At 52.0% G+C, this 70,073-nt stretch overlaps 5 protein-coding genes across 5 annotated transcripts in view; 4 read left to right on the top strand and 1 right to left on the bottom strand.

Moving 5' to 3' along the window:
• LOC100907568 (uncharacterized) overlaps positions 1-9,510 on the bottom strand; it is a 14,688-nt gene extending 5,178 nt beyond the window's left edge. The window contains exons 1-2 of the mRNA XM_003742841.3: positions 9,435-9,510; positions 3,856-3,985 (exon numbers count right to left, since the gene is read on the bottom strand). Coding sequence (XP_003742889.2) covers positions 3,856-3,985; positions 9,435-9,510 — 206 coding nt within the window. The remainder of the gene's footprint in view (positions 1-3,855; positions 3,986-9,434) is intronic.
• A 4,175-nt stretch (positions 9,511-13,685) lies between these two features.
• LOC100907423 (tubulin alpha-3 chain) lies at positions 13,686-15,859 on the top strand. The gene is made up of 6 exons (XM_003742840.3): positions 13,686-13,784; positions 13,940-14,097; positions 14,373-14,483; positions 14,637-14,758; positions 14,889-15,514; positions 15,623-15,859. Exons 1-6 carry the CDS (start codon positions 13,692-13,694, stop codon positions 15,857-15,859), a joined length of 1,347 nt encoding a protein of 448 aa, XP_003742888.1. The 5' UTR covers positions 13,686-13,691.
• A 925-nt stretch (positions 15,860-16,784) lies between these two features.
• jhamt (juvenile hormone acid methyltransferase) lies at positions 16,785-20,493 on the top strand. Its single transcript, XM_018639342.2, has 5 exons — positions 16,785-16,977; positions 17,064-17,244; positions 17,848-18,073; positions 18,385-18,523; positions 20,339-20,493. Exons 1-5 carry the CDS (start codon positions 16,785-16,787, stop codon positions 20,491-20,493), a joined length of 894 nt encoding a protein of 297 aa, XP_018494858.2.
• Positions 20,494-24,671: 4,178 nt separating this feature from the next.
• Positions 24,672-49,292, top strand: LOC100909123 (voltage-dependent calcium channel subunit alpha-2/delta-3). The gene is given in 29 exon segments (XM_029111333.1): positions 24,672-24,743; positions 27,515-27,589; positions 27,735-27,895; positions 36,577-36,658; positions 37,807-38,074; positions 38,167-38,286; positions 39,715-39,846; positions 39,969-40,174; positions 40,304-40,465; positions 41,245-41,437; positions 41,603-41,652; positions 41,752-41,835; positions 41,930-42,043; positions 42,135-42,179; positions 42,593-42,847; positions 42,974-43,129; positions 43,235-43,414; positions 43,763-43,913; positions 44,001-44,231; positions 44,323-44,431; positions 45,152-45,196; positions 45,703-45,804; positions 45,953-46,081; positions 46,926-47,095; positions 47,199-47,302; positions 47,429-47,711; positions 47,826-48,237; positions 48,647-48,701; positions 49,149-49,292. Coding segments are annotated over 29 exon segments (4,290 nt in total).
• Positions 49,293-53,372: 4,080 nt separating this feature from the next.
• LOC100908837 (probable ATP-dependent RNA helicase DDX46) lies at positions 53,373-56,584 on the top strand. Its single transcript, XM_018639347.1, has 8 exons — positions 53,373-53,477; positions 53,594-53,725; positions 53,810-53,981; positions 54,129-54,323; positions 54,452-54,627; positions 54,772-55,883; positions 55,996-56,131; positions 56,333-56,584. Exons 1-8 carry the CDS (start codon positions 53,379-53,381, stop codon positions 56,582-56,584), a joined length of 2,274 nt encoding a protein of 757 aa, XP_018494863.1. The 5' UTR covers positions 53,373-53,378.
• Positions 56,585-70,073: the final 13,489 nt, after the last annotated feature.

The following is a 70,073-nucleotide window of genomic DNA, read 5'->3' as shown; positions in this document are numbered from 1 at the left end:
CATGTCTGGCGAGCTTAAGCAGCAGGGACGAATGGCCTGCGGCTCAGGCGGCAAGCGCATCAGCATCATCGACGACGTAGTCCGACGAGCCTTGACGCTAGTCAAGCTGTCGATAGAACGTCGAATGCTCGTCATCGGACAAAGTCATTGGACAGAGTACTTTCATCATACGAATACAGCTTGCCCTGCCCCTTTTTAGCAACATCGAGCAACAAGATCGGCATCGCAGTGTTGTCGCGTGTCATGAGCCGCCGGTGATTTTTTGTATTTACCTGCTCGATTCACCGTTAGTGCGGGGCCTTTCAGATGGAGAAATTGCCTTCACTCGAGCCGAACGTGTCCCACGGGCGGATTTAGAGCGTCCGACTCCTCCGATCGCTATGGAAGTTCTCGCGCAACGAACAGAAAAATACCTAACAAAACGCCCGCTGCAGCTACTAGTCTGCCGCTCGATTGGAATTCCGATCGTGTGAAGAGCCGAGCGGAGACATCGCTGCTGAAACGTATCCGAGTCACAAGCCCGATAGACATCAGCAGAGCGAATGACTTTGAACCTCCCGGATACGTGTACGGTTCTGGATGACGGTCAGCGATAGCTCGATTGATAGATCCATCTATCTCTCTATCCACCTTATCATCCGTTCATTCATTCATCCATCCATCCGACCGAAAATCGGTGCCTCGAGCGCTCGTCACCATTGTTCTAACTGTCAACGGATGATCGATGGGATGAAGGAGCACTCATCGATTTTCGGTGTTTTACGTTGAAGAACCTTCATTCTGCTTTTGAAAAAAGTTGTCTCGTGTTTTTCGTTCAATATCTCCGCACATGTCCGATTGATTTCGGGAAGCAGGTCTTCGACACTGCTCGATTACTAAGCGCAAAAATTAGATCGGTTTGCAAGGCTCTGATTGAAGCCAGCGAGAGGAGTCATACCGCGAGAACTCCGCACTCAGCCCCATGGTGCCTCGAGATGGTCGTTTCCCCTACCTTAAGATAGCGAGGAACGGGTAAACGGTTTGTTTTACATTTCGGAGATGTTGGCCACAACATCACCAGCATCAAGAACGCCAACAACGGGGTAAATCAGTTCGGCGTGACATACATTTATTCGGTCTTAACGCTTTACGGTTGGGATTTTCTTATTTTTACTCGGCGGCCATTGTCCGTGCGCGGCTCGTAGTCGTTCACGCCGTTGTTGTTCCCGCCACAGAGGTAGCGATCGAAATTGCAGCGACGCATCTGACTGGAGATTTTCCCCGTGTAAAACACCCTTTAGAATCAAACAGTCATCCCAGGATATCGCAGCGTGGAGGATACCGGCATAGCAGCTTCCCACGATTCGCTGCTTCGGACTCTCGCTGTGTCGATATCATCGGACACAGGTTAGGAATGTAAATTGAACGGCCAGATATCCGTTAGGGCGATCGATTCACCGGTCTCGTGTTTCGCCCGCGGTGCTCGATATCTTGGTCTGATCCCTCGAACAGAACACGACTGCCACGGATTAGATCCGAGCACTGCAAACAAATTTATCCCGCAACGAACCAATTCGAACCTTGCCCTGATGAACTGCTGAAGGACATTCTGCGAACTCAGTCGAGCTTTCGACTGAAATTTGAATTCTTTGTCCGCGATCGACCGACCGAGCTGATAGCGGAGCGACCGAGCTTGTTCGTCAAGCAGAACCGAACGAACCGAAATACCAAGCTGAGCGTTGAACGAACAATCTCAGTGACCGTCATAAATAGAGTGGTTGCTGCTTGAAGAATAGCTGCCGAGTCGACCCTGAGACTTGATACGCAAATGACGCCATCAGCTTCGCTCCCAAGGGAGGAAACGAAACTAGTAAGAGGAATCAAACGACGCCAACGTACGAGGTCCCGCGCGGATTCAGTCAGGAATAACATCTAAAGGAAAATTTTCTCGCCGTGATCGCGACGAGATTCACTACTTATCATAACGGTGATGGCAACCTGATCGGCGACCATCGTAAAACGGAATGCGATCATATAACTCACCGCGTATTCCCAAGGCATTCGGCGCAAGAGCCCCCTTGCGGCACGCCGAAGAATCAGATGCCCATCATCGTTCCCAGGCAAATTTTCGTGAAACCATATATCCGCATTGAAAAAGGAATCAGTATACCGATCACTACCCGAGAATCAATGGATCGAGACTCACAGCCCTCAGAAGAGGAATGGCAGCGGTCAAAATCAAATTTCTCACCGCACATAGGGTGTGGAGTCGGCTCCCTGGTCTCGAATCGGGGGGTTAGAATTATCGGAAGTCGAATGCTGGCGATGTACATCTGAGAAGACTATTTTTTTTCAAGTTGGGGGCAGAATTGCTCGTAAGCAGGGAGAATACCATCGGCAGCGGTACAGATCCGGGAGTTCGTCTGTACACGCAAGACTCAATAATTCTATTCGATCTTCGTGAGCCAACAAAAGAAATTCCGTCTATATTCCGGATGGGTGTATGGATGGTCCTTCCGCCGGGAAGCAGGAACGATCACATGGTGCATTTGAGGAGCAATACAAAATCCACATCGAAAGCTTCGACCCTTCATTTCCGAAATCTGATCAGCACTCCATGACCAGGCAGAAGCATCGACTGCTGGACCTAAGCGATCGTGAAGATCGCAGGATTCCAGCTTGCGGAGTTCCACTTGAGGGAGCTGGGAATCGTGGGGAACCGGTCTCGAAGGACTTCCCAGACGTGATCCGATGATTTGAATTCAAGAAGCGGATTCCTTTAGAAGAGCTCCGCTATCGTTTTATGCGGCCGCTCAAAAAACAAACACGGGTCGTCGCAACGCGTGAAAAAACATCGCGCATCGAAACGACTGTCGCTGGTGCCGTGCAGTCTCTTGCTCGTTCGGTCGTTGGGGAAATCCATATCGTCATTGTGAACGGTCAATCGAACGCCAGATGACCGCACAGGGGACTCCAGCTTAGTGGACCTTGCTCGATACTCGCGATCCCGACCGGAGCGGCACACATCCCATTTAGTCAACGGTGCGGGAAGAGTTTAATGATTTTTTAAGCAGGAGGTCCAGAGAGGCATGCATTCGGTGGTCAGCGGAACGCTTGATGGCCGACCAACCAAACGAACGAGCGACGGTCCGTCTGAATTAGTGCGAGGACGAGTTTCAAGCGACAAGCTTCGTCGACCGAGCTTTGCCACAAATCTCCGCAGCCGCTGTGATCAAGAGCCGAGGCGCGACGGCCGAGCAACAATGAAAGCAATATCAGAAAAAGATGCTGAACCGAGGAAGAAGATTGCAAGACATGAGAGGAGCATTGTGATCAATTTGCCAAAAAACAGGTGTTTTACATTTAATGCGGTGGAGCTTCGTAAAGTCTGCCTATGAGGATTCTCTCTGCGTTTGCGTGCGGTCGCTACGCTGGATAACGGAATCGAGCCCTATCGATCGCGGTATTTTTTTCCGTAATGATCCGCCCCGGACTTCCATCAGAATCTCCCCGAATTGTTCACGAGGCGGAATCAGTCCGCCCCCCCTGTCGGAATTCCGGATATATGTCTGGCGTTTTGAAAATTCGAACTCTCGAACGTATATCGATATGAGCCACCTGACGAGCGCGCTTTTGCGGAGAACGCGAAGGTTGCACATACGTGAATACGAGGTCGACCAGCTGATTTTGGATATCCTGTTTCGTGGAATGAATTCCCCTCTCGTTACGGGACCGTGAAGAATAAGAATTCCTTCTTCTTTGTAGATATTGCATCTCCGGCCTATTTGGTCCCGAAAATTCATCAGACGTTCGTGTACATCTGCTTATTCGCTTCTTGTCTTGTATACGCGGCATCTTCATGTTCGGGGAACTTACTCGCACAGCGTATCGTCTTGCGGAAATTCCTGTTCGGTCACGAGCCCCTCCAGCTTCTTGATACATGTTGTCACGGCTTCCGAATTGCAGTCGATATTCGTTAACGATGCACTGGCAAAGCGAATTACTCCTGGAAATTGGAAAAGTTGTGTTAATGGACCGGCGTTCGAAACAAACCGTCGCTTCAAAACCAGGATCGCCCTCGTTTCACAAGAAAAACACAGCTGCAATTATTGGAAGCGAAGGTCGTCGAATGCGTTTCTCAAAATTTCATAGAATACGGAATATGCCGCGAGCATTCTAGGAGTGGAACTCCGTGAGCCCCGAATTCCGGTGGGCAAAACGATTGGTTCACGACTGCGACGGAGCACGGCTGAGCCAGCTCCCCACCGCGATATGATCGAGCATGCTCGCTACTCTGAATTCAAACGCACGAAAGTTGTGGGGAGCAAGGGCGCGTAGACTCTCTCGCTTGAAGAGTTGACCCGGGTTCGGGCAGCAGCTTCCAACTGACTGATATCCCTGATTCGGGTTCCAGTACTGCCATCACAGATTTTCCCGCTCAGGTCTTTCTTCCCACGAAGTACAAATTTGCGCGAAAATCTGTAGCAGTCTCGCGGAACCGGAGCTCATCTATCCTCGTAGTTCACACAGTACCGAAGAACAACGCCGCCGTCGACTTCTTTTCGCATTTCGGAAATGATTCGGATTAAATTAAACCGACCGACCAGCCAAGCAAACAACCCAGAAAGGCAAGACGAGATGATTCCCTTGCAAGAACAAAATCTGCGTATATCTTTTCGGGAAGAGCTATCCGAACCGTTGCCGGCCGGCAGCTCGCTAAAAAAAAACTGCCGGGGCCATTCGCTCGTCTGGAATCGCTGTTCGAATCGAGTACACATCATTCTGTCGCGTACAGTACTCTCTGCGCCGCCCCTGAGGTAACTGGGTTTTGATTCATCCAGATCGGGGCGGGGTCCGTGGGGGCTTTTTTCGGCAGCCACGGTCAAGATATGCGGAAATTTCGAGCTGGTACATGTTTGGCTGACTGAGATGACTTGAATCCTATCCGGCAAGCTTATCGGACAGCTGCGCCGTAGGCTCGAAGGTGTTCTCGTTCGATCGCAGTGTTGACGGTTGCTCCCAAGACGTTCGAGACTATCAAAAAAAACGCTGGCCGGGGCGGAAGAGAGCGGGGGTCCCGCGGCGAGCCGAAGCTGCATCCGAAGTGCTCCGATAACCCTTTTTTGAAGGCCTCCGGCCCTTCATCCCCCGGAACTCTCGGATGAAGAAGTTCACTAATCCAATATTTTCTATGCATCAGTAATGCAATGTTTGTGACTTCGCTCAGGCAAACTCATTCTCGACAACATTCCGCCTTATTCTTCCTTTCGCCGGGCCGCCGGCAGCCGTCTTCGAGATCCATCCATTCGGAGCCCTGTAATTTGGACAAATCGATGACGAATGAGGATTTCTGTCTGATGGAGGATCTTTGATCAAATAGAGAAGGGAGAGGGAATCGAAGCCTTCTCGCGCCTCTAAACGCATTGAACGCAGCCTAGTCAGGCTCAGAGGGACCATCTCGACAGTGTCCAGTGTTGATCGGTGATTGAGGCCAGTCTTTTCGCTGTCGCGATTGACGCGAACCGAAACTCCTCGACCCATCATTCCTTAAATGAAGGCGAGATTCTGATGGTTAGGCGATCGGATCTCGCTGATCGCACGCGAACAATGGATATCGTAAATGCGCACCGGCCTGCGGATTGGAACGAGATTAGAGAGCTCGAACTTGGAAAGGTCCAAAGGAACGACCCACAACACAAGACAAATTACTCCGACGAATAATGGGGCCGCGGTAAGTCGTAATCACTAGCTAGACGAGCAGGCAACGGCAAAAGTGTTCGCGCCACCGCGGAGAGCCTCCGTGACAAGCTTCCATAATTCTGAATGTCCCTGACTCGGATCAGAAGTCGTAACTCCCGAGAAAAGAAGATTGAACATACATTTCCCATTCTTGCCCCACAATCGTTCGGCCGTCGGCAGATACTTTCAATCGAGAGTTTCTCAGAAATCTTGCCATCAGCGGGCTGTCCACGGAGACATCGTAAGACAGTCCGCGGCTTACTTGAAGGGCCGATGAATATCGTCCGGACGACCCCGTTTATCGAAAACAAGCTAATTAAAATTTATCAAAGCTGCAGCCTCATTGATGTACGTCGGGGTCATTTTCCCGTTCTGATTCTGTGGAAGAGGCTTCCGGGCAGATCGGGAGGAGAAGGAAGCGTCGGGTCAAGCAAGAATCATGCTGGCAAGAAAAACTGAAAATCTCGCGGCAAACTTCAAATTCGTCGATCTGGAATGATTGTGGACGTCGCAGGGTTCGATACGGCTGCAAATTTTTTAAAGAGGCTTGAGTCATAATCGAGATGATTGGTCCAACTTCATACTGTGGGGAAACCGAATATCCAGACCGTGATTCAGATTATTTATTTATATCCATCCCCGATTAAAATCGGAAGGGTGATTAGATATTCCCTGAATAGAAGCCCCCCAACTCTGACCGTCACTTTATTCAGCAATGTTTAAGTCAGCCACGAAAAGAAGAACGGCAGTGGATCCTGATCTGAATTTCCTTCTAGGACAAAACAGACCGACACTCTCCATCGTATTTTCTGCATTGTTATGCTTAGAATTCACTCGACTTGTTTCCACCGCAAATCGCTTGAAGTTCGTCTTATCTGACGTCCAGCATATTTCACTCAAGCCAAGGACTCTTCTCTTGTTACTCCGGATGGCGCGGCGCCATTGAGATTTTGGGGGATGATCGCACGTCTCTGGGCTACGTCACCGACATTCCGTTGTGCAGGTGGGATCTTGTCCAGCTGCGACCGCGACTGAATGAGTTTCATAACGGCGGAGGTATCGCGCCTTCGGAGCCCGGTCTGGAAATCAGGTTTTCCCTGTCCAACGCAAGAGAGATAAAAACAGGGACTTCAGAAGTTCCTCTTTTCTGCTAGTTCTGGTCATTGATTTTGCAAATGCGTTTTTTTTTAGTCTCGCTCCTTGTTGTTTCTCTTTCTTCGTTCGGAGCTATCGCTCTAGCCCCGGGACTCAAACGGTGCGCATCGGAGCAGATTTCTTGACAAGCGTTTTGAACTTTTGAAACATCCGCGAGATGTATCGTTGCGGAATTTCCGGTTCTGGCCAACGTAGGTTTTCGGGAAACTTCTTATCCAGAATTGATGCTCCTCAGTCGTGGTATGCGCTAGAGGTAGTCTGAGGCTCCCGTGGAACCTCGTGGGTTTTCTTTCAGAATTTAGTTGTCCATCCTGATAGCCTGTATCAGTGAGCTTCGATCCCGAGGAATTTTCCTGGTCGAGCGAAAGAGAGCACCACCGAGAGCTATCAGCCTCAAGTTGAGCTCCGCTGTCTTTTTTGAAGGGCTTTCTGTATTATCTTCCAGCCATACTTCGGAAGCTCGCTCTCAACCTTGTGCGATACCAATTTTCGAGAAAAATACGACCGAACGAGGAGGAAGCGATATGGCTTTTCACGAGTCGCGTCGGTGGAACAAGGCTCGTTAGGCTTTGGATTGTACGATTGAGGAACTTCACTAGTAATTATGCTGTCACCTTGGTCGGTGTCGAACAGGCACGCAGCCAAGCAGAAAACACTTTTGAGCACTTCTCGACTAGTCGTCGCGTTATTGTTATTCTGTGGCACGCTGCCGGTTTCCGCCAATTTGCTTTCGAGATCCGCGACCCTGAATGAGCTCTATGACAGAAAAGCGTAAGTTTTGGAAAAGCTTCAACAGTATCCGCTCGTCGGCAACGTACTGGTCGAATGCACATTTCAGTTCCAACCGTAGTCTCCGCGTGGCTGACTGACGTATCATCAGGTATATCGAGGTAATCCACGGGATACCTCTCCGCGATTCCCCTCGATTTCCCACGTCGCTGCGCCCCCGTCGCCACGCAGCGAGGAGAATCAACTCGCCGACAGACTCCCATCCATGGCTTTCCGCAGAAGATCGAGCATTGCAGGCGCGATTCAATTAATTCCGTATCCTCCAACCCCTTCAGCATGTCCAAACGGAGTCACCATCGACAGAATCGGGTTCGTTGAGATCCCTCGAAGCAGATTGGACATCACCGCAGCGCTGATGAGAAGTTGTGAGGACGAAGGAGCGAGCGGGACAATTTATAACGAAATCGTGTGAATAAAGTTACAGCAGAAGCATTCCCTCGGCCAGGTCGGAGCGTGGGTGCCGTGGCGCCCAGCGTTCAGGTATGCATGCACCGGCTCGTAATGAGCGCATTCGTGACCGTGTTAACATCTGCAACACTGACAGGTAGATACGAGCCACTTTGGACGCGGCTGCGCAGGACAACGAGCCCGGGTCGGTGGCGCCCGTCGCTAATTGACCAACGACTTGCAGTACGAGGAAGATAATGACTCGGTGAACTCCGTTCCGAAAACGTCTAAGCCTGTCACGATGTGAGCAAAACAAAGATACGGCGACAAAGTCACCGCAAGCGACGATTCCGAGGATCGCCCTCACTACCGTGTGAGCGAAAATGTCGAGTAAGCTCACTTCGAAAACAAAAAGCGTCACTCGATTCGTAAGACGCTGCGGGCCGGGAGCTAGGAGCGGAAAACGAACTAAAATTCGGGAAATGGAAAGAAGTCGATTCATGCCTGCGATGATAAATTAAAGTTTGGACCATCGAACGTGATGCTTCAGATCCGACTACAACAGGTCGCCGATCGGAAAGCGGGAAGAGCCCGATTACAACTCGCCTTTCTTTCTTTTTTTCTCTTGTTTTATTGCGGCGTGTAAACGTACCTCCAGGACCGCAGCGACGGTGGTATTACTCAATCGCGCACGGCCACACATTTCAGATAAATGCACGGGAACAAGTCCACATCTGATAAGTCGCCGCGCGACCGACCGAAAGAGCGACGGACGGACCGTCTGACTGACATTTCGTTCCACGATGGGGTGGTAGATCAACGGGACGTTTTCGAGATATGGGAGTCGCTTGGAACCGGAGTCGATTTTGGATATATCGCCCCTTGAGTTTCGCTTCATCGGAGCTCCCACTCCTACGCGCAGCCGATGAAACGACTCGGATCGGCGAAATTGCGCCGCTAACTTTCTGTGATCCCGCTTGAATGGACAGCGCCTATACGAGAAGGAGGGTGGGACTTTCGACTTGGAACGGAGGAGCGGGAAAATAAAAGATCTGGGATCGCTTGAACAAATGAATCAAGAAGTCAGAGATCAGCGATCGAGTTGATCAATGGAATTCCGAATGGGTAGGTGCATGCATGTTCCATTCGGGAAAATTCATCGAATCGAAAACCGAGATTCGAATGGGTAAGAGGGAACGATAACCGTTCGGATATGAATTCGTTGAGGGAACGATAGAGACCGCAATTTTTCGGTGTATTAGGCTGTGAATTCTATGTCTGTCTCTGTTCGTTGCAGGATTGGGAGGAGTCAGTCTCGGACTCTGGAGTCGTTCACTCTTTCGGAGAAAAAAGATGTCGTCGGCTGACGAATCTCGTTCACTAACCTTCAGACTTGACCACACAGATAGACAAGAGGAAAACCAGGAGCACTGTCAGTCGGTCAGGGACCGGAATCAGCATTTTTTTCTCTGTTGGTGAACCCGATCTCGAGTGAATTCCTATGAAGTATCCGAAAGTTCCTCAGAACACTTGTTTCACCAGGGTTACACATTCATCAGAAACACATCGAGCCATTGGAACGACTTCACAGTGTAACAGCTCAATCAACTTCTGACCACGTGAAGCTGAAGCAAAACGCTCTCACCCCCGGTGTTTGTTGCCGACGGAGAGGAGGCGATGGGAAACACCGGTTCCACTTTCACGATCGCCGACGTCTGCGGTCGGCCCGATGGTCTATTGGTCGCCGTCTCCTCGTTGGTAACGATTTTCCGATGCGAGAAGGCATTTGATCCATATTTGTATTCGGTGACTTGACAAAGAGCGGTACCGATAGATAACGCTTAGATTGGCAAACCCTGATGCCCGCCCCGTGTGGGTGATTAGCCGAGCCCTTCTTGAGAAACTTGTTCGGCGTATGCGATAAGTCGTCGAATGACTTACACGCGTACGTACCCTACGCAAGATTGTGGGGCTTCCGATTCGGAAGCTGCGCGATCCGAGGATTCCGGATCGGTGTGAATATGAATTAGCTGCAAACGGAATCGTCTGCAGCCTTATTTACGACATCGTAGCATGGACCTTGTCGAGATGAACGGAGAAAAGTCAACTCCGTTCCAGAGTCCGTGCAAGAGCTCTCCACGATACGCTTATAGCTCCTAGTCTTCGGGAGTCACGGAGACAGGAGCCAGATTCCGAATTAATGACCGACGTTCGATACTGTTTACTGCAGACATTGAGAGCATGCTGCCTCAAGCAGGCTCCGGTTTGGAGTGTCGGAGCCACAGCTGCCGTTGACTAGGAAGAATAACTCAACGGAGGATATCAACGGGGAGACCCATGAGAAAACCGACGTTCACGGTCAGCGAGCCCAGAGGGATACATGATAGGAGCGGGGTTTGCGTCTAAGTTCTTCTTTTCCGTCATCGTGGTATCGTGAAGGCTTTTGCCCGGGGCATTCAGATCGAATTCCTACGGGCCGTGCTTACGCCCACTGACGACTGCCACGTGAGAGCTCCTGTATCCGTCGGGAATCAGACCGCGGCCCGAATGCTGAGACCTACATCTGTAACTAGCGTGCTCCTTCCCACTTTTTTCTACGGGCCGAGCTCTCCGCTCGACAAGCTGAGTTTTTCGAACGCTCAGGGAGAGCGCTACGCCGGAAGCCCAGCCAAAGGGGGAGCGGGCCAGCAGGGCAGCAGGGCGGCGAGGTAGGCAGGCGTACGGGAGGGTGAGCGGGTGGACGGGCGGGCTAGCCGGCAGGCGGTCGTAGCTGTCGCCAGCATCGTCGGTATAGTATAGAGTTTGCCGGAGGAATCGGAACAACCACCCCTCTCTCTTTCTCCCTCGATTGTTCGATAGTCGATAAAGCATTAAAGGCACGGAACGCAGCATTTCTGAGATCTCGGCAGCGCACAGTCCGACGGAGTCGCAGTGAATTAGTGCCGCTACGCTGGTTGTCCGGACCGTCGACCTGTAGGAGTAGGAATCTTGTGGTCGTTATCAGCAGCAGAAGCAGCGGTGATTTCGCTCGGAAGACCTACGAGATCTGTGAAAGATTTTCCGTTGAAAACAAGCTCCAACAAAATCCGGAATCATGAGTAAGAGTCCGAATCAATGCGCACCGATTCGATCTCGATAAAGGAATTGTTCGTGACTCGAGGTTCTCAACGCGCCTAAGCACCTTCGAGCCTCTACACTCTACCCAATTTGAGATTCCAATGCACCGAAGATTCCCAGTTCGGGATCATGCTCGAGCCAGCACAAGCCATCCCGAACTCCATGGCGGATCCTAGGCGCCCTGATCTTCCTTGTTCTCGAACCTGCTCGAAACTTTGCTGTTCAGCTATGGGTCCCGCTGTACCCTACGCTCCGCTCTCGGGAGGCATTATCATGGCCGAGAACGTTTACAAAATACACGAAGAAGTTTCGATCACGGGTCATTGTTCCCGGGGTTCTAATCTCTGACGATTCGAGGACGGAACTAGTCGACTCCTGTGTCGCTTGTCAAATATCCGGAGATTTTCGTCGACGCGTTTCAATCAGCAGGGTCTCGCTGGAGCCTCATGAATAGTTAGACGAGCTTTGAGAGATGGGGGATGAATACACGCCCCGGAGCGAAAGCCGGTTTCGGTCTCATTAGCGGAAATCCATTGAGCGAGGTATTCGTTCTTTTGATGGAGATGCTGGAGCTCGCTATTGTCTGCGTCAGATGGGACTATTGACATGACAAAGGGACTTTGTGGAGAAGTCGGGACGATATTTGCACCGCGTATCCACCGGATCCCATCTCTTTTTTTCACTGCATCATACCTGACAAGAGCTCCCCGGCCCGAAAAGCTACAAAAGTTCGGATTGATCTCGAGCCTTATGGGTAGGGTTATGGTTATAATTGATCCTCGCTAATGTCTACACGTTTTCATTGTCTACATGAGCGACCCTGGTCCAGGGGCGAGTTCCTTTCCTGGCCTTCATGGTTTCTTCTAGGTTTTCCCATCTCTAGTTCTGGAGCTCTTCGCCTCATTTTGATTTGTTCAAGAGGAGGCGCTTTTTTCGGTTCCCTGAAACCCAGCTACTCTGGGCGATGCTCCGGGTCCCTCCGTTGAACTCGCGTTTTCATTTGCCCCTCAAGTGCTCATTGATGTCTTTCCCGTCATGTCATTCTCCCCCTGACGAAGGACACGTTCGGATCGCCGAGAGGGTTACCTTCGCCTTGCCCTTCGACCTCTGCTCCTCGGAAATTCCTCAAAATTCCGTTGCATTCTCCGAAACATTGACACACCACAGCAAGTCGTGATGGGATCGAAACTCCTTCTCTCAACACGATTGGCCTATACGCCTTCTGGCAAAACACGCCCGGTCAGATCAACTGGACCGCGCAGCCGATATCAGAGGCACAGAAATGGCGACAGTGTGATTTCCAATGTCTCTGATCGTACCCGATTCGCCGCCCTCCCGGGAGGGACAACATTTCTTGGATGGGTCGGCTCGACGTCGAATCCACTGTTAGCGTAGAAACCTCTGTTTGGCCTGCTGTGATGAATTATTCATGAACAGATGGATTGTACGCAGATCGGAATGGACGGTTTCATCGGTGCTCTTACTCTCAATTCGAGAGAAAGAAGCAAGCGATATTTTCGCGTTCAGCGTGGCTTCATAGCCACCATTGAATTCCGAGATGAGGCGCATTGAGCGAGGCGAAGAAGGAGCGACGATCCGTGCTGCCTGTTTTTCGAAGACGATACTCACTGAGGTTCTCGGGATAGGCGTCTCGCCATGAGATCTTTCCCATCTGTCCGCGTCAGCTGGATCCCCTGCGTTTCCCCACGCTGTCTGAACGGGACGACAATGCTTACCAGTGAAAATTGAGAATCTACCTAATATTGTAGTCCGCCGTCCTCGTCACTTTCAAATCTACCCTCGACGACTTGGCTCGTGCCTGACAAGTTCATCACAACCACGACGCCGACACCGCTGGGTACAACCGTCTGTTTATGCGGCACGGGTTTGTTTCTCCCGTCTGGTAAAAAAGCAATCTCCCATTTCCGAGGATCTCGTTACAGGGCACTTTTTCGCCACATGTGGAGAAATTCCCTCTCTTTCTGATAATTGTCCTGAATATACGGGCCTGCTTGGGGCCAAGCCCGAGGTACTCATAACGAAAGCAAACCTTGCCCTCCGAAGAACGAGTTCCAATACGAATTCGTTGCCATCGCTGCGACTTCAAAACATTCGCAGGCTCGGCGATCGATATCCGACGCCTGCGAACGAGGCATTCTCCAACACAAGTCCTCTTCACACTTGTTGCACCGCCGACGCATAACGAGGCGAACGGAAAGAACTCTCTTACTGCGGTACGAAGCACTTCCGATCGATCGAGCCAAGTTAAGCCACGATTGATGATTTTTGATTGTGATTAAGGAGACGTCGCGCTCTTCTGTGTTCCCCGGGAGCTCACGAGGATTCTGAGCGCTCACTTCAGAGTAGCTCCTGAGGGGAAAAGTCGCAGTGAGACGATTATCGACGAACAGCCCGCAATAGACCGCTTTCTTCGTCCGCAAAGAGCCGATAGTCGAATCACCATTTTTGTGTACTTTTCAGATTTCTCCGGACGCCGAGGAAATAAACCTGAGCCACCGCTGAAAATGAGAGAAGTAATTTCCCTACATTTGGGTCAGGCAGGCTGTCAAATCGGTAATGCTTGCTGGGAACTCTACTGTATAGAACACGGGATCCAGGTGAGCCTTCGATCGTACAATTTGAGCTCCCAATCAGCCGGGAGGATCCGAGAAACTTCCGAAGCTTACATCTGAACGTTCCCTTCGTCGATTGGGTACTTATGCGCCGCCGACGTTCGCCGGTTGATGAACGAGTTGATCTCTCTGCTCCGCAGCCCGATGGGAATATGCCCGGCGATACGACTCTCGGTGGCGGAGACGACTCTTTCAACACATTCTTCTCAGAAACAGGGAGCGGGAAACATGTTCCCCGAGCAGTCTTCGTGGACTTGGAGCCGACTGTAGTCGACGAAATTCGGACTGGGACCTACAGGTACTGCGTGGTCTTTCTCCGACATTTCGTTAAATACTCAATTCACATTCTCGGACTCGATTCGGAAGAACTCTATGCTGTCCACCGAAATCGAAGCTCGGATAGAGCTTGCGCTCCTTCATTCTCCAAGCTCACTGTCAGAGTTGAGAAATTTCCTTGAGAGCAGCGAAATAGAAGGGGGGAACAGCCCGCGTTGTCCGATATCGCGAAACGTTGAGGCGTTCCTTCCCCCGCATGGGATTTTCGAAATTCGTAAGACGTTGCATCCTTCACAGACAGCTCTTCCATCCCGAGCAGCTCATAACGGGCAAGGAGGACGCGGCGAACAACTATGCGAGAGGACATTATACCATTGGCAAGGAACTGATTGATCTGGTGCTCGACAGGTTTGAGAAATGCATGCGGAACATGTTTTTAAATAACTTCGCGAATACATATAAGCACTGGCTCGCGTCGATGCCGCAGGAGCTCCTGAAAGTTTGATTCCCGAAGAGGCTGCTCGCGAACCCTGGGAAACTTTTCCGAATTTTCCTTCTCAGGATCCGCCGTGTAGCCGATTTATGCTCAGGACTCCAAGGCTTCTTGATTTTTCACTCTTTCGGTGGCGGCACCGGGTCGGGATTCACTTCCCTTCTGATGGAAAGGCTCTCAGTCGACTACGGTGGGTAGTTTTCGCGCGGTCCAAACGCGCGACGGCCACGACGCCATCCGAACATGAATTCGCTCTCCTCGACCGGCGCACCGGATCTCGTCGCAAAAACAGCTCCGGGAAATATATTGTTATGTTGCAGGCAAAAAAGCAAAGTTGGAATTCTGTGTCTACCCAGCCCCGCAGGTGTCGACGGCTGTCGTCGAGCCGTACAACTCCGTGCTGACCGCTCACTGCACCCTTGAGCATTCGGACTGCGCCTTCATGGTCGACAATGAGGCCATCTACGACATCTGTCGCAAATATCTCGACATCGCGAGACCGACCTATACGAGTCTGAACCGGCTGATAGGGCAAATCGTGTCATCCATCACGGCCTCGCTCCGCTTCGATGGAGCTCTCAACGTGGACCTCAACGAGTTCCAGACCAACCTGGTTCCCTACCCGCGGATCCATTTCCCATTGGTGACCTATGCTCCCGTCATTTCAGCCGAGAAAGCCTACCACGAACAGCACAGCGTTTCAGAGATCACGAACGCCTGCTTCGACCCGAATCTGCAGATGGTGAAATGCGACCCGCGTAACGGAAAGTACATGGCGTGTTGCCTTCTCTACCGAGGCGACGTCGTACCTAAAGACGTGAACGCGGCCATCGCGGCAATCAAGACCAAGCGAACCATCCAGTTCGTCGACTGGTGCCCGACGGGATTCAAAGTCGGGATAAACTATCAGCCGCCCGCCGCGGTTCCGGGCGGCGACACGGCCAAAGTAATGTGTTTGAGATTCTCGGGCATTCCGCCCATCCAATTTAATAAGAATCTAAAGACTCGGTCGTGAGGAGGCCCCGGTTTAATTCCTGCGATATCCGCCTTTCAGGTGCCGCGCGCGGTCTGTATGCTCTCGAACACTACGGCGATCGTGGAAGCGTTTTCGCGACTCGATCACAAGTTCGATTTGATGTACGCCAAACGGGCTTTCGTTCATTGGTACGTAGGAGAAGGGATGGAGGAAGGCGAGTTCTCGGAAGCTCGCGAAGATTTAGCCGCGCTGGAAAAGGATTACGAGGAAGTCGGGGTCGATTCGAACGATGGAGAAGAAGGAGAAGAATACTGAGGAAACTCTGCTTCCGTCGGTTGAAGCGGGAACTCAGATCGTCCAAGCACATCCACACCTCATCTTTCAAGGAGGATTCCCGGAGAAGGAGGAAACACGCAGATGTAGGACTGGTATTCTTCGTGCTGGAAAAAATTCTACCTGAGGTGAAACTCTGTAGCGAACTATCGGCATTGGGAGAATCTCTCGAGTGATCGATTTGCGCGTTCAAAGGAATAGATCAGTCGGCGATTCCACGCGAGGACACAGATGCGAACAATATTTTTTCCTGAGCAAGTCTTGGCGTTCTGCTGCACGTGACTGCAATAACTTGTACAAACGAGTTCGGAGCGAACCCTCGATCCATGGCTGGGCGCTGGACTACAATGATCTCTTCTGATTCGAAGGTTCCAACTTATAATTACGCAATAGAGCATCCGACGAGCGTGGCTCTCACAGGCATTGAATTTTCGGCATAAAAATAATTCACTCAACTCTGTATATCAGTACCTTCCTCGACCCGGAACTGAACTGCCACTCACACAGCCCAATAAAGAGCTTCGTTTTGTCGTCCAAACATTTTTTGTCATTCGCCGAGCCTAATCAATCTGGAGTCCTGGAGTCGAGCTCACGATTCAGTATCCATAAGCAGTGTCGGTGACGCATCACAGCAATTATGCCTCACGTATTGCTGGCCGAGGACTTTCGCGTTTCAGGAATTCCCGGATGAGTGCTCAGTGTTTTTCACGGACAGGTCGTCACAGGATTCCTATTCGTTTCATCTGAGTACAATAAAGTGCAGTCGTTCTCTTCCTTCCTGGCCTCTGTTCCCTCGTCCGACGGTGATATTTCCTCTGAGCGCGCACTTTCTCGTTGTCCTCAAGTCCTTAAGTCTAAACTCAGTGTGCGTCCCGTTCGCGTCGGATCGCCCCAGTGCTAAACGAACATGCTACGTGGAGGTCGACACTGCCTTTCTTCATTTTTCTCTGGCTCTGGTCGACGCCATCAAAGTCATGGTTTACATTACCCGAAGCTCTACCAAAACACCCACGAACTCCAACAACGAGACAACCGGAAAGTCCTGGAATTCTACCAGAGTGCCTTGTCGAGAGAGATTGCGAAATCGGAAGGCTCACAAGGTTGGTTGGAAATCGAGACCCGACCAAACCCGATTTGGGCTTGACGAGTCATTTACAGGCCTGGTGATCGTTCTTGTTCCATTCAGTGCTGGATATCGGCTGCGGAAGTGGCGACACGACCCATAAGACTCTACGACCCCTGATGGTGGATGACTTCGGGTGCCGACGAATCGTGGCGACAGACATCTCAACTTCAATGCTGGACTATGCTCGTGGAGCCTACCCTCATAGAGCCATCAGCTACGACGTTTTCGACGTCAGCTCTGCGTAAGTGGCTGGTGGCCGACGTCGACGCCGTCTACCGCATTCTCGAGCATCATATTGGTTCGGATCGCAAGAAAAAAACCCACTGCAGAAATGGAGGCTGTGCCCGTCGTACGCTGCAGCAAATATGGCGAAATCATCTTTTCAGAGCTCCTTCTCGAAAGTTTGATAAGAAAACGTCAACTGGGGATCAAGTCGGCAAAGTCTGGTTTCGAAACGAAAAGTGGTCCGTTTTAACGAGCCGGCAAAAGTGAACGAATGCCGTACGCTTGTCGCCGGAAGTAGACGTAATGGGAAAACTGTCTCAGTTTTCTTTCGTGTTCTCTACCGCTGCCCCCATTAGAGGAAATGTCGTGGCCATAGAGATGCTCCCTCTCCACGGGGTACGCACAGCGAACCATGAGCTTGTTGTCACGAATGAGGAAATGTCATCATGAGGAATAATCCCGTAGTCTCGATTTGACGACTAGCCTTCGGAGGAAAATTGTTGCGTCTTCATGTCGAGAGGAGATATTATTCAGGAGCAAGGCTCCCAATAGGAAGGATTGTGAGCTCAGATAAATGGAAGCATGATGCGCTCATATGCTCCCTCCCGCGACTTTTCAGGGACTCAGCCCAGGAACTGGTCTCTCGCTACGGCCATTTTGAGTTTGTCTTCTCTTTCTACACGCTGCACTGGGTGCGTGACTTGGCCGGGGCTTTGGCAAACGTGCGTCGGGTGATGCTACCGCAGGGTCAACCTTCCGAATGTCTCTTGTCGTTTCTGGCCCTGAATCCAGCCCTGCTCGTATACCGCATCCTTGGAAAAGACTCCCGTTGGGCAAAATACGTTGTGAGTGTATCCGCTGGTTGGACCCTCTTCAATGGCGGTCGAAGGCACAAAACTCGGACGAGATTCGTTTGGAGTTCGAAAAAGAAGTTCTCCGATCCCCCAGCGAGGATGCGCTGCACGACATAGTGCGTTGGCGACCCGCTTCCTCCCTCGACGTTGTCGCTTCCCTTGTTGATTTTTTCGATTCTAAGTTTCATTTTCTTGTTTGTTTGTTTCTTCGTTCGTTCGCTCGTCTATGCGTGCCGTCCGCAGAATATCGAGGAACCGTTTCGCTGGAACAAGCTCCGAACTGAAACTGCGTCATCTTGCAGGAATCGACTACAATTCCATTCGGGGAAATATACACTCAAGAGAGTCTGCAGCAAATGGCGGAGAGCTGTGATTTGAAGCTCCGCAGTTGCGAAGTTCTCAGCATGGAGTTCGGTCACGCGAGTCTCGAGAAGCTCCGAGGTTTGTTGGGTTTATGACTAGCAGCAGCATCAGCGGTAGTCTCGGGCTACCGCCGAGAGCGGCGAGAAGCAAAGAGCACGGCAGCGAAGCGTATCCTCCTGCGCGATGACGGCAGCCCTGTCGGTCTCTTTGACGACAACGATGGAGAAGCAGCAAAGGAACTCCTCGACGGATTTTCGCCGACGTCCTTTTTCCTGAAAACGCACCGCGGCCGGCTTGGGTCAGGGATGGGGGAGAAGAGCCGAGCGCTTCGCGAAGAATATAATATCTATGCATATTGTATTCGCTTTTGGTTTTCCTCAAGTTTTATTCATCCGAACGGTGGCGGCGTTGTCGTCTTCCCGCAGACTTCACTGACGACGGGTCCACGTGCTCGAGCTCCGGGCACGCTTGCGTACCCCGCACCCCTGCGGGCGCGGAGTCGGCCTTCATTCTCTTTTGCCTTTCTGCCTCACCTCGCCCGCCCGGCGGATAGCTGGCGGGTAGAGTGGCGCGCCGGCCACCCAACGTTCATCCCCATCCTTCTCGGTCATATCCTACTGCGCCGCCGCCGCCGCTGCTGCGGCAGCCGCTAAAAGTGAGCTTAATTTAGCCAACAATAGGGGCGCTCAGCCGTGCCCCGGTTCGCGCGTTCGTTCGCCCTGCGTACGTAGCCCGAACCGGCGGCTGCTGACGACGACCTACGAGCCGAGCCTGGTGAGCTTCGCCAGCAAATCAGCCGGTCGGCTGATCGCCACTCGCATAGAAAACTGACTGAAGCACCGAGAGTAGAGCCAGTGAGCAGGAAAACCCTGCCGCAAGGTGGCTCGCGATTCTTCTCTCGGGCGTCGGTGGGCAGGCGGACTGGCAGGCAGGCACAACGGCGCGGCAAGTCAACGGCCATGCTGGGCTACGAAGAACGACGTCTACGGAGAGAGAAGTATCGAAATGCGAGGAGTCGAAAGGATGCGGGAGAACGAGAGGAACGGGAAGAGTGACAATCACAACAAGGGATTCCGGGCGGCGGTAGGGAATAGCAGCGGGAAATCTCTCTGGAGCTTGTTGAGTACGCCATCCCCGACAGCTTCGACATCGATCGCCCGGCAGCTAGCTGAGGAAACTCAGTCAAGCAAGGAACGAACCGAGCCGGCGGGGAGTTTGAGCAAGTTTCAGGGGCTCTCCGTTGGAGCATGGACAGCGAGGTGCTGCAGCCCAACCACCGGGTGAGAGCCGGAGGTAGTCGGATGATCCCGAGTCTTTACGTCGACCTGACTTCCCGAGTGATCGGGGGAGGGGGTAGTGTTCGGATAATTACAGCCCCGCATATGGGAAGCGAGGACATCCAAGTCTCCACGGTGATTTTCGGTCGACATGGGTGTTCAATTCTCAATCCCATAATCATGATATTAATAATAGTGATGATATTACTAATAATATTACTAATGATCATAGCGGAAGCTTTTCCACCAGCTTCGGAGTGCGTCTCTGGACTTTGACCTCCGGGCCGAGACTCGAACTCGAGCCTCTACTCCGGAAAAGCAGCTGCGCCTAACGACTGCAGCCGCGATTCAATTTTTCTCGTTTCCAACACGAACTTACAAGTCGCTAGAAGGAAATGCTCGCCACGGAGACAGGAGAACTTCATTTGAGCTCACTCGTTTGAAAAAGGGACAGAACCCGGGCTGGGATCACCCAATTCTGCGATGCGGATGACGGCGGGAATTTTCTGTCATTTTGCATAAGGTCACGCAACGAAATAGCTGTCGACGAGATCGTTGCGGCTCCATCTACCCTTTGCTGCGATTATGAGATAAAGCGACAACTTTTTTTATCCAGATTCAGCGGTCGCCGTATGCCCAATCCACAGGACCATCCCGGCCGAGCAGAGGAACGATTTTGAGAAAGATCTCGTGAAGAGCTATCTCGAAATCAGCGGAGGGAGCGAAATTTTCAACTACCAGATCGCGGTCCTGCACGCCCGGAGCGATTGAGCGACGAGGACCCCGCTCCGAGACGGGACGACAGGATTTCTTGACGCGTCACGAATGAAGTGACGAACCGATCGCCGCCGTCGTCTCAGTGCTCAAGATGTCAGCCTAGCGATAGTGTTGCTCGGCTGCAATCGTGCGCGTACAGTCTGACATTTATTCTATCTCAAATAAATATATTCCAATAAAAACATTATAACATCGGTCCCCCGAGAGCACTTACGACTCTGTCATCGCGCACGTCGTGCCTCGTGACGCTGTGCGACCCCAGCGCTCACTCTATTATCTCTACGATGCAGTCAAACGCCACAGAACCCATCATGACATTAGATTCGAGCGCACATGACCTCTCCGGGCGATAATGATCAGCCTCACGATCATAGATAAGAAGAAGAACTTCATATCGGATTTATCGAAGTTCAGGCAGGCGATATCATTAACAATCCAAAGCATCCTATACTGACGGGATTTTTTGGCGGTATTCTGACGGGAAGCGTCAGGAAAAGATAGCGGAGGGATCACGGAATTTTCAAGCCGGTTCCGGGAACTCGTGGACCTTTAGTCAAAATGTAGACAATGGGTCCGAGGAGAGTGTGTATATATGAGGGACGGAATCACAAGGCAATAATCTCTCCACTGAAGGAGCGGAGGCTTTTGTCTACCCGATACGATTCGCAGGAACAATTTGCCAAATGGTGGCAATGCTGATGAAGCCTTGCCGAGGCAGGCTGGCGGGCACGGTTCCCGGGAGCTCGACGAGTGGGCATCGGCGCCGGCGGGATCCGAGCCCTAATCTGCGATCCGACCCCCGCGCTCCGACACAGAGTGGGCGGACAGACGGCGGGTTACATTGGTGAAGTATGTTACTTATCCTGTTTCCTTCTCTCTCCATCTCGCGATTCTTCTTCCTGGTGAGCGTTCGTTCCTCCGATGACCACCCTGAGCAGAAACGTCGAAGACACGCCTCGTCTCGGCGGAATGCGCAACGAGCGGACCAGGGGGTGGCGAGCGATGGAACCGGCCCACGAGTTCGACAAGGGACGAGCGATTGATTTTCAGCTTGAGGACTGTCAGAGCGGAGCACCGAAACTCCCCGAAATACCTTGAAGTTCCGCGTTCAAGGGACGCATCAGATCAGAGACTCTTCGATTGGAGTCAATGAGAAAGAAAGACCCTCCTCACATGGAGTCTATCAGAAGCCGAAGGTTCTCCGTGGTAATTCCCCATCGGTAATCCCTATTTAATCTCGAGCTCCGTCCATGGTGCCACCTGCTCTCTGACACCGGAGAGCAGGTTTCGTCGAAAATCGCGGCGTGCGCGGGGCCTCTAGCCAGGGGGTGTCAAGGGCTCGGGGCGGTCACAAAACCGTCACCGCCGCCATCGAGGAGCGCTCGAGCGTTGCGGGTTGCTCAGCCGGCGAGCTAACAGACCGGAGTCCAGTCAAAAGGACGCGGCGGCACCGGTAACAGCGGCAGCAGCAGCGGGCAGGCCAGCTCCGATGGGCACGCACCGCTCGAGAACATAGATACAGTCGGTCCGTCCATCTGCCGGCTTCATGGAGTTGTATGCAACCGCTCCGTAGAGCGAGGACCGTCATCAACATCATCACCAGCAACATATCGTGAAGTAGGTCCAGCAGCATCACGGACCGTGAGAGCGTGGGCGACCGGGTTGTCCTAGTGTATCCTGTTTCGAGATAATGCCTGGTTTGGAGCTTTGGGATATCGCCTGATACTTATTATTCCCCTTTCAGCGATATGAATTCGACGATGGAGCCCCGAGCCTCGAATCGCTCATTGGTGCCTATTAGGCGCGCGGATGCGGGGAAAATCGGGAAATAGAAAAACGTAATTTCATAGGAAAAAATAAAATCCAGCAAACAGTGAGCCCACAACAGGGGCCTCGACGCGGGTTCCGGGGGACCGGCCTCGACTGAGAATGAATCGATGCGGGCCCATTCGATGGGAGATGAGCGAATCAACGCATTGTATCCGCGACCGAGCTCGGTCCGGGAATCTCGCCTCTCCGCTCCACACCTCTCAGATAAGGTAAGCTGCTACTGCTCCCAAATCATTACGGAACGCGTGACCGAACCCGACCTGCTACTTCATGAAGCTATTCGGCCAGTTTTGGTGGCGGTCCAGTAGACGGGGCACTGGATGGGGCGATCCCGAGTAGACATGTCGGCCTCCGGAATCACGAAACGACGATCGCTCGTTGCTTGCATGCTGCACTGTACTGTGATGGGATTCGTGGGATTTCTCTCGAGGGAATTCAGTTCCGCATCGAGAGCGAGGGACCGACATGCTGCTAGAAAAGAACTTCCAAGAGAGAACGATTAATGACGGAGTCGGGAAGCTCCCTCGATCGACGAGGCCGATCAGCCGCCCCGAGGGACGCGGGGGACAAAGCGACCGGCGCGTAGGAGCGCAAAGGAGACGGAATCGGAAACAGGGGCAGCGTAAAGTTGTCGAATAAAGTATCTACTTCAACTCCTGGGCAAAAGTAAGTTCCCGGAGCCCTCGCCGGGAATTTTTTAGGGTCGTCTAGCTCTCCTTCGTTTTGAGACTTTTTATTCTTTTTTTTTCCTCGGAAAACGAAGGAACGAGCCGGCGAACAACGACGCTCACACACACACACGGACGCGTACCCTTCAAAGAAAAACTCACAGTGACGGCTCGACCTCTTGAACTCGGCGGGCAGAGTTTTTCGCAATAAAATCTCCCGAAGTCATCAAATTCAGCGACTCACTCAGCAAGCGGAGCAAGCGATCGGATAGCCGGTCCCCGATCGGTTGGCCGATCGGTCGCTCGTCGAGGGGTTCGAGCTCTTGTCAAATATTTTCCTTATATTTTGTCAATTCGGAAGAGACTCAGCATGGATCGAACACCATGAAGGGACGATCGTATGTCAATAATTTCCTGTCGGGTGCACAAACCGTTCTCAGATGATCAGTCTGCCCCCGGAGAAGCGAGAACCAAGTGCTCGGGGGATCGAGAGGCAAGCGTACGGAACCGAGAATAAGAGAGAAAGGTTTATGGTGCTCCAATCTAGCGGAGCAAAAACGTCTTGTTATCATCTGATGCCTCCGGTCGTCCCAAGAGCGGGCGGATGGCGTTTCATATGAGTGCGGGAGTGACACGAGTCTAGGTATGCAAGCGTACACCGAGCGCTCGCCCGAACGAGCGTGTCTTGCCCGCGGCCAAGAGGCAGATGAACAGCCGGCAAATGAACGGTCGGTCTGTCGCTGGAACGAACAGATGGACAGGCAGATGAGGCGTACACACACCGCTGCGACTGATCAGCGTTGGCATGTGCATCGTCAGAATCGTCGTCGGAAGCATCGAAGTAATCACTGACCTCTCCTCGACGGAGGAAACAGGACGGGAACAGCGAAACGCCCGCAGGTCTCCGGGGATCGTGGTTCATGGTCAGGAAAGCGGAGATGAAGGCGATAATCATTCAGACTCGGAGTTTCATGGATTCTGCTCTGTGATTAGGAGTGTTGATGCGGCTCGGGGATACGAGCCACCGCAATTCGATGCTGGAAAACGTAGCATTGTTTTCCGAGGAACTCTGCGGGAAAATGCCTGGGGGAAACGGAGCACTGGAGCATAGGGCTCAGATGATTCGCTCATCTTGGATTATAATTAAGGTCGTGATCGTCGTAAACTTCGTCCTGGTAATGCATGCCCTCGATGTTTGCGCTGCGAATCCAATCAGGGAGGTGGAATGGAGGAAAACACAAAAACAACACGAACGCTCTCGCACCGAATGGGCTGAGGAGGATCTGTAATTGATTATGGATGCCGGACTTCGGCCGAATTCCCCGCGACAACGGGACCGACCACGAAAACGGTTGCCATCGTTCCTCCCCGTCTGAACTGACACCGCCTGGGCGCCTGCGTCCGCTTCCGCTATTCGGGGAGGAAATTTCGCGTCGCTGGATTGAGCATCTTGTGGAGAACAGGCTGCGACGAAGAGAAAAGAAAGACTTGCTCCTATTGGAATCCGATTACGTTACCGCCGCCGCTGCCGCCTCTGCCACCGCTGCCTTCTCCGCCGCCGCTGCGACGACTGCACCCTTCGACCTACAGAAGTAACAGGTCCTTCCCTCGATCTGCAACTCGCCGCTCCTTAAATCGCGATCCGGATGCACCTCTCTGCCCCTTTGGAACATCATGGAATTCACATACACGGGCTGCTGCATTGTGATGAAATGCGCGAGTGGCGGACAATCGAAAGACTCGAGGGTGAAAGGGTGAACGACAGGGGAGCGATGAATTCAGAGAGAAAATATTTCTCGCCCCCCTGTACTGCTGATCGGCTGATTGCGGGCGAGACGACGTCGTCACGACTCAAACCATTCGTTACGTATGTATTTAGTATCGAGTGTCGCAAGCTACGTCCGTCTTGCAAGCGATCGGAGCTTTTCCCTCGGATCGTTTTTCCCTTCTCGTATCGTTTTATTTCTCGTTCCATCGCCTGTCGTGTAGAGCGACGTTCCTCTTTCGGGAATGAATCAATGCTCTCTGACGTCCAGCCTAATCCCCCGGAGAGAGAGATACGCCGCGCTGTTCCCTGCTCGAAATTTTACGAGAAACGACGACGATGACGGAGGCGACTTTGGACCCCCCGATGCCAGCCGAGGCATCTTCGGAGTCTGAAGTGCTGATGGTGCCGAAAGAAGTTCCGGGCACTCGCAGACGAGGAAAACAGAAGGGTCCGGGACGACGCTGTCGGAGAAATAGTACGATGGGAAAGATGCGAAGCTCGCAGGTGTGCTGTCCCCTGCGTGCTTCTTTCCCTTTTGGGATTCGAATCGCTTCTTCATAGCGGTGGGCTGCTCCGGCTTCCCCGGACGATGCCGGTCGTCGTACCGAATTTCTTCCTCATAACGGAAGCAAAACGCTTGGCTCCGAGATCTCGTGCCTCCCGCTCTCGGACGAGACAGTTCTCCCAAGCCACCGAATGAAGATCGGAGTGCGCGGTTCAACAGGTTTCCCGCAATCCGTCACGAGATCCGGACATCTACCCATTCAGGATACTTTCCACCCATGACGCTTAGGTCAACTTTAATTCTCGAGCGCGAACACCATTAATAACGAGAGGTCATGCCCATCACGGGAACGCTCTCTGGCAGTGTGAACCAACGAGTGAACAACACTCGGAACGAATGAGTGGAGGAGCCGTGTCGCAATTCACAACCAGAGGGGCTGGGTGGGCGTGAGCGCGTCAATAGAAGCCATAAGTCATAAGTGATCCGGTGTTTCTCGCCGAACGCGACTGCAGTACACTGCGGTCGCTGATCGATCAGAATGCGTCCGAACCGAAAAGGTGTGTCGCGTCGATTATTATTATTGAACGCACTCGAGAAGCCTGAGCATAGGAGGGAAAACTTAGGTGCGACTGCACCTGCAAAAATCTCCCGCAAGAACTACCTCTACACAGAAGGAATAGGACCTCCACACCCAGAACGAGTAGATCGGTGGTGTAGCAAAGTTTCGTGCCTGCAACGAAGCATTTTTCCGCGCGACCACCTGCTTGTTCTATTACCTAGGTTTACAGAGAGTTGCCAGCTCGCGATGAGTCTTATCATGAAAGTGCAAATCTTCCTCTCGTCGTCATTCCGGCCCGCGCTTCGAAATCTCGCTCCCACCAAACGGGACCACATCGGCTGGCACGGAAACCGCAACTCCTTTTTCCCTGTCAGCCAACCCGTCTAGCCCCGGTGTCGTTCCCCGGTGCCGTCGTCGTCGTCGTTCACTATCGCAACTCGACGAGCGTCCAGACAAGCGACCGAACGACCGACCGACAGACAGACAAACCCACCGACGACGTTGGAAAGCTAGCTGCAGGCGGCGGCTGGCGTAGCGGGTAGTGGCTTGGCCGAGTTCCGTTTGCTTGGCGGGTGCGGTGCGCGCGCACCTCGCCCCCGTCTCGGAGGCTCCTCTCTGCGGGAACGCATGAGGGCCAGCCGAGGCGCCCTCTGCCTTCTTCTTGCTCTATGCGAGCTAGTGAGTCGGTCGGTCGGTCGGTTGCTCGCTCGCTCGGTCGGCCACTACGGGCCACATTGGTTCCTGAATCGAGCAGAGCGCGCACGGTGGTCACTGTGGCGAGAGCAGAAAGCAGTGCAGTGAGTGCAGTTTGCTTGCTTGGCCAGCGTAGTCTGGTGGTGCCACATTGCTGGATGTTGGTCCGTTAGTTCACGCATCCGTCGATTCGTCGATCGGTCGGTCATTGTGTCGTCCATTCACTCTTCATCCAGACACTCGTCGACTGGCAGTCGTGGGGCAGTGCGTGAGTGCGTGCGCTCCCGCCCGCTGCCGTCACATATCCCGTGTCTGTTTTGCCTGAGTCGTCCGGCTCACGGGCAAAACTGGTTCGAGTGACAAATGGCTGCCGCCACTGAAATCAGCGACTACTAGCCAGTCCCTCAGTGTCTGTTCAGCTCGCTCCGGCTGGTCATCGAACATCGACACCTTCACCGACCGGGCGAGAAGAGTGTTATGGAGAGGAAGCGTGAACCTTAGTGACTGCAGGCTAGAAGGAAAAGAAGCAACGAGTAGGGCGGTCGTCGTCGACGACGTGTTGCCTAGTGGACGCAGAGCGGGAACAGGCCGAAAGAAGTTTTCCGAACGAGCCGCTCGAAGGCCGTCGCCGCCATAACAGTTGACCACCGTGAGCTCGACAATTAGACATCCGAGTTTGCGAATTTCCGTCATCCCCGATCCTCCACAAGTACGTCCGGACGCCTTTTCCCTCTACCGGGGGGATCGACGCCGGGGGACAGTGTGCCGTCGAAACGGACGAAACTCGTCTCTTCTAGGTCGAGCTGAGCTAGGTGCTCGAGGATCAGTAGACCGAATTAGGATCGCTGCAGCGACCTTAGTCGTCGAAATCGTTCACCTACCGCATCGTTGACAGCGATTACGTCGTCGAAGTGACCGATCGCGATCCGAGCAGACTGAAGTTCCTCAGCTGATGTCGGAAGTGTAATTCTGACATCATCGATCGTCCGTAGAGTAGCACGTTCATCACAAAAGTGGCTACACAAGCCTCCAACTACGAGAGCCACTTGTACTGTGTTCCTCAGCAAGTGCGAACGAGACGTTCCGGGGGGCTGTGGATGATTCCACGGCCGGCCCGACAAGAGTGGAGGACGTAGCAGAAGTTAGTCAGTGATGGAACGCCCGGAGGGGCCAAGGTCCCTTCCGTTAACAACAAGAAACTGCCGACCCCAGTTTGGCTATGGGGGCCGGGGAAACAGCCAAGCAGCGCTGTTGGGACCTTGCGCCTCGCTACCGGGAACGACAAAAAGTTTTCTTATCCTCTTCTGCGCAATGTTGTTGGTGGGCCAGATTAAGTGGGCCGATGCCAAAGAAGCAGACCTCATCGGACAACAGTAAGTGATAGAGCAGCTTAATAATTCAGATCTAAATATTTTCTCCATCCTCGTTCCCCATTGACCTCATGTCAGTTTTTTCCTCACGAGTGAAAGTCTTTAGAAGGCATTTGTCAGTGATCGTACTCGAGCACGAGTCGATCTCGTCGAGTGGATAGGATGTCGCTTGGAAGACTCCGGTTTCCTCAACGCGGACTCCTGAGCGGGGAATAGAACTTCGCTGAGTGTTCTGTCGTCTGCTAAAGGGCGCCCATTGCTTTGTTTACATTGCACAGAGGCACTCACTCGCTTGCTCTTAGTGAGTAAGACTGGCTTTGCCTAGGCCGGACGTTCTCTCAGACTCGATACCGACCGAGTAATGTCGCTCGAGGGAGCGAACCCTGATTTTCCCTGTGGGGAGCTCCGAGATGCGCATTGCTTCTGGATTTGCGTGAGGGATCGGCTCGAAGGTTGCAATCAATTGGCTCGTATACTGGAGCTCTAGTAGAGTTCAGGCCAGAGCTCAGTCAGACGAATTCCGGGATGAAGGGAGAGACCATCCTGCTCGGATTAAGCATTTCCCTGGGGGCGGAAGTCAACGCGGCCACCTATTGGAATAAGGCTCCCGCTCGCTGGAGGGGCGGTCACGCCTCGAATACGAATTCCCAGTGAAGCGTCGAACTTTGCGAGTACTTCGCGGATTCTTCTCTATTCCCGGGGTCTTAAGCGAGATGCTAATGCCGGGATCCGGCGCTCCGCCATCTATTAGTTCTTGGTTAGCCCATCGTTGAATGAATTATCCAGTCGGAGAACAGCGACGTCAGGGGCGAATTATAAGAGAGTATAAAACTCTAAATGAGCTCCTAGGCCTGAATCTTGCAGCGCGAGGCCAGTTTCCACAGGCGAAGGCGTGGAAACCCCCTCGGGAAGCTGCCTTGAAGAGGGGTCGCCCGTCGGGAGCTGCTCGTTAGCACATTCGTGACGTCTTTTCGTGTTTTCGCTCCCCCATTCCGTCGACGCGAAGTTGCTCAAGGCATCGCGCTCTTTGAGAATATAGATATTGACCGGATCGTCTGAGCACTCGAATTGGGACTTCCATGGAGCCCCGAGTCTCGACCGATCAGACATTTGCAGATTCGAGAGCGAGAACTTCCTGACCGCCGATCGATGTAGCGAGCGAGCGATCGGAAACTCCACACTATGTGAGACGCAGTCCGATCAAACAAAGAGCCGTCATCCAACTCTCGGCTCTCGAATCTTTCACCCGAATTTGTTAAATCGTTGAGGCGCGTCCTTATCTGTCGCTCGTATGCGGAAATCAGGAGCGGGCCCATAATTCCCATTGAGAGGAGCGATTCGACTCGCTTCCCGGTATCATACGGTGAGGTGCTTGTCGCGGCTACCAGCGCCACAACCACCGCCATATAAGCAGTCGCGTAGATGACTTTTAGACGTCGCTGTATGTGACGTGCGTACAATGGGTAGCTCCTTCTAGCCCGGGTCATATCCGGCCACAGGGAACATCCTATCAGTGCAGTGGCGGCGATGAGCGGCAAACCTCTCGTGAATGAGACGAAAGACACGCTCGTTGGCTCTCAGTCCCTCCCCGAGCCGCGCTCAGCGTAGGTACGTGCGGAGCGTCATCCATCATAGGAGAGGTGGGGTGCTTCCGCGATGAGTCTAGCAGCCACTCGAGACGATGAGAGAATCCACCGTTGTACTCTTCGGTGTCTGAGGATGACGCAACGACAGCCGTTGGCCGCCCTGCTTACATGCAGTTCGGCGTGTGCGAAACTTGGAGCAGGCACGACGAAACAATCAGAAGACTTCGTTGTGCCGTCGAACGGAAACATGCAGGAGCAGTCTGCGAGCGGAAACTGTCGGAATAAAGTGCGGGTCCCGAGGAAACGGGCTCATTAGGACATGATGATGACGACAATGATGACGTTAACGGCCGCGGTTTTTCCACGCGTTTTTGCCGCATGGACTCCTTCGCTCTTCGATGCAAATGTGAGATGGCGAACTCCTCGCAAATACTCCGTCTGCTCTCTCCATCCAGGGTGACGGGACTTCGGCGGGAATTCCATTCAGAAAAAAAGTCCCTAACTCGCTGCAAACGGACACAGAACTAACAGGGGTCGAGGTCCACGAATAAATCATGCTCTCGTTCGCCGCGATCGGAGCTGCTTCCAACTTGTTCGAGCTAGAGCAGTAAGAATCAGTTCTCCTCCCGGCTAATAATGGCAGACGGTCGTGGCAGCAGCAGAAGCTTAAAAACAGGCATGTCATCACGAGTGATGGAAGCAGCGAACACAGAAGGAGCATGCGCGCGTGCCGTATGAGCTTGAAGGAGTAGGAGCTGTCGGCCGTGGAGAGCCAAGCTAGGTAGTCAGTGATCCCTAAAAATGCCCATCAAACTGATCCTTCCATGCCCAGGAGGGCTTTCCTGTAATCCTTATGTGGAGGACCAGGACGAGAAGTAGAGGAAGGACGCGAGAGCGGAGAAGACGACGTCGACGGCGGTGATGGCGATGGAAGCAGGAGTTGTGCCGCGGCCGTTGCGTCGGCAGCAGCCGGAGCGTAGAAAATGATTCAACAAGGAGTTCGCTGGAAGGTTATTACGCGTTATTCTGACGTAGAGTTGGTGAGTTGGTGGAAGTGGCGGCATATTTGCGGAGAGAGATGCCGCTTCGTATCGCCGCTCGGCCAGAAGTCGGGCCGGCAAAAATGGAGCTCTTGCCTCTCGAGGAGCCGAGGATTCCGACAACGAACCGGAGACGGAGAACACACTTAACGCATTCACAATAGACTGGCTTCCAGTCGAGTATTAGTCTTGCTGATCGGAGCACGCTTGGTAATGCGATGCAGTTGTTCTCGAGGCTGGTTTTTATTTGCTGAGACACTTCGCTGCGCAACTGTTTATCATGGAGCAACTCCCACAGGGCCGGCCGGCCGGCAGGCTATGTGGTCGGACAATGGCAGGAAAACGAATTGGCGGCAAGCAGGCACCCGAATGAGCGGGAAAAGAAAGCCGACGGAGATAGCGATGATTTTGCCCGGATTCGAGCCCACGGGCCGGGGGAGGAGTCTTTATCCTTCACTCTTGGCTACCAGAGGTCGCAAACGCGCTTGTTCGACGTGAGCCGTTCCTTCTTCGTGGAAGCGGGCCCGGACGACGAAATTGATCCACTTATTCCATGCTTCGATATTTCTGATCGCGAGCTCTGCCGCCTCCCCTGCGTGAGGAGCTCGCTTGCACCCTGTCGTGTTTTCGTTGATGTCAATTTCTTCAGACGAGGACGTCTTGCGCCTCTGAAAAAAGGTTTGTAGCGAGCGGCGGCTCGGAGGAAAAGGGGGAAATTCAGATGGTGCTCCCGAGTAAAGTGGGTATGAGTGTGTTTGTGAAGAGCAGGTTGTGTATCGGAGTAAGCCGAGCTGCCTCACTGGTCTGCTTTGGGCGTTTTGTCGATACATCCCTTCCTGTCATCCTCCTCTTTCGCCAAGCTGCAATCGAGGAGCTCACCCAGGACGCGGAAGGAGACGTCGGGAAAGAATAGGGAGACGAGGAAGAAATCAGGACGACGGTGATAATGCGGAGCGTATCAGCGAACAGGCTCACGAGTGAGGAGAATGAAACTGAATGACGCTCCGATGAACCGGGGGCTAATGGTTCGTCACAAGAAAGTTGAGAATGAGATGACAACACGTGTGAGTGCGCTCACTTTCTTGCGCGCGTGCAAATGACTCGGGTGCCCCACCTCGCATCGGCACCGAGAGCGAATCGGGCCACCGAGAGACGGTTTTTATAGCCGGCCCGCCGGTGTTCGGCCATTATCAATTCAGTGGCATTAGCAGCAGAGCCGGAACTAGGCACAGCGAGCTTCAAGCTCTATTCCAACCACGCACATAATACAGATAAGAACCATTTTTTCATCATAATCGATGCGATCTGCATCGGCGAGCGGCCTCGGGCTGTATAGCCGTGAGATACGAATCAGGGGATTCATATAATATGATAATTGATGATTGGCAGGTGGAGGGCGAACGCGATGAAAGAAAAAAATACCGGAGGAGAGCTCGGTTCTGATCGTCGAACGATTGCCATAGAAAACGGTTTTCACCAGAACTGAACGACCGGTGCAGTGGAGTCTGTCTGCGCAATTCGAGTAGGTGGGATGCGCGTGTCAAACGCGCTAACCGTTCGATTTTCGACCATCTCGTCGGTGCTTTCATTTTCGTATCGCAAAGATGCGACTCCATCGGCGGAGCATTTGTTCGCTGCATACTGCCTTCGTCGAACGATCTAACAGAATGGCCCCGATATCTCGATGGAACAACTCCAAGAGACAGTCCTAATGTGTTTAGAAGAGTCGATTCGATCCATCTTGGGGAGCAGTCGTGTTTTTGACAAGCCGGCTGCACCATCATATATCTATATGGCGCAGGGTGAGTCGAGGACCGGGGAGTATTCAGCGACTTTTCAGCTCGATCCCCACAAGCTCAACGTTGTCCACTAGGCCCGTTGGCCCTCTGGCGGGCTCAACTCACCTCAATTGTGGAGATACAGCGGTGAGAGGCAAGAGTTTCATTCGAGCAGATTCCCCTTATTTTGAGCTCCGCTCCGCACAATTGCGCTGCCACGATTAAAAGCAAGCCATCAAATGTCGATTGTCCGGCGGCACGAAATTGCCGATGGGCTCGGTGGTGGAATGAGTCGTAATTAGAGTTTCCCTTCCGGTGGCGATCCCCTGTTTCCATTCTCCCTTGTATGGGAGTACCTCCCGATGGAAAACGAGCGCTCAGATCCTGTCGCGGAATGTTTGAGAGGGGAGCTTGCCACGTTCCGCGGAAAAAAATGAATCCAGGGAATGCGCGTACCGTGAGCGGATTCACCAGGATCTTGAGTTTTATCTACTAATTGGTGAGCGAGCTGCTCAGACTAAGCTCCGGTCGCTTCACAATCATGTCAGGCGAGAGGTTTTCAAACTCCGGGGAAGTCATAAAAAAATCGCGATACGGTGCCGTTCGCAACTCCCGCCTCGATACAGTTTTTACGTGTTTCATCCTGGAGTAAAACCGGACGATTGGCTGCTCATTCTCGAAAAGCTGAGCGAGGTTTCCAGGAATTTAATGCGTAGGCCTCCAATTTGAATAATGCATTCCTCCTCTTGCATCTTGTTGGTACCGCCGCCGCCCCGTCGCATTAAATTTTCGAGATGAAAAAATATGAAATATACCCGGACGGGATCCCACCACCGACGCTCTCAGAGCGCTCGCTATACAGGTTTCACAGCGATGAAATCTTTGTCCCGGAATCACTATCGAGAACGAAAAACATGGCTCTGTCTCCCAGATAGCTTGTCATCATATCTTTAGTTGTCGCTCCGATCGAGGTCTCGCGAGGGGATTCGTTCCAGCTCGACGGGCCAGGCCGTCGACGCCATTCGCTCTGAATGAGCATGGAAATCACGCTCGGGGTCATTGAAGACAGTTTTTCTCCCGAGACTCCTTTTTCCCCGTTTCCTTTTGGTCAAAATCTTTTGGACCTCCGCTCCCATTGTGCTGCATACCTCGCTCACAAACGGAGCTTCTTTTCACTCGTGCGTGGGGTGTGCTGTATGCAAGAGGACGTTCATCGTCAAGAAACTTCCGCGGCCGAATCCAATGTAGGAACAGCGGGGCAGCGATGGCAGCAGATGTCTCTCACTTTGACTTTCCTTTTTGCCGGCTGTTCTCGTCGCAACGTCTTCCCTCCATTCTCTCGGCCAACCGTTTGGAGCCCGTGTGGGTCGAACACGTCCACAGAATGATATCGTCGACTGTTCCTTCCTCGGAGCTGGATATTTATTGGAGTTTATTGAATGAAATCCCGGCAGGGAAGATGATTGGCCACCTTCCTCATTACTTCATCCCCTTCCCCCTCTTCCTCAGCCGCGGCCTGGCAACGACTTCCCTGGAACCGGAATCCCATTATGCCGAATCCGTCCCGCAACTAATCGAGTGTGACGCACGACTGTAATTTCGAAATGGGTTTTGATCAAGTCGAGGTCTGAACGCAAGGTCTAATATCATTTTCAGTTTCGCGGGAATCGCCTCTCCTAAAGGCGAAGAATTAGGAACAGCTCCTACTGGCTGCTGAGTTGAATTATGAGGGCGAGTCGACGACTCATCTGAGGAGCGCTCGCTTAATTCAGTGCCCACCGCAGTCCCAGGGGCGGCTCCTCGCTCCACGTCGTCCGTCGCTCCTTCGTTTCATCGTGGTTTAATTCAATTTGTGCATTAAGACACTTCGAACAGCAGAACTCAACTCCCCTGACTCCACGACTCGGGACAGAAACGGCTGCGACAGAGTAAGGAGCACTTTGCGATCTCACCGAGTTGACTTGCACGCTCTGTGTACCGAAGTCGGGACCGTGTGGAGTCTCCTGAATGAGCTGAGCTCAACTCGGATCTGCCGCTTCCTTGAAAAAGGAGACAGGAGTGCGGGGGCAAGGGAAGGGGGAAAATGAGATAGGGTCCTGCTGATGCTGGCGGCGGCTTTCTGCCGGAAGTTCGCATTGAATGCTATCAGCGATTTGGCGGCGGCGGAGCGACGAACACGAGCGCATCATTAAAGCCCTCGGTCCCCGCGTCGTGTACCTCGGTCGGTAACGGTCGACTTCTTGCTTTCCCTCATCCGCACATACCTGTATGTTCAGCAAGCCAGCGAGTACCTAAATGCGAAGACATCATCCATTCGATCATTCCTCCGAGGCGAATACGATATGCGGCATACATTTGTGAGGAATATTTGCTTCCATCCTTCATTATGCCTTGCCGGATGCTCTCTCGCTCGAACGTCTCTCAGCCGAACGGCATTATCCAGACGGGTTCCTCAATAACGGAGGAATATTATTTTTGTGAAAATCTCGTTTTTTTCTGTCTCGAAGGAGAAGTTCCCTATCCTGCGATCGAGGAGCTTCTCTGGTAATGTCTTCGATTTTTCACGCAGCTGAGATTCCGTTGGCTGCACGAGACGTCTCGAGCGGAGGGACTTCGCGACATACGCAGCAAGGAAGACGCACGGTCGGAGGTCGATGGGGGAACTCGCTCGCAGACAGCAGATCACGTAGTCGGTCCGGAGTCGCGGTGCGAAAGCCTTCTTCATTCTTTACTGCTTTCAATTTGTTGGACCGGACGAACATTCTATTCCATCATGATGTCGAGAATTCTCAAAAGAGACATAGTTCGAGCTCGAATCTCAACCGCGTGGAGCGCGAAAGTTTCGCTCAGCTAGCCGGGAATGCACGTCCGGGGACGCAAGCCATAACTTTTGCAAAGAGGCGCGCCGTCGCGTCGGGCCGAGCACGAGCGTTCGTTCGTGCTTGAGCCCCGACCATGCTCCGGGACCTGGACTAGGATGGAGCTTGGAGTCTGCGTGCGCGGGGACCGGACTCCGAGAGAGAGAGAAGGAGAGTGGGAGAGAGATACGTAGTCATGCATGCATGTGTGCATGCACGACCGACATTTACGTATGACCTGTCTTCCTTTTTGGCCGCCACACAAAAATGCGTATGCCGAGAACTCGATGCTCACAAGCGGCTACCGACCTGAAACCAATCTGTTATATGGAATGCGATTCACTGCGAGTCGTGCGAGGAGGAAATAAATGGAGAGATCTAAATATCAAAGCCGAAGGCCAAAGGTTTTGGACAGGCTTGGAAAAAGCGGGTTTTGAACGCACCCGCTTCCCGAACGCCGACTTTTGTTGGTGCTCGTCTGAAATCTACGCTCGAAAATGCATCCGAGGCGGGGAGAGGACGCCGACGTCATGTCTCCCTGACTCGAATACGTGTTGTATATTCGTGTACCATCGGGTTTGGCTTGATGAACTAATCGGAGATCCAGATACCAGTCGGCGCTTCCGGTCGTCCGCGGTTATCCAGCCCTCTTGCTGACGGATCCCCAAAGCTCACCAGTAACTCGCTCGCTAGTATGCCCTCAAGGAGCCCGTACCGCGAGCGTATGCATCTCTCTTCTGGGTGGATAATTCTCCCGTGAGCGGCAAGCAGGACCAACATGCTGTATTCTCCGATGTGACTCCAATGGCACTTTGCAGAAAATTCATGCAGAAGCGCGCTTCCTCAAGCCTGTGGTTTGCGTCATCCGCGAGAATCACGCGAGAGGCTTGAGCATTATAAGAGTTCTCTCGACAAATGAGATAGATTCCAGGCCTGATAAGTGACCCTGAGCTATCCCCCTAAGAGTCTGCACCCCGTTTTCGTCGGCAGTCGGCAGGTCGAGTGCTTATGGTGCCAATGACAGCGCCTCCCTGACGGATGCCATCGAGACAGTGCCTGTAACTTCGATTGACTGAGCAAGAAACTGGCGGCAACGCTCGAACCCTTCCGTGATAGTGAGGGGTCGGTTTGAGGAACGGATCTATCTGGAGTCGGCCACGGGCGAACAGCGTGTTCTAGATCCTTCGGAATATAATTCGACGCAAGGAAAAGGAATGGAAAATTGTTGAAATGATGGAAATATTGGATCGGCATCCCCCAGTACCGAAAATGACTCCATTAGGCGACGGACAGGGATACCGTGGGATCATCGGCGACAGCGGGGAATGCGGGGCTGTGGTCAATTATTAGGAATCAGAATCACTCCAAACTCGGCTCAGGTGCAGGAAAGAAATTGAGATAACCATTTTTTCTTCCTTTCAGGATAAGAAGCTGGGCGGTGCGTTTTGCCAAGGACCTGAAAGTTGCGAACGAAGTTGCATCAAATTATAGCGCTATTAAATCGGTGAGCGAAATGCGAGAGCTCCTTTTTTGCAGCAGAGCTTTCCCATACTCCGCCTGGAACAATGCTGGGTACTATTCCAACACCGCCATCTCACCTCGAACGATCGATACGGCAAGACGGTCTATTCGCCTAGCTAGCGTGAGAGCGGACTTCTCATCCCAACGCATTAGCTGGAAATTGTTGATTCGTCGATAATGCAATGCACTGCCGTCATGAGTCATGAGTTGTAATCGAGCCTCGATTTCATGACGGATCGATGCTAATCGAAACAAAAGCCTCCGGCGAAACATGACGCTGATCGCTCTGCATCTTTAGCCCATCGAGCGAAGGGAGATGAACGCGGCTAGCGATTGAGTCAGTATCATCGAGGATGGGTTCGATTAGCGAGTTGCGAGACCGCGAAGCCGATTAGCGGGATTCCGACTCTCGTCGTACTGCATCAAGCGAGCCAACGAGAGGCAACAGTGTTGCGGATTCCGCTGCGGCACCGGATTCCTCTCGGCAGCATGAGAAACAATTTGGACGCAAAAGCGACCGACGAGCGGGCCGGCCCATCGGCGGAGCGAGGTTCTTCGTTTTCTCTCGTTCTTTCCGCTTTTCTTTTCCTCTCTGTCTCGAAGGCAAGCTTTAGATAAGGCTGAAAAATGAATCCTGAGGGAGCACGGAAAAGCTCGTTGGCAAACCAGTGAGCCAGTCCCAGCAACCGAGCCCCGCCACATATTCGTTCATTCGTTCCTTGGCCGACGGGGCGGGTGGCGGTGCGGACGGACAAAACGGGTCCCTAAGTGATGATGTCGACACTTTTGAACAATGCAACTTTTCCCGCGTCACCGCTCATTCCTTAGCGTCGTCGGTACCCCTGGGAAAAGAGGCTCGGTCAGGACCTCCTACACACAATCGGTTAGCGCCCCATCCCAGCGGGCGGGCAGGCGACGCGGTGCCCAAGCCTGGCTCGGCGTCGGGGAGCCAACAAAGTAATCTTGGGCTCAATTAGCTGTTCATTAAGCAAAACTAAATAGACTGATTCCAAGCTGCCGAGTGCAGACAATGAGGCCCGCAAGGTAACTCGCTCTTTTCTCTTCCTTTCTCGTCCCAATCGTCGTCGTCTCGGCATCGCCTCTTCGTCATCATCATTACTTCGCTCCCAGTCATTCGACAAGGACTACAAAGTCGCCCGGAAAGGCAATCGATTGTTTGAAGACATCACACGCTACCTTGCCAACCTCGTCAAAAAGAAACAGGATTCGGTCGAAAACCTCTACAAAGAAACAGAGAAACTTGTTGAGAATTCTCGGTTTGATGGCGGCATCCTGGAAATCGTGAATGCGAAACGGCTCGACCGTGGCAACGAGAATCGCTATCTACACCCGGACGGATGCACTGACGAGTTGGGCGCGCTTAGGCGTGACGAAGAAGGTGAGCGTTCTCGGCCATATATGTCTCCCGCTAGTTCATCTGATCGCCGGGAGGAAGAGCTAAACCTAAACTATCGAATGTTTGATCCTCAGGAAACATCAGTCCCGGGTGCGTAGAGAAGCGTCTCGACTTGAACTACTCCTCGTATTTTGGCCAGCTTGTCAGCTTTGAGAAGAGCGCCATACACGTTGCGACGAACATTTACACCCGAGGTAAGCCGTCGGGGAGCAAACAAACCCAAAGCGTACTCATTCTTTTCCTGCCGCTTTTCTGGAATCGCTCCCGCGTTGCACTCCTTTCGTTTCCCGCCTGACGAAGGAATCCTACTCACGGTCCACGGTAGTGGCGTACGGTCGTTTTCGGGAGGGATCGGGAGGACTGATGACGACCATGAGTCTCTTGCGCATCGTCATTGAAATGCATCACCGATTTGATGAGTTCAGGGAACAGACGAAAGAAGCAACGAAAGGAATGACCGTTGTCATCTGCTCGAGAATTCTCTTTCATGCGAATGTCCCCCCTTTGCCTCTGGAGTTCCGGGGCGAGTTATCGAATATGTCTCAGTGCATTGAATGAGCCCCTCCGTTCTCGTACTCCGGACGAAAGTCTCTCCCGATGGTCTTCAGCGCCGTTCCGGTCCCATCTTCGGCAGGTCCGAGAAAGCTGGAAGCTCGTCTGCCTTATCGACTGCAATCGTCGAACTCGTGTAGCAGCTCTGTGAAGATGTTGTGGGAGGATCGGTGGCGGAGAAGATTCAGGATAATGGCAAGAAGCACTCCTTCCGTCCGGAACGAGAGAACATGCGGGAAAGTACACGCTACGAGCGAGATTCCGGAAACCTGGAGGGGCGAAGTGCGGTGGGCGTGCATCCCAGCAAGCGCAACTATTCCCACCGACGGATGGACAACAACAAATGCTGCGGCACTTGTTCGCCCCGTCGGATGCTCGTTGAGTTCGAGAATATGTTTTGGCGCATTTTCCTAGCTGTTGCGTACTTTGCAAAGTGCATTTGGTCGTAAAGACACCGGAGGAGAGAGCACCTCCGCCAACTCACACCCGAACAGCGGAAGCAGCTGCGGTGGAAGCGCCGAGAGGATGCGCGACACGGTGGGAATAATCTTCGGGCGCCGCGCTTTTGCTGAGTCCGTACGACAAAAAAGTAGTAGATGGAAGCAATAGAAGAAGCATCGGACAAGATATTGCCATAAATTACCGGCATCGGCGCCAGCGACCGCTCCCACCTCAACTGCCTTTCCGCATCGGCGTATCGCAGCAGCGAAATCTCTTCCGGTGAGAGATGTACGTTGAGATATCGCGACCATTATTGGTCGCATGCTCATCAAGCGGCGTTGGAAAGGCTGCGAAGGAAAGTGTCGCGAAGAGCAGAGTGTTCCGAAAAGACATGCAATTCTCGTCTTTGAGAACGAGGCACTCCGAGACACCGTTTTTTTGATCGACATTCGCATGCGAATCACTTCGCAGACTATCGCGGGAAGCGAATCTTTGAAAATGTTCCAATCGATATACCCACCCTCCGGCTTCAGCAATCTGAAGAGTGGCTGAATGATAATAAATTTGATAATTATTATTATTATAATGATGATGATTGAAGATGATGAACTCTCTTCTTCTTTTTCCAGCCGAGCATGTGCTTCACGCAATACAAATGTCGTCAGGGCTGGACAACCGCTTCAGAGCCAACCGCGGCTCCGACCCCTATCTTTCGTTCCAGTTCTTTTGTAGTCATACTGGATTCCTAAGGCTGTATCCTGGTAAGTTGCAGTCAGTCCTGTTCTCACCATGTGTCGGCTGTCGCCTAGCGATGAGGCTGTTCGCCCCTGGATTTCTTCTCTTGTTGAATTAATACTAATCCACGATCCTGTGATCGACGCAGCGGTCCAATGGCCGGACATGGATCCCGACATGTATGAATGCCGCAGTCGCTCCTGGTACGTCCAGGCAGCGGCATCGGCAAAGGACGTTGTCATCCTCCTGGACGTCAGTGGGTCCATGACCGGACTGCGGAAAGAGATTGCCAGGAACGTAGTCGTCAATATCCTCGAAACTCTGACGGATAACGACTTTGTTCAAGTATTAACGGTGAGAGAGACAATTTCTCCTTTGTTCGTTCCGGGCGGCCTCTCCGCCCGAGGGAATTCTGTCTCCCGATCCCGGGACGTCGACAAGACCCACTCCTTTGTCACACTGAGGGAATCCGCTTGTTTCCAGTTCAAAAATGATTGCGCCCCGCTGGTACCGTGTTTCGATCAGCCGGTCCAGGCGAACCAGCGCAACATACGGGAATTCAAAGAATATCTGAACAAGCTCGACACGCAGAACATAGCCAACTTTTCGTTAGCGCTTACCGAAGCATTCGAGCTGCTTCAAAGGGTGAGTCCGTCGCGAGTCGTAGAAACAAAGTGCGCAATTGTGCTCAGTGAGTCATAATTGGAATGCCGAGGCGCAGTAAATGAGATAATTTGCGCGTCGTCCGAGCAATGGGAGTTTGTTCGGAGCTTAGAAGACGCAGCGTTGACTGGCGAGAAACATTCCGCGCTAGCGTCAGACGACGAGCAGGTGTTAACTTTTCGCTGTTACACAAAGCCGCATAAGCGAGCGGGAAGGCGGGCATGCGGAGAAACAGCAAGAATAAGAGACTCATAGTGGTGCGAGCGCGCGGGGAAAATGCCTACTTCCGCATAGAGTCGATGAATTATGCAGGAGCTTGTTGCCGAACAATTTCGCCGGAGTCCACAAGAATGCCATGCAGAGGAAACAAGGAGACAATGAAATAAGTCCCGAGCGATGTGTCTTCGGTGACCGCTCGGCGAAAGAGCGATCCGACTTTGGATTCTCCGAAAATCGCGATCCCTGTGCTCCCACATCGATCGGGGCCGGACACACCGGGGCTCCGCTATGGACTGGGCGCCTTGATCGGCTAATCACGGTCTGGGCTCGGAATTTCGATCCCGAATATAGGTAAACCCACTCGGTCGATCGTCGTCTCCTCATCAGCTTTGGCGGCGTTGGTGGCTGTGCGTGCTCCACCAGCACCGTCGATAATAATTGCTACTCGCGGCAATTCGACGACGACGCTCGCCGAGGAGCATCGGAGCTCACTCAGTCAGATCGGTCAGTCGGAGTCGTGACGAAATTTTGATCGATTTCAGTTCAATCGATCTAAAGGCGGATCGCAATGCAACCAGGCTATCATGTTAATAACGGATGGCGCCCCCAGCAACTACCAAGACATCTTCTTCCGCTACAACTACCCCAACATTCCCGTGCGAGTCTTCACATATCTTATCGGAAGGGAGGTCACCGATACTAGAGAGGTCAACTTGATGGCATGCAGCAATAGAGGTCGGTATTCGAGTCGGCTCCCGGAGAGATGTGCTCCTCTCCTCGGTGTCGGCATTAGGTCGTTCCGAGAATTCCTCCACCGGCCCAGTTGACGTCTGGACCATTCCATTCCCCCCGAGCAGACGTCATAATCAGACGATTGAAACATTCGTTCATTCTCCCCAGGCTACTACACCCACGTTACAACGTTAGCAGAAGTTAGAGAGCAGGTTTTGGTGGGTATCGAACATCCGATAAGTTTAGATCGGAGTCGCCGATCAGCGAAATGCCAGCCTCAGCTCCCCGGAACTGACAGCTCAATTCTTTTCTTCCAGAAATACATCCCAGTCATGAGTAGACCAATAGTCTTAGCGAGAAAACACCCTGTCATCTGGACCGCAGCCTATCCAACGGTCACCGTAAGTGAACTTTGCGATTCGTCATGAGGACTCATCGGAATTATACGTGCGGAGCAGCTTCTTGAACGCCTCCCCCGTATTGCCTGATTTCCAGGAAACACTACTGACCGATAACTTGTGGGAGGAACGCGAACGCGGGAGATTCAAAGCCGAGGGATTGAAAAATTTACGAAGGCGAATGCAGAGGGATAGCCATATTAGAGATCCGGTGCGTAGCCTGGTGCTCGAGTCGAATCAACACAATACGACCCCAGAAAGAGTCTCGACAGAGACTCATGAACATTCTATTCGATTTACAGAACAGCAGCGAGTATGAAGACTACAGCGGCGAAAGCACTGCGACCGTAAGTAAATCGAGCAGCATCAGTTTTTTCGTAGAGTTCGAAAATCTCCGTCGTCTCGCACGTCCCTCGTTTGGGCTATCGTATAGGAAAACGTTACGCAATTTGATCCACTTCCCCGAGTATCGAGAGAGCTACAGTCGCGGGTTCGATCGTTGTTGGCAAACAAATTCTCGTCTCGTACTCGAGAACAATCCATCGTTCACTCAACTCCACCCATCGTCAATAAGGACAGGCGACAGTGGCCGCACCTCTTCGGCTTGATCTCCTGAGAACCAAAAAAATATCTCCTGAACGTATTCGATTGGAATGCCTGAAATTCGACGCGGACTCCTTCTTTAGCTAAATTATTATCCAAGCCAAATCTACCAACCTTGATTGTAACAAACCAAAACGTTCCGTATTCTCGATGTCAGGATGAAGATTTCGAAGGAGACGAAGAGGAAGCTGAAAGCCGTCGCCGTAAGAAGAGAAGCCCCGAAGAAGCTGTTAGAAGTCTAGCTGCTGGCCTGGGAGCCCCGAAAGGAGATATAAGTATGACCTTGCTCACCGATCATCTGGCACTCCGCCCCGAGAACAGAGATTTTCCTGAATCGAAAAAGCGCAGACCTGTCATGCTCACCACCGTAGCCATTCCGGTGTTCAACGTAACCAAAGGAGAGAACGATACGGTGGGTTCCTCCATGACATCCTCGCCGCCTCGGATTCCTCGGAGCGGTCGATGATGGTCAACTAACGATGTTGATACGTATTCGTTGAATAACCGAGGGCTGATAATCGTCTTCTGCTCCTTGTAGAACGTTACATCACATCTACTCGGTGTCGTCGGCATTGATGTGCCCGTGAGAGAACTTGAACGATTGGCTAGTCCGTTCCAGTTGGGAGTCAACGCATATCCCTTCATCCTCAACAAAAATGGACACCTCATCTCACATCCGGATCTCAGACCGATGGTATTTTTTAACTCCACGGGATTCCTCTCCTGTAGAGAGAAGTCACGAAATTTTCGGCCTACCGATGACCCTCACTGACCGAGTCGCGATCTGTTCTGCCTTTAGTTCCAGGACCTAGTGAAGCCGTTCCACAGTAATGTAGATCTACTGGAAGTGGAACTTCTGGACAATCAGCTGAGCGCCAGAGACTTTTCACCAGCATTCAAAAACATGCGCAAAAACATGATTGACGGGCGGCGGGGCTGGACTGATCCTCACAATGTGCGCGTCCACATGGATGGAATGGTATGTGGCACCGTCTCTAGCCGGCGAAGATGACTTACATTCTATTCATATTTTAATCATCGTTCACCTACACGCTGTCATGGCGAGTTCTTGAGTCTCGCAATTGCCTGGATGTTTCATTCGTCTGATCTACGTCCGAGTCGACCTCGCACGCGCTGTTCTCTATGACATTTGCCTATTCATTCTTCATTGCCCCATGCTCGCTCGCATAATCCTGATTCCCCGGTGGCTTGACATCTCTGATGAGTCGAGACTTCCACGAAGTACAGCGGTCCCGCTCCCTGGCGGGGAAACCCACTGTCCTGCTCTAATGATAACGTTTGTCTCTCTTTCGTCTCCGATTTGCAGAAGCGAGTGGCCGTGCGAAAACATCGGTACTTTTTCGGACCGGTCGGACATTCGGTGTTCTCGCTGGCCATCGCTCTTCCTCAGCCGTATGGCGTTCATGGAGTGGATGCGCAATTCGAACTCAGCAACCCCGCCAATCAAAAAATCGATGGTGAGAGTCTCGGATGAAGATCCTGCCCTCTGCTCCCGCATCCAATCCTTGTCGGCGCGGATTTCGCTAACCTCGCTTCCGTTTCAGTATTCAAAACGTACTTTGAGGGTACTGACTGGCATGTGCATCCCAATTGGACTTACTGCGAAGACGACAACGCCGAGCGGGGGTTCCACAGCAACAACAAGGATAGCATCGACCACGTCCAGAAACACGCCGTCACTTCTTTATTGAAGGCCTGGCGAAGCGAGAAAAACCCCAAATTCACGCTCGAGGCCAATAGGCCCAACAAGATGCATTCGTTCAAATCGTGGACATGTGAGTCGTGAGAGATCGTCGAGCTTTTCATCCAATCGGATTCCATGAGGGCACATGGCGATTGCCTCCTTTGACACTGGCGAAATTCCAGGCGATCTTGAACTGCTTCAAAGTTTGATCTTCGACGCCTCCCGGACGGCTCCGCACATACTGGAGCAAATAAAGACTCAATCGCCCTCGAACACGAAAAGCCGTGCGAGGTGAGTCTTTCGGCCCTAGCCGATCTCATTAAGGACCGAGACTTCCACATCATCATAATCACTATCATTTGGCAAACACGACGATTCCCAATTGTGTTCGCCAATGGAATCAGCTGGTTCTGGCAGGGAGACAGTCAGCATTTTCGATGCTTTCGAGTTTCGGGTCCGAGTCGTGATTTCGTCCTTGACTGGTCAAGTCATTCCGAATACAGTCGAGGGAACAGAACTTCCCCACTTTTGCTCTCTTGATTGGCCTACTGAAGAACTGTCTCTCCGCAGCCAGCTGCGTCTCGAATCTCTAGTTGAAACCCTAGCTTCCGTAGATCCCATAACTCCCGACCGAGTGAGGCTTCACGTGAATTCCGATCTCAAGCTCGAATGTCCAACGGAGAGAGTAGAAATCAAGAGAAAGCACCGGTCTTTGATCGGACTCCGGTGCGACATTGGCTCCGTCTGACGGAGACTTGAGCGTCCGCGATCGCAAGTCTAACGAGACATCCTCTTCCTTTGCTGCTCCCTTGGCGATGATTTTCTTTTTTGCTACCCAATGGACTCGCGCTTTCTAACCTATATCTATTTCCCTCACGAATACATCAAACGCATATTGATATATATTGGATGAATATACTTATATACGAATCAATGATCAATCAATCGATCAACTGAATAATCGATGGAACGACTGAAACAATTCCGCGTACTACTTTTAAATTAATTGAGTAGCGTGAACACTCCGCTGCATACCTTACTCCAGCTACTTCCCAGGTAACTTGGATTTAGATCCGACCGGTCCCGTCGTGCCGTTCTCCTGCGACTCGACACTGACCAAACTCCGGGTTGAGGATCGCTCTGGGAGAAATCGCTTCAGTCTTTGGTTTTTGCTTCCGGAACCATTTCTTACTTTGCCCTAGAGAGCGAAACATATCGAGACGCAGTGGAACGGTCGGCCGGGGACAGTCTGTCGATAGGACAACAGACAAAAATCCTGAATGCGTCCGAAATCGGGACCGACGCTCCGGGACTCTATCATCGGCTCTCCTCGATGATTATTCGAATGCTTTGCGGCATTTAGCGAAACTACTTGTTCTGTGGAGAAGTTGGATGACACCATTTAGTTGCTCTTGATTCCTTTGTTCGAAAACTCGAAACCTTCGCATGATCCCTTAATTCAGATGTCGGGACGCCTGTGGCTCCGGTAGCTCGTCGATCGGCTTCGTGAGCGTCCGAGTCGAGACCGAGCAGCTTAAATGATCGTTCACCTACTTCTTCAGGGATGTTCTCACGAAGAGCAACGGGATCGTATCAGCTTTTGTCGCGACACGAAGTGGACTTCTGCGGGTGCAAACGTTCGATAATCGAGAACCTCACCCTGAGTACGAGTAAGCGATCCGCCCCCCCCCCTTCGGAACCGGCATCACAAGCCGCGTATTATTATGATGATAATAATAATATTTTGAATCATAGAAATTCTGATCGAGCTCTAGTCGGGAAACAATTACTGAATCACTCGCTACTCCACAGGAAATTCCACAACAAATATCCAAGATCCATCGACGAGCTGTTCTACAAGCGCGCTGTAGACTTTTACTATCATTCTAATGCATCGAAAGAGGCATTCGTCTATTCTGTGCCATTCGACGCTGGAGAGAGGTGAGGAGGCGCTTGCGGAGATGTTCCGAACCAATTCGGGGAATTCTGACACTTTAATAACGATTCAACCAACCGCGACGGAGTCGAACTTGGTGCAATTTCGACACGGACCTTTATCTATACTCGATTGAGTGAAAACGCTCCGGAACTTCAGTAGGCGCTCATGATGCTCGGGACATTCCTGAAGGATTCGATTCGAATCATCCATGTTCGGGTTTTCGGCAGAATCCGGACCGTTCACGCCTCGGAGTCTTCGCAAGTTCCGCGGACGACGCCGACCTGCTCCGGAAGAAATACAACTGTTGCTACCAATCCTCACATTGGAGATTTTCGGTCCGCGACAATGTTTCGAACTCATGCATGAGCCTGAAAATTCGCTGCGGATCGTCTGGCTCACCCCAAAGGTGCCTATAGGCCCTCTGAACGGCCCTCGGTATGAAGTGCGCCGTCAGGGAGAGGACAGCGATAAACGTCAAAAAACGGAGGACTGTCTCGTCGAGCGCGGGGATATGTTTCAGCGCGGATCTAACGAATCCGGGGGATTCGCTATCCGCGTCACGGATCATAATTTTGCTTCGTTCACTTCAAGAATTTGTTCTGGTTTCTTCGACATGGAGGGGTATAATCGCTCCCGCTTGTCGAGCGATGGTCCCGCGATGAGCTCGTGGATGTCGATTTGCCCTGCAGACCCATCGGGCGGCTCCGAATGAGCGCTATCCTGCTGATTAGAGTGCAATCTCAATCTCTAGCCAGCCGCACTGAGCATTCCTCGAGCCGCGTTTGAGTTCGACATCCTGGTGAGGCCCAACCCGGGAGAGGCAGTAATTTTCCTTCGTTCTTGCAGTTCATATGCGGAAGGTTCTCCGATCGTAATCACGGCCACGCGAGCAGTGATGCTGGGCGCCTCGGATAACCAGTCGGCTCCGGTCGCCGTTTTGGGAGTTCAGATCGACCATAAAACGTTTACTCAGAAGTTTTTCAACTCAACGAACAACGTGAGTCAAACTTTCGTGCGCTCCGATACGACTCGGAGGGATATCGCGAGATTCTGCGAAATCTCGTTGATCGACAATAATCAAAGACTCAATCTCCCTTGATTTATTCTTTCAGTGCGAAGGGCAGGATTGCAAGTTCAAATGCAATTCAGCGAACGAAAGTTTTGATTGTTTCCTCCTGGATAACAATGGTTTCATTCTGGCTGTAGCGAACAACTCAGAAACGGTAAATTTCAATTCGACATGATCATCCTTCGCTTCGGATGCCAAATCAACTTAGGGAACTTCCCTTTATCTTACCGATGGCTGCGAATCCCATTCTCTGCCTCACCGGCTCGAATAACTTCCGCAGATTTCACCTCTAGTCGGGAAATTCTTCGGAGAGGTGGATGCAGCGGTTTTCAACCAACTCATAAAGTACAACATCTACAAAAAAGTGACGATATACGATTATCAAGCGGTCTGCTTCAGCATAAAAGCCGGCCAGGGCTCGGCCTCGATCTTGCGGAATCCGATAGCAGCATTATTGCGAGCCGTTGTCTACCTTTTGAACAGCGTCGTTACCAGCTTAGGCAAATTGACTCTAATCGATACTCAGACTTGGTTGTACAACCCAATGCGGGTATTCGGATACGGTGAGCCTTTCCTTCATACGACTCTGAATTCCAATACGATCGAGATCCGACCGATCATTTACCCGGGTCACTAGCACATTCTTTCAATAACGCTCCGTTCTTGATCCTTCGCAGCGGAGGGGGATGAAATGTCGGCGGCTGACGACACCGACAACCCTCATCCAGGCATGGCCTTCACCGTCTTGAGACCTTGCGACCGTGAGGTGGACCTTTACATCATGGCCAACCTCGGAGAGAATCCAACCTTCGGGAACGTCCATCAATGCGACGTAGCATGTAATCACACGTTTATCGTGCAACCGATCTACGATAGCAATTTGATTCTCGTCGCCGTTCCACATGCCTGCCAGCATTGCGAACGCAAGAAGTTGCGACTCGAGCCGCGAGAGTCGCACGGCATGCTGGCAGACTCAAACGTCACTACCGCCTGCATCAAGACACCTCTTGATCGACAGAAACCCGACACCTGCCATAACTACCATGCGGCCGTGAGTTCAAAAAGCTGAATATCTCGGACTCTCATGACGTTGTTCTGATTCGCGATCAGATCGTCTTCGATCACAATATCTCGCATTCAGGGTTTTGATATTCTCATATTCGTGGAGAAAATACTTGCCTCTCCTGAGACATCAGTCGGGCCATCATTAGGGAAAACTTCGGGGAATACTTCGCGCTCAATGTCTTTGGGGCAGAACTTGCATCAGATGCTCTCGCAGGAACGAAGAGATGGAGTGCTCGATAGACTCGATCTGTAGTTCAAGTTCCGATAGCGTCGGTCTTGAAACCCTTGTAGCGATCTAGTATAGTTGAGTAGGTGGCAGTTCCCTTGATTTTTCTCTTCTGGATCGGTGCGTTTGTACTTTTTATGATTTCAGTTTTCCTCGTTCCTATGGAAATTTATTTTCTCTCGATTCCTTCCTTCAGTTAGCTTGGAGCGGCGAACCTATGTGCGAAGAAGGCTACAACTATTTCTACAAAAGATTCGCCTGCGTAAGCCTCGAGGATTTTGCCTTCCTTTCACACGTTTTCTTCTCCGCTAGCGGGAATTTCGCTCTTTACCCTCTGACTTGAGAGTTGGATATTTTTGTGCTTCTGCTCCGACCGAATATTGGATCCGACATCGCCCCGCCACCTGATTGTCTCGAGTTTCCGTCCATGCTCATTGCTCGTCGCTTAATTCTTCATCAACCTCACAGAAACGCGCCTTTCCCGCTCGAAAATCATTTCCCCGATGATGATGGGTGTCCCGGCTCAGAGTAACCTCTCTATCACATCCGCATGCGTGAAGCCTTCCCGAGGAGAAAATAGCGTTAACAGATATCGATGGATACTGATTATTTCTTATCGAATATCCTTCAGCCCTCCCCAACTAAAATTGTGGAGGATCAATCGGGAAATCGATGACCTCCCTAAGAGTTTTCATTCTAATTCGAACAGGAAAGAGAAATGCTGAAGGAGCTTGATCTAAAGGAGCAGTGCGGATCCTCCACGACAAACTCCCTAAGTTGGCCGTTGCTCCTCCTGAGCGCTGTCCTGACGTTGATGCTTCAACAAGCACCGAACCGTCAAGAGATGAGATAATACTACCATCTGATCAATCGAAGACCCAATGCTATTATGGGAGTGTTCGTCACCTAGCTCCCCCGATGTTTGCGAGTGTACATAAAAAGGTGAGGATTGTCAGAATTCCGCTTCATGAAAATCGAACAGGATTCAGAGGAAAGGACTCCTCTCGGACCCATGACCGATACTCTTTACATGCTCAAATATAGATGGAATCATTCGATGCAGGTATTCGGGGGACATCCATCGTCAGGCCCCCGGGATCGTCCGCAATGAGCAGGAGCGGAGGGTGCTCAACCGAACCCTCGACGCAGACCACAGGGAGAATTCTATTTTGAGTAGCAGAATCGGAAGAAGATCGAATGCGAGAACGTCGAGCGGGAGAGCGATAGTTTTCACGAAGCTCAGAGAAGATTAGTCACAACAGAGATGGATCTGCTCGGACAGAATTCAGTTACCGGACGCATAACAGAGGGGACACGCGCTCTGGTGGAGTTCAGGGCGGGATTGAAAGAATTCATTCGTGAGACTCAATTCTAGTTGAATCGATCGAGGATCAAGAGTTCATCAATTCATTCAATCATCATTTGATTCATCGTCAGGAGATTTATCGACTGATGATTTTGTACATACGAGAGCAGAAGATGCAAGTAATATATGTCTGGAACTTCTGACACTTCGGAATTCCGTCGAGGAGAGCAGAAAATGTTCGAGGCTATATCGCCAGGAATTTCGCATACTTGACTTTCGCCGACAAAAATAGGTGACTCAAACTTTGACTGGCTATCCGCTTCAACGGTCACACTTCGTCTATGCGTGGGTTAGCTCCGACGACTCTCGAGGGAATGTCATGATGATGCACCAATTTACGCACCACGCTACTCAGTGTGGTCACGGGAATTCTCCGAGGTTTTTTCCAAGTTCACGCATCCTGAATTCGTCATCTCAGGATTGACCTTCGCTTTTTTAAATTTCCCCTCTCTCTGAAGCATCTGACCATTAAGCATCGATCCGGGAGCGACATACCGTCGGCAGTCTCGCTGAGAGAGTTCTGACGCAGCTCTCCTGATCTGTCGCTGTGGAGACCCATTCGCAGAGACCGGAGATATCTCGACCAATAAAGAAATCCGTTAGGAAGTCGACCAGTTGATTTCGGATAGATAGTTGAAGTCTCGAGAACCGAACAGGGCGAGCCTCTTTTTCCTGGAGAAAGGATAATAGAAAACTAATTGTTTAGACTTCAAGTAACAACCTAAATGTTAAGTGTCTTTGTAAAATGTACTCATGCCAGAGATTTCTAGATATATCGGGTTCTCTGACGCGCATTCGGAAATTGGGACGGCCTGTGGAGGGCATATCACAGTCCCACAATAAAGTTGCTTTGGAATTTGTTAAATTTTTACCGCAGTGATAATGAGAAAGAGGGAGAAAACAAAAATAAATGTTCTTTTTCAATTACGGTCGTCCACTCAATCGCCGTCGAGCTCAAAATGAGCGCTTGTGTCTACTGAGATTCATGACTTCTATCTTTCGATAGAAACTCATTAGGAATCGAAAGAGGATACGGGAGATTGGAGACATATCCGAAGTTCCAGCGCATAAATGTAAAAATGAGGGGCGTGAGCCCTTTGCGACCGAGTTCCGCGTGGGAATTGAGCGGATCCGAACTGAGATAATGGAGCTAAAATTCGCCGAGTAAGACGTTTGGGAGACTATCTTTGTTCGCGACGCACCCCGTCACTGAAGCCCGCCTCCAGGGGGAACTGAAATTCAAAGTCGATGACTGCTCTCGTTGATGATGACCTCCGCAACTTTGGAGGGGCGCATCGAGGAGCTCCAGGCTCCCAGGCATGATGAATCGAGGCCTCGCCGAAAATTAAGGAGCGTCATAGTGGTCACCGCAGCGGGGCAGCATTCGAGACCACTCGATTCCTTTCCAGTCTTCTTCAGCTCACTCTTCGCACCCGCGAATCCCTGTTACCTATTCAGCAGCTTTCCGGCTCACGACATGGCATACGCTCTATGTATTCGACATCGACGGTTCACAGCTCTCCACACTGGTATCTCCAACCGAGCAATAATCTTGAGTGGTCGCAGCCAAGTATGAATATACGGGGACCTATACATCTCGCGCGTCAAACCCGACCAAGCTGAGAAATGCTCAAATCATTATTTCCTTTGCGCTTGGTCAGGAAGCAGAATACGTCTTCCTCTATCGCATGTCATGATTTAGAGGCAGAGATCAACATCATCAGCGCCCGGCGAAAATTCGTCTGCAGCCGCCTCAATCGAACTTCACTTCGGAACTCACAGTGGAGATTTTCGAAGTTCCTAAGCGACGTATACGCAGCTCATGGCATTCCCGTTTCTCTCAGGAATGCTGCTCTTGCCTGAGCCTGAGAAGTTCAAAGTTTAGGCTGGTCTGAGGAACGAATCGAACGTCATCTGACCCGAAGGTATTGGTTGCCGTATTGCGTCAAGCTATACTCCCGTCAAACCTTTCGCGTACCGAAGACGTCGTTTGCGCTCAGGCGATTACAAGGGTGATGTAGACACTCACCTCAAGTGAAGCTCCCTTCTGTTCACCCTTGACAGGTTTGTCTTGGGGCTACGGTGTGGAAGACTTGGGAATGATGGCTAGCTCCTGGGGGATCCGAATTAGAAGGAGCCTCGAGATTGATTGAACGTACATACACTCCTCGCATGAGTCCGAAGAGTTAGAGATATTTAGAAAAAGACGATTGTTTAGGAGAAGACGGATCTTTTCGCTCGACGGTCATTCGAATCTGATCGATCTTCGCTTGAATAATAATACCTCTCCGGATGATCATGTTGGGAAACATGGCTCGACTGCTTGACAATGGAAAGCGAAGGAGCATAGTTGCGCGAGAGGTATTCCGCTGTATCGTTCCGGGGAAGCTTAACCTGTTTTTTTTTTGTAGAATGGCGCGGTCCCGTTCCCGATCTAAGGAGCGGCGTCGCGGCTCACGAAGTCCAAGGAGGTCCAAGTCTCGCGAACGAAAAAGGAGTAAAGATCGGAGAGATGCGAGACGCGATCGACGGAGATCACGCTCCAGAAGTGCTGGCAGGTTAGCGGAAGATCGCGATTTTCCGGTGAAATTTTTGACGTTCGATTTCTCGGGTAGTCATCTCCAGATGCTTCCAGTCCCTCATATCTTCCCCGTTCCCTCAGACGACGCGATAGATCCCGTGATAGGAAGCGACGTTCCCGGTCGCGAGAACGGAAGCGTTCCCAAGAAAGACGTAGGAGTCGTTCTCGCAGCAAAGAAAGGTTCAGGAAGGAGGCTATGGCTCCGGCTGTGGTGCTGCCCATCGTCAAGGAGGGCGTTTCAGTTCTTGAAGAATTCAGCACGCTGGACAAAGGTTCGTCAGAGAGAGTTCACGATGAGAATTCCGATGAGTCCCACCCGAATTATTGGGAGCATTCACTGTGAAAGGAATCAGTCGAACGTTTCCTAACTATTGCAGATTCGAAACAACAGAAGCTCGATTCAGAGATGAAAAGGTTCCGTGAGCGAATCGAACGTGAAAGAGCTGAGAAGAAATTGCTCAGGAAGAAAGAGCAAGATCTCTTGGAGCAGAAAATGCTGCAGAAGCCGACGTCGACGAGCACATACAAGCCCCCACCTGGACTGGCTTTGGTAGATTCTGACGAGGAGGAGAAGAGCACCAACGTCAAGGACAAGCCCGATACAATAAAAGATGACTCGGAACAGAGGATGGAGCAGGGGAGCGGCGATGAGATCGATCCGTTGGACGCTTTCATGGAAGGAATCGTGAAACAGGTGGGGACACCTCTGGGAAAGAAATCGCGGACCGGAATTCGGTTCGGAGGATCGGAGCTTCTACTCCAGAGAATCTCGATTGACCGCTCTTTCCTCACCGATCACGGGCCGCCCGAGGCATTGCATTTGTCGTTGTCATATTTATTCATTATCAATTGAAACAATGCGCATGTTCTTAATTCAGGTAAAACGAGTCTCAAGAGCCGCGCCGTCTATTCCGGTCTCGACTGCATCATCGAACGCCGCTGTTCCCAAAGCCAAGAAACTTCGGAGTAAGAATGGTGCGAAAGGTGAAGTGATGGAGCAGAACCAAGACGGTCTCGAGTACTCAGATGAGGAAGAAGAGGAAGACTTACAGCAAGCAATGGATTCATATTCATCTGCCACTCTTGGCAAGGTAATTTTGGAGGTCCTGGAACTCGCATTTCCCCAGATCCATCAGAATCATTCTCCATATAATCGACGACGTGTGCTGTTTCCCTGAGACACTATTTTCTATATCAGATCAAAAAGCAAACAACCATCAGCCTCGAAGACATCACCTTCAAACCTTTCCGGAAAGACTTCTACATCGAGGTGCCAGAGCTTCATCAGATGACTGCCGCTGAAGTCGAAGCGCTGAGGGCAGAGATGGAAGGCATAACTGTTGGTATTTCTTGCTTTTGACGCATCGGGGAGTTGAGGGAAGGCCAGGAGCGAATGATCATGAATTCAATAACCGCTCCACAGGTCAAGGGAAAAAACGTTCCGAAGCCTATAAAAACGTGGCCACAAGCTGGGGTTAGCAAGAAAGTCTTGGACGTTCTCAAGAAACTGAATTTCGAGAAACCGACGCCAATTCAGTGCCAGGCCCTCCCCGCTATCATGTCCGGAAGAGATCTGATCGCAATCGCTAAAACCGGTGAGTTTTTCTCTATCGGAGTCCGAGCCGGAGTCTCAACCCGCTCTGAGTGATCATCCTCCGGCTCTTGGGGTCTTTTCCGCTACACCAGTCGCAAATCCGCATGTCGAGGTCCTGAAGATTGGGACTGAAATTCACGGTTCTCAGGTTCCGGTAAAACACTCGCGTTCCTCCTCCCGATGTTCCGTCACATAATGGACCAACCTCCCCTGGAGGCGACAGACGGGCCCATCGGTGTTGTAATGACTCCAACGAGGGAACTCGCGATGCAAATCACGAAGGACTGTAAAAAATTCGCGAAGGTTCTTGGTCTGAGGGTTGTGTGCGTCTACGGCGGGACGGGTGAGCATCCAGCGAAAGACTCGTTTCGCACGGTTTCGAAAATAGGTTTACCCAGGTCATATAATGGCACGAGTGGCCTAACAATCATGGCGGAGAGATCGCTGAGGAGGAATACGTTTCATCCGAAGGTATATCCGAACAAATCGCCGAGCTGAAGAGGGGTGCGGAAATTATCGTCTGCACTCCGGGTCGAATGATAGACATGCTCGCGGCGAACAGCGGCAGAGTCACGAACATGCGTCGTTGTACATACGTAGTATTAGACGAAGCAGACCGGATGTTCGACATGGGTTTCGAACCTCAGGTGAGCCGGGATTTACTCCATATAAAGAAAGAATCTTCGAATTCTTCGATCGTTGAATCATGTCGTCATTCATGATATCATGAAGATTCTGTCGTGGTTTGGCTTCTGCTTCGTTCTCTTGAGCATCCTTCAATCTTGTCCCAGGTGATGCGGATTATAGACAGCGTCCGACCCGATCGGCAGACCGTCATGTTCTCGGCGACTTTCCCCCGGCAGATGGAGGCGCTCGCGAGACGAATCCTCCTCAAACCGGTGGAGATTCTCGTCGGAGGTCGGTCAGTCGTCTGCAAGGAAGTGGAGCAACACGTTCTGATCCTCGACGAAGAAGACAAGTTCCTGAAACTGCTCGAGCTTCTCGGGAAGTACGCTCCCCAGGGCAGTGCCATTATCTTTGTGGAGAAGCAGGAGCATGCGGACGCGCTCCTCAAGGATCTCATGACCGCCAGTTACAACTGCAACGCCCTCCATGGCGGCATAGACCAGTTCGACCGCGATTCGACGATTGTCGATTTCAAAAACGGGAAATTCAATGTTCTCGTTGCGACATCGGTGGCCGCGCGGGGTCTCGACGTGAAACACTTGATCCTCGTCGTGAACTACGACTGCCCTAATCATTACGAGGACTACGTCCATCGCTGCGGTCGGACCGGGCGGGCTGGGAACAAAGGTTTCGCCTACACGTTCATCACTCCCGACCAAGAGAGATATGCCGTCGACATCCTCAAGGCTCTCGAGGCTTCGGAAGCACCGATTCCCGAGGATCTCCAGAAGCTGTTCAACACCTACAAGGAACGGATGGATGCCGAAGGCAAGAAAGTAAAAGGTTCCTCGGGCTTCTCGGGCAAAGGCTTCAAGTTCGACGAGACCGAAGCGAACTTCTCGAGTGAGAGAAAGAAATACCAAAAGGCCATCCTCGGAATGAACGACTCGGACGACGACGACGCCGAGGATACGATGGAGCAAGATATCGAGACGATGCTCGCGCCCAAAAAGCGCGTCGTCGAAACGAAAGCCCCACCTACGGCAGCCACCGCCGCTGCAGCTGATCCCTCCCCGCCGGCGTCGACTCCGGCGGGAACGGAGCCGGAACCTTCTGAAACGCCAGCGGATCCTCTGGAGAAAGCCAAGTTTTTGGCAAGTAAAATCAATAAACAAATCGCGAATAACGAGCTCAAGACTGAAGAGCCCGTAGCCGCGAAAAGCACCGCACCGAACAGTATCGCCGCCCAGATTGCGAGAAGCATCGCCGAGCAACGGTACGTACGTCATTCGAACTATCGGAGTCGCATCCGGGGGGAATCCACCCGCGAGACGGTTGGGCAGCAAGAATTGGCCCCGGGATAAGATCCATTGCTTCTTCAATTACAGTGCGGAGAAATTACATCTGAAGCTCAACTATACACCGTCTGGCGAACCCGACCCGCTCCTGGGAGGTGATCAAACGTACAATAAGTACGAAGAAGAACTCGAAATCAACGATTTCCCTCAGCAAGCCCGATGGAAGGTATGTACCAGATGACTCCTAACGAATCTCTTCCTCTCTACAGGGGGCCCCCGGAATACTTCCTCAGGGCTTCCCCATGGACACGGAATCCATGCGCTGCTGGGGCCATATGACTTCGATCTGGAGACCGGTGACTCGGTCGAGATCGGTATTTTTCGCGCCTGTCCGCAAGTGGTCTCAAAGCTGCTTTCCTTCTTGCAGGTGACTTCGAAAGAGGCTATCGCACAAATAGCCGACTATTCCGAGGCAGGTCTCACGGTTCGAGGGACATTCTACCCACCTGGTAAAGAAGTACCTGAAGGAGAGCGAAAGTTGTTCATCGCGATTGAGTCTCATGACGAGATGTCCGTCAAGAAGGCCCGCACGGAGATTGTTCGGTTGATTAAGGAGGAGCTCATAAAATTACAACACTCGTACCAGCCCTCGAACAAAGGTCGGTACAAAGTTCTGTGAAAGAGATGTATTTCTCCGTCCTTGTATCCATGTTGAGAAATCGTCTCCAAAAGGAATAAAGCCTCGATGATTGTGGGTACACGCTCTGTTCTTTTCTCTCACCTCGCCACAGACGACTTTGTGGGGGTATACGTTTTGCCGCCAGGGTCAAATGGGCGCCGATTCAATTCGGCTACGCGTCGATTCGGCGCCGCATCAGGTCGTTGAATACTTCGAAACGGCATTCGTACGCTTAGTACTGATCCAGAGAACTGGAGTCCCGCAGCTTCTCTCTCGCGCGTTACGTCGAGCTTGCTTCAGTGTTCAGACTGAATGTCCGGTGGATCTACCACAAATTCACATATTTCTCAGTGTGATCAATAAGGTATTTTGAACAGATATCAACATTTGTTCTACATGTCGTACCTATGGGTGATACCTCGCAGGACTTCCGAATTCGGAGGACGCAATCTAAGCGCAAAGTGCGATACATTCATCGCCCCCCCCCCGGAAGCCCGAGATGCACTGGCACATTTCGAAGGATGGCTATGTGCGATCGAACAAAACGCGATTGTTGCACTCCCTCCCTTGGAACCCGGGAGTAGGGTCTGAGTCACCCGCAGTTAGGATCGCGCAGAAGGCGTGTGACCCTTCTTCCGATGCGTAGGGCTTGCATCTCCATGGAAAAAGCTTTTTCACGAACGAGACTCCCTCTATATTTGCACATCTGCGATGTCATACCTACTGACTCCCATAGATGATGGATTCTGCCGAGCGCTCGACTGGTTGGACTCTCGGGGTCTGTCATTGAGTCCCCTTCGTCGTACACCTTTACCGCGCAGCCATCACTCGAAAAGAGGCATAATTTTTTTATGGAGCCTGCTGAGATTCCTTGTAAGGCTACGAAAGAACTACGGTCTTTGGCCAAGGTCGTTCATCGTGCGTCAAACTTTGCCATGGTCAAGGAATCGGAGGAGAAATGCGGGACCGTGCTGGAACTTCTTCTCGGAGAGAACCAGTCGGACGAGGGACCGACGCGAGTCCCGCAACGCTTTCGCGTCACCACGGAAACGGATCCCATGGACTCCATGGGCTCCTTCCTCATCCAAATCTACTAGACTATCCTCTTGAGCCTCTTCGAGGACGTTCCCGGTTTGAGTTCGATTGAGCAGTAGCTGTATTGGCAACGACCAGAGCTCTTGGATCCAACTTCGACCGGCGAAGATGGAGGAGGGCGCAAATACGTGCTCCACCCGTCTCCATCCGCGCCCATGAACATCCTTCGACCTCGAGAGGGGTCGCTGAGAGCAAAGACACTGGATAATCTCCACCTACATCTTTTGCGGATGAAGCGCTGCTGTCGCTCGCGACAGCTTTTCGTCGACGACGCGCTCGATTCTCCGGCTAGCTGCAGCTTTTTCTCCCCTTCTCTTGATGAAGTCTGGTAAATCTCGGAGCCTCTGAATGAGAAAAAAACTTGCTTGTAAGAGAATAACCGTCGCTCCCGGAGGCTCCCTGAGTACGAGGTTCTTCCTCGAGCTGAATTTCCGTCTTCTGATCCTAATGCAAGTCGTGGAGCCTGTCGGGAGGGAATGGAGCTTCTTGAGGAGGCACTTCAAGATTCAAGACGCGGTGCGGAATGACTCCGCGAACCTTTTTTCTTGGTTCGGCAGATAGGGGAGAAATGATATCGTGCACACCCGGGGCGACTCTCCAGGGCCCCCAGGTAGTGTGGAGCTCGCACCTATAAAAACACTAATTGTAAGCTTTCTTCCCCTGAATATGCGAAAAATCAAGAGCAACTATGTGTCTGGCTTTGAGAGCACTTCCGGTCAACTCTTCGAACCTTGCGGTCGGTGAGACTTGGGGGTCCGAGAGAGCCTATCCAAGGTTAGTCCGATGGAAGAGAAACGTCGCTAGATTTCGCCTAGAAACTCTTCCAAGACTTCGGGAAATCCCCACCATGTACCTCAGGGAAACATGGCCTTCCGGAATTATTGGAAGAAGTCAACTGAAAAATTCGAGTGAACCTAAGGATATCAATCGTTGGATACCGGTGGTATGAAACTTAGACTCAAAGTTTACCGCACTCCGAATGGATCGGTTCGAGCCAGATTTCAGCGTGCCCAGGAATCCCAGATTGAGGGCTCGACGGGTGTTCCTAGCGGGGATTCCTATCTGAGCTCTGGGAAAGACGAGAACCAACGAGGGAATAATAATTATCTTCCTTCCCCTTACTGTCGACCCTTCGGAACACACGCAGCAAATGAATGACGACGCACCCCCTTGAGTAATCTTTGTGTACATACTCCCGCAATCGCTCCGGGATCCCGATGGGAGCCTCCGCGATTCTCACCGAGAGCCTCGGTGGAATGGACCCATCAAATGACTCGAGAAGATGCCCCTCCGAGAAAGCCCGGCTGATACAAGCCGTCTCCGGAGATGGTAGAATACCACGGGGATGAAACCGGATCCGACGAGAAGAACCGCTATTCGCTCGATCACCGAAGTCTTAGATGATCGGACGCACACGCGCAGCGACTTGCGGAGAGCCGAGATCCTCGCTGGTCACACAACAGATATTTGGTGAATCCTGTGGTTTAGAACACTCGACAAATAGCCGGAGCGGGGCTTTCCCTGATCGAGGTCCCAATTGAATCCGGGTGAGTCAAGGTAGGTGCCACCTATCAGCGGGATCAGCTGATCATCTACCGGAGATCAATGACACAAAATCAGTTGTGGGAAGGAGCATTATGAAGCTTGAGTCGACTGAGTGAGCAGCTAAATGCTGAGCTTCACGCCTCGAGTAGATCCACCCCGAGTCCTGAACTCCGGCGGAGTCATTGAACTGATGAAGCAGTCAAGACCATATTTCTGGGACAGTCGCCCACCGCTCTCGAGTTGTGCGTCGCACTGCAAGCGACAGAGACGGACCGAGTCAGCAGGGTGCGGAAAAGAGATCCGAAGGACAGGAGCGCCTGCGAGACTAATGCACGTCAATTGTGCCAAGGACGGAGTCGATAACCCCCATAGAGCCCCCCCCCCAACTCGGTCTCCGACTCGTTCCATGGATCCTGTTCCGGACCAGCTCTGGTCTCGATATTAATTTATCGATGGAAGCTCGCCGGACCGGCGAGACCCCCGCGGGTCGAAGTCCGCAGATTGGGCTCCGTTGTGGGGCTCATTCTCAGCGATGAATGAAGATTTCGGTGTGCGCTGGATTTGGAAGTGCATGTTGTGCTCAGCATGCAACTCGGTTCCTCGGGGCTTCGATGACGTCGCTCCGTTTCGGCTGATCTGGGTCACTGATGCGTAATCCGCTGCATTGCTCAAGCTCAGAAGCGGAAAAAGAGAGGAGCTCTCCCGACCATTGAGTTCGCATGTAGTACTATAATTAGGCCATGATTCAATTCCTATGAATGGACCACACCCCTTATTGTAGCCTCACGAAGAGACCTTGAGTGAAGCAATCAGACCTCGATACCTTCATTCACGCCTAGAGCCTCGAGCCCGGGGCTTGTCCGTTCTATGACGCACAAGCCTGCGTTCGACCAATCAAATCGCGATTGTTGCACTTCCAGCAGCGGAACACAAACGGGGGCCTGAGTCCTTCAGAGAACAGGGACGTGCGGGGACTTGAGTCATCCTCGTTCCGATTCGCCCGCGGATGAGTCCGTCGGAAATTGCCCTATGAAGCCACATCACGAGGATCCTGCAATCGACGCGACGGACAATTCCACTCTCGGTTTCCCACACATCGATCTGGAGTCTCGCGGAGACTGTGGAATCGACGGGATCGTTTCCGAGAATGGTCTCCACAAACATGCTTTGCTCTAGAGGTGACGTGGATGAGGGAAACAACGTTAAAATATTTCGTGCTACTGATCGAGCATGAGAATTAAGCGTCCTACCTTTTTTTTTCTGTTGAAAGCTCAGAATTTTTGAGCCAATGGACCGAGCTGCCCCCCGAGCCCCTCCAAAGAATGACCCGAACACGGGTCGAGTCCGGAATGAAAGCAGTAGCTGTATCGACTACGACTCGCGCACAAAGATCGAAACTCGCTCCACGAACGAAAAGGTAGGTGCAAACTACGTGCTCCACCCGTCTCCATCCGCGCCCATCGACATCCTGCGACCTCGGAAGAGGTCGTTGAGAGCAAAGACACTAAAGGATCTCCACCTACGTCCTTTATGGATGAAGCGCTGTAGTAGCCCGGGCTGAATAAAAACCAATATTGAGGAATGACCTCGAATGATCACGCAGCTCGAGCACTCCGCGAACCCAGAACGGTAGCGGAAAAATTAGTATGTTTAACAAAATATTATATAAACAATATATAGGTATACACCTATGTATAAAAGAATCAAAAGAAAAGAGAGGGGTGGGTTAATGGGGAATAGACGGCTTTCGAGCCTGAGGTTCTCCCCACTCTGCCCTCCGCGCTCGTGATCAGATTCCATGAGGAGCGGCCTTCCCACGGATGATGTATTTTGATGACAGACGAAGCTCGAAGGTCGCAGGTTCGACCAGTCGCAATTCATTCACTGGGCTGTAGAAAATAGGATTCTGAGATAAGCTACAAGCGGACGGATTGGCCATTCTCGGCGCTGACGGATCCTCTCCTCGCTCGAAGCTTTCAACGTGAGCGCGCTGAAGGAGTTACGCCAGCCGGAGGAGGGTATGGCTGCTGGGGAAGACCCGGACTTCTCGCTCGAGAATCAAAAATATATCGGCGAGGTGGTGGGTCGAGATCGCTCTACGACAATTCGCGTTGGGAAATTATGCTGGGTGGGTGGGTTGGCTGGCTAGCTCCGCGGAGGTCAGGAGGCTTCTCCCCCTCCCGGACGAGTTGCCCTGAGTCAGTGGACAGCTTCGGAAATAGCTCCAAAGTGCCAAGGATCGAAGAACACCGGCGCAGTCAATCATATCGTCCATGAGGGCTCGGAGCTGGGCCCCCGCTCCGACGCGTCGGTCTAGAACTTGCGCTCGTGGGCGAAGTAGGGTCCATACCTGAGCCGGCGAATCGGATATCCCCTTCTCTCGGATTAGCTGCTCCGAGTTTATCGTGCTTGCTGCATATATCGTTTTAAAGCATTCCACCGTGGTTTTCGCGCTGTTCCGAGCCTCGATCCTCCTCCGGTAGGAAGTGCCTCAGTCAGGTAATCGTGGCGGATCAGTTCTCCACAAGCCGGGGATTTCTGTGTCCGGGAGTAGCGTCTCGACTAGTTCCCTGTACGCGCGTACAGGACAAAAGACACACCGGCGGGAGGAATCTCGAATCCCTCAACTTCATTTATTGGGCTGAGAATCGATGGGATCGTCGCTGCCGTTTCTTCCTGCAGTTTGAAGCCGAGCTTTCCTATTTCAGGCTCGCTAAGACGCCCGATCCGAAAATTATCCGCGAAGACTCCTTCTGCTCAGAAATCCGAGAGCTTTACGGGGTCTTTTTCGAATCGGAGCGCATATATACGGCGAGTACTGTCGGAACGCTTCTTGCAGGGATTCCTCCTTGAGATTCCCCGCCTGAGCCGCGCTTTGCGGCTTACCGCTAGCACGCGAACGTCGAAGTTATCGGTGCGATGAATTAGCTCCATTTGTGAGTGTCGGTTCCTTGACTCCGTAACGGCTGCGTAAGTTATGGACTCAGCGAACATATTTCCTCCACTTGAAGGCCCTTATCTAATCGAAGGGCATCTCCTTGGGGCGTCGGAAATCGAGGGGCTTTCTGATATACGGATGAGAAATAGTGGATCGAGGAAATCATTGTTGTTCACATCAACGACTCAATTGATAATGATCGATGAAACACGTAATCCTATTCCACCAGCCGATAATACTAGAGGTTTTTCCGCCCTCGCTCGACTGATCTTGAGGAGGAGGCGGTCCCTCCAAATCTGGTTGGACCGGATCAAACGGGCCTACTCCAATTGGAGGGAACCTCTTGCGGAGGTTCGAAAGTTGTTGGAGATGCCCTTTAATTAGAGTAGGTACAGTCTATATATGAATGATATGTATACGAATACGCGGTTCCCGAGAAGAAAGGGCGCCCTCTGAGCATTATCCTGAAGTGAACAGGACTTCAATGATAGAAAACATTTCTTGCGATAATTCATAACATTCATCACCGCATCGGGAATAAGCCCCAGGGAGCGAATGTAGCGGGATGATGAGATAAGCCACGTATACTTGTATGTATCTCCTGCAGGAGCGACAGCCTAGCTTGTCGCCTCCAACAAGTTCGTTCCAGCTCTGCTCGGCCACCTGCGAAACATTCACTCCCTGCTTCGAGACTTTCGCGGAATCGTCCGAACACTCGCCAGGGAGTTGGATTAGAATATCCAACTCAGAGTCCTTTTTGAACTCGACGACTTTATTTGAACCAGCATGCTCCTCAGGCATCATCCTTCGGTCGCCTTTCCGACGCGAGCGGAGTGGTCACCTCTCGAGCGATTCTCGTATGACTGACGCTGACCACCTTCACGTAGTTTCGGGATTCCAAGGACTGAACTCGCAGCTCGGGGTCCCCATACGTCACACCGATCGATGGTATCTTCATATCGCATTGATCCGACGCAACGCTCCGGATTCCCGGAGCTCGGCCCCGCCCGTAATGACTGGATCGATCAAAATCTTCGCCTCAGTCGTCGTAAAGCTGAACATTAGAAGAGAACTGCCTTGCTTGGAGTGACTTCTTGTTTCAGCGGACCCAAGGTCGGCGCACCTCTCCTTCCCAGCGCATTCGACATTAGAGGTAGAGAACATCTGAGAAGGGTTGAGGGTAAGCTCGCTCGAGGCGCTAGGCGAGCCGGCCCTTAAGCGGCGGATACAGGCCGCACCCGGTCTGAATGTTATATCATAAGCGACAGGGCCATCTACGATGTCGCATAAGATTTTCGCGGGCCGAGATTCGTTTGTTCAAAGTCGGCCAAGATCATCCTCAGTCCGATGTGGGTCATGCAGATTAAGGATCTTCATAATGAGAATATTTTATTCAGCTGACGGGAACGAAAAATGATCGCTATTCCGACGACGGACCTTATCCCGGAGGCGGATTTTCCGCGACGATGCGGCCGTAGGTGTCAACTAGAGAAGCACTGGGGGCCATGTCCGGAGCAAAAATTGGAGGTCTCTCGCTTATTTATCGACATTAGTCGCACCTGAGAGAATTCTGGCTTTAAGCTCACAGCCGACGACACTAGGCCAGCAGGTTTGTCGGGCGAGCGGTTGGCCTTGAGACGATTAGGCGTTGCTAAAAGAACACTCTCGAGTCTGAGCAAGCGCTCGGTTGCGGATGATTTGCTTCAATGAGGCGGAATCGGTTTCCCGTCCATTCACCCATTGCCGTTCCACAGCTCACAACGCTGCTTGGACTTTGCGTTCTCGATGGAGACGCCTTCTCGCTTGCTCGTGATGTCGTGGTTCAGGGAGAATCTCGACCCTGCTCAGGTCGACCGCAAAAACGACCGTACGGATCGGTGTCCTTGGGGATGTTCGCAAGCAATATGAGGCACCGAAAAATTCTCGGATCGGGCGACCTGGCGGCCTCGAGTTCATCCGCGCAGCCTTAATTTCCCTCCTGCTCTGAATACGAAAGACGGATCGGTGAGGAAATGCGGAGGCGTCGCGGTTAGCATCGGGAGAGGATGGATCAGTTTTTTGGGTATTGTTCGTGACGTGTGTACATTGGCAGCGTTAGTGTGTGTACGACGGCCCCCGCGCGGGCCGTCGTTCTACATCTGTCTGAGTTAGTTGTCGTTCTTCTTGTAGGTAGATGACTCCTCCCAGAAGGGCGTAGCGTGGCGGGCAACCATCACTACACAGAGTTCGGGTTGGGCAGAATTCGTCTTCTGTCATCGGTCTCACCGGACACATGACTCGGATTCCATGTCAGATATTCGCCTAAACGTTCCCTGACGAAACTTTTGGCCGAAAACGTCGGCAGCAATCCAATCTGAAGAATAAAGAAAATCAAGCGATCTAGATCTATCAGTGATCGGAATCGACCAGTTCAGCTTAAATCCTCCAGTATATTGGCTTGGCTGCTCGATTCCGACTCGTTGAGTGATCGGGTCACGCTTCTTACTCTACGTCCCTCTATCAAGTCGAAGAATATTCTGGTTGTCAGGAAGGAAGTCGAAACTTTTGTCGTTTTCCTGGCGGGAGGTTCCTGCGGACATACAATCGCCACGAGATCGCGAAGAGACACGGCATGATTCATGATCGAGGGCTTTCGCCCTAGCCCCGCAGCTCGGGATGCGCTCGTCGCTCTCGTCCGGGAAACTCGTCCTCATAGCATTGAAGCGGCTCAGAGGAGGTTTTCTTTCCCGCTAAAAGCCTCGGAGACATCCCCCGGGATATTCTCGGAACTCGGACCCGTCAAGGCCAAGGTCACCCGCCTGCTCAGGAAGAACATAATATGGATTCGAGGAGAGCTCTCCGAGAAGAAGTCAAGGGAGAGAACCAGGAAGATTTCCGCCATCGTCCGGCCAGATTCCGGTCAGGTCATCGATTCCACGTCGTGACCGGTACCTTGCAATATCGCGTGCACGGTCCCGGTCATTGCTAGTCGACCGAGGCTCATTCAGGAAGTCTCCGGTCAGCTTTAAAAGCTTCGCCGGTACGATCATCGGGTCGTGTAAAATTGAAAACTGGGGAGAGGCGGAAGAGTTGGTAAACGGTGCACGGGTTTATGGAACAATGCGGAAACTTTCGCTGCGCCCCGCTTCCTACGGGGATTCCTTCGGCTGTAGCAGGACGACCGAGTGAGGCCCGATTCGCGCAGGACATTTGCGGCTCACTGTGCAGGGTGGATGGCCGTTCAAAACGCATGGGAGAACGAGCGGGCCTCAGAGGCCACTGTCCAGTGACCCCTCGGCAGTGTCGACGAGTGGCCCGAATTAGAATTGACCGCTTATCGTGCGCTCGTACGATCACGCCCGTCCAACTTCCAGGATGTCACCGCCAAACTGGTCGAATTCGCTGAACCCCACGTCGAAGTATTGGATTTCACAGTCATCTCCTGTTAGAGAATCTCGGAAGGCTTGATCGAACTTCCTACTCTATTTCGACAGGGAGGCAGCGAACGAGGGCGAGTCACGGTCTCCCTAGGGTTTCGCGACTTGACGGAAAATTGCAGGAATTCCCCCCGGTCCGGAGATTCTACCTCTGGCAAACTTCTAAGCTCTCCCCCGAGAGAGAAAGGTTAAGTCTGCCCTGCTATCTGATTGACGTCTGAATCTGGACAGTCTGCTTTGAGGACAGGAAGAGACCGGCGGAAACGGAGCACTGATTTCGCATGCTCGTAGGTATCTCGCCTCTGGGCTGGGATGACGCTCTCGCCTTCAATATTCCTCGACAGAGTCCGACTCGCTAATCCATCCATCGGTCGAAGCAGGGAGAGCTTATGCAATGCATTGATCACCCGCCCAGGAGGCCCCCGAGTTCATTCCGCGGCGAGCTCCGGAACCCCAGCGTCCCACTGCTGAAAGCTCTGCAACCTCTATGTGTAATATCGCAGCCTTGTTGCGTACAAAACCTCGCACGATCTGTTTTTTCTTTTGTTCTTCCCCTTTTATTATGCTCCGGGAAGCGTGAAGCGTTGTCGATGGCAGGGTCCCTTGGCTTCTCGCTCCGTCCCAGCTACATTCTCCGAACTCCCACTTTCCGCATCGAGTTGCATCGCTGTGGACTAGCCACTAGCCGGAGCCAGCTCCCCAGACCTAGACGACTCGAGCGGAGAATGAGACCGTGAGGAAAAGTCGAAATCTACGCGCTCCCCACCAAGTTTGCTCGAAAATGTCCTCTCTCTCTCGATCACGTATTCAGAAGAGAGCAGCTCCGACCGTCTGGAGATCCGCATCGAGTGAATGGAAACTTTTCCGCTCCCGAACCTTATCGTCTGCCCTGATCACAATCTTCTGCGGAAGACTCGGAACAAACAAAGAAGTGCCGCGAGGCGCGACCGAAGTTTTCATCGGCATGAAGAAAAGCTCCAACCACGAAGGGCGACTCGGAAACGAAGACGAACACGAGCCGCCAGCGTCGGGGCCGCCCATCGAGTCGGAAGCCGTTGTCAACTGATCAATCATTATCAGTCGTTGACGTTCATCCGGGACATGAAGATCCTGTCCAGGAGGAATATAGAGGACGGCTCTCCAAGAATACGGGAACATTTCACGTCGCGGTCTCGTGAGACTGAATATGCTCCAAAAAAATCGACCTTGGAGGTCCTAGATTAATGCGAGCCACGAAAGTAAGCCGTCAGCTAAGTTATATAAACATATTCCAGAATACTTTTGACTGAGTTTACCGAGCGTTCTAGTGCTGCTTGAGTGAAGCATCGTTTCCGAATCTCTTTGGCTTATGGCACTTGCGTAAGTTTCGCTCCATTAGGCAGTTTTGCTTCTTTCTAGATAACAGTACCATAACACGTTATTTATTTAAGCCAGCGAGATCGAAAGACCCGTGCTGGCGTCCTCTCGAGGTTGTGTAACGGCTAGTACAAAGCTCGAACTCCGTCCAAGGCAATCGATGCTGATGGTTCTATCGACCAGAACGGGTGCGTGTGGACACGTGCTCCGATCGCTTGGGTCCACAATGCTCTAATGGTCCCCGTACTTTAAGAAATAGTTTCCCCGAGGAGCCCGGCAGATCGATGATGGTGGAGGAAGAGGTCCGCTTCTGGATGACCCGCGATATCGTCCAGCCTCGCGTCAAAAGTCGTTTTGAAGACCAACTTGGCCTCCGCATCCATTTTCGAATCAAGCTCAGACGAAACACGCGATCACGTGGAGCAGGAGATTACGTATATACATTGTTCGAGAACGCAGCGCAACAAGTTCCCCACACCATCCCGGAACAATGTAGTCGAGTGGCAACGCATCGTCGATTCGAAGATCCGTGTCCGCGGCTCCTCTCCCGCGCGGGTCTCGTGTCCGTCGAGCTCCGAGGATTGTGTTGTTGTCACGGTTCTTGGCTCGCCGAGGGGACGAGTCTTCACCGACGAAAATATTCGCCAAGAAGGCCAGTCTCACGACGAGCGATTTCTGCCTGGCGCTTGTGATAGTTTTCGTAGACCCTGAAGACGAAGTCGGCAGCGCGAGACAGCGCGGACGCCGAACAACTCACGCAACGGCCCGGACTCCACCCTGTCGGCAGCGACAGGGGTTTTCCTCGGCGGTAACGAACGAGCCCGGGGCTTTGCAGTACTGAATGGATCTCAGGGAAAATCGGCACGAGACTCGGCTCGGAAGAATAAATCATCTTACTCTGTGCAATATGCACCACGTCAGACATGATTCCTTGAGTCTCATGTCAGATCCGCTGCCAGAGACATTCTAGCCTCTAGCCGCCTAATCGTCAAATATATGAGAGTCTTGGCTCGTACGGGGGGCAGCAGCATATTTTCCGGGATATAGCGTTTGGGTCGGCCCGAGCCATGAAAAGTCTGGCTATCACACCGTTTGCATGACTCTGATTGAGCCCAAACATATTTTGCTCAAGCCTTGGAAATCTCGAGCGGGATAGTTTCGAACGAAATTAGAACGACGATAAATCTGTCCGGCAGTTAGATGGATTGCGACAAGCGTTGACGGTTGTGTGAATTTGCGAATGCACAGAGCCGTCAGACTTCGCCCCTGCATCGGGAGCTGGGACACAAAGCTCCGTCAAAACGGAATATGGTAACGCCTGCGAGACTCCCTGCTCTACACGTTGCCTTTCGAACAGGATAGCGACCGAGGATCTAGATCCCTGCGATAAACTGGGTCAGGCTTCTGAATTGACATGCCGGGGACACTCAGTGACCTAAGGAATCAGTCGGAATTCTCCACACTATTCCATTGGGAAGTGGTCGCCGCAGACTCATTCTCAGGCGGAACTCAACGTTCATGTATTCAAAAACTTTGTGATCACGATCAGTCTTGTGGATCGCTACATTTTCTGATCGAGTCCACCTCTGAAGCAAGAGGACTGACCCTCAATCTGGATAGCAAATCTTCCCTTCTCTTCAGAGCGAGATTGGCTGTACGGGGACTCGCCCGGAATCGGGGGCGGTTTCGGAAATCTCCCTCAGAGTCTCTTTCCTGAAGGCGAGTCCGTAGAAGTATCGGGTATCGTACGAGGATCAGCTCGCGACTTTGACCGAACGCTGCTACAATCAGTTCACGGGGATATTTGGAATATTCGCTTGAGACTGAATTTCAGAGCTAACTCGGCGTCCTCCTGATCTCGCGGTTCTTCCCAGGAGCATTCTGATCGCGTTTCGAAGTCATTTTATTTTCATTAGGCGTAAAATGGAGCAGGTCAACCTTATTCATCATCAGAATTAATGGCTCGGTGGACTTAGAAGACGCACTGTACTGGTCTCCATTAAACTCAATAAGGACTGATTGAAAGGCGTAATCTCTTTGATTCTCATGCTTCCCTGGGGAGAAGGCGCCGACATCAAACATCAGCTAAGTGGCGTCGCTTACACGGCCGGTACTCGGACTTGAGGTCGGCGTTGATAACGCGCCGGTATTGGGTCGTTAGAGATTCGCGACGGGTGCTTTCAGACCTTTTGAACGGGGGATTATCACAAGATTTCCCCGTATGGAGATCCGGCCTCCCGGGAGATCGTCACGCACATATTCCCCGAGATCAGTCAGGAAGAGAAATGAAAACACAGTCGAAATTGACTGTGCTTCATTCATTTTCTGATTCATGAATCCTTGAAGGAATCCTCTCGGCGATGGGTCGGTGATAGTTCCGCTTAGGCTATTCTGCCTCAGGCTGCTCGCGAGCTGTGTTAAGCAGGAATTCTCGTTTACCGCATACTCAGTTTATCTGAGTCACGCTGGAATGAATATTTCTCCCAATTGAGTTTAATGATTCCGGCCTAAGGTCTCCAGATTCCGATTGCATCTGTCACCATGGGTCTCGGAAGCATTGCTGAAAATCATCCGTGGCTACGATTCTCTACGATCCTCCGCTTCTTAGCTAGGAAACGCATTCGAAGATTCGAGTTTTCGGATTTCGGAGGAGAAAGTCCTCGATGAAGGCTCTGGCGATCCTGCCCAAGGCATTGTTCATCTGGATGGGATCGTGCTTCATCCGAGCTGTGAAAGCTGCTCCACATTCGATGGCCTTTCAGGAAAGATCGGTATGATATTTGAGCAGCTTTCCGGAAATTGCTTCGGGTCCGACGGCTGAGAAAGAATTGCTCCGCGTAACAAAAAGACCTCTGATCAAATTCTCTCAACGAGCAGGCTGAATAAATAGTCTTGGGATAACTCAAACGATCCTGGCGGTCTCAATGTTACGACAAGCTTAAACTCGATTGGTTTGATTGCGAAGCGCAATGGGAGAAAGGACAGTCCACGAAAACGATCGATGAGCGAACTGATCTAACTGAGTGAGAGACCAGCGTACCGCAGACTGTCCGACCAAGAGATCATTTCTCGCTCCATCCGCACCTATCGGTCGAGTAAGCAATCGGAGTCAAGGTGTTTGCCTTCGAGAAGTGAGTGA

Source organism: Galendromus occidentalis, unplaced genomic scaffold, assembly GCF_000255335.2.
Source record: "Galendromus occidentalis unplaced genomic scaffold, Mocc_1.1 scf7180000077433, whole genome shotgun sequence".
NCBI classification, from domain to species: Eukaryota; Metazoa; Arthropoda; class Arachnida; order Mesostigmata; family Phytoseiidae; genus Galendromus; species Galendromus occidentalis.
Note: the sequence above shows the minus strand (reverse complement) of the source record. Positions and strands in the feature narration are given on the sequence as shown.

Bases quoted from the DNA above. Each gene is read 5' to 3' on its own strand.
- LOC100907423 (XM_003742840.3), top strand. From the start codon at position 13,692: ATGAGAGAAGTAATTTCCCTACATTTGGGTCAGGCAGGCTGTCAAATC. The intron at 13,785-13,939 runs GTGAGCCTTCGA...TCTGCTCCGCAG, and splicing joins GTATAGAACACGGGATCCAG to CCCGATGGGAATATGCCCGG. The intron at 15,515-15,622 runs GTAATGTGTTTG...TCCGCCTTTCAG, and splicing joins CGGGCGGCGACACGGCCAAA to GTGCCGCGCGCGGTCTGTAT.
- jhamt (XM_018639342.2), top strand. From the start codon at position 16,785: ATGCTACGTGGAGGTCGACACTGCCTTTCTTCATTTTTCTCTGGCTCT. The intron at 16,978-17,063 runs GTTGGTTGGAAA...TGTTCCATTCAG, and splicing joins GAAATCGGAAGGCTCACAAG to TGCTGGATATCGGCTGCGGA. The intron at 17,245-17,847 runs GTAAGTGGCTGG...GCGACTTTTCAG, and splicing joins GTTTTCGACGTCAGCTCTGC to GGACTCAGCCCAGGAACTGG.
- LOC100908837 (XM_018639347.1), top strand. From the start codon at position 53,379: ATGGAGCAGAACCAAGACGGTCTCGAGTACTCAGATGAGGAAGAAGAG. The intron at 54,324-54,451 runs GTGAGCATCCAG...TTTCATCCGAAG, and splicing joins GTGCGTCTACGGCGGGACGG to GTATATCCGAACAAATCGCC. The intron at 56,132-56,332 runs GTATGTACCAGA...TCCTTCTTGCAG, and splicing joins CTCAGCAAGCCCGATGGAAG to GTGACTTCGAAAGAGGCTAT.